This window comes from Pan troglodytes, chromosome 14 (assembly GCF_028858775.2).
Source record: "Pan troglodytes isolate AG18354 chromosome 14, NHGRI_mPanTro3-v2.0_pri, whole genome shotgun sequence".
NCBI lineage: Eukaryota > Metazoa > Chordata > Mammalia > Primates > Hominidae > Pan > Pan troglodytes.
This window is the reverse complement of record NC_072412.2, coordinates 117815320-117886656: the sequence shown is the minus strand read 5'-3', so window position 1 is coordinate 117886656 and position 71337 is coordinate 117815320. Positions and strand designations below refer to the sequence as shown.

General features: G+C 49.0%; 1 protein-coding gene and 2 long non-coding RNA genes across 4 annotated transcripts; 2 read left to right on the top strand and 1 right to left on the bottom strand.

Annotated features, from left to right (window-relative positions):
• The first annotated feature begins 31672 nt into the window (after positions 1-31672).
• LOC107967997 (uncharacterized) lies at positions 31673-40523 on the top strand. The gene is made up of 2 exons (XR_001708878.4): positions 31673-32157; positions 39740-40523. It is a non-coding gene; the product is annotated as an uncharacterized LOC107967997 (long non-coding RNA).
• Positions 40524-44212: 3689 nt separating this feature from the next.
• On the bottom strand, positions 44213-48243 carry LOC134808167 (uncharacterized). Its single transcript, XR_010150577.1, has 3 exons — positions 48039-48243; positions 44916-47220; positions 44213-44417 (listed from the first exon to the last, which is right to left on the bottom strand). It is a non-coding gene; the product is annotated as an uncharacterized LOC134808167 (long non-coding RNA).
• LOC134808166 (S-antigen protein-like) lies at positions 47676-64929 on the top strand. 2 transcript variants are annotated; one of them, XM_063792357.1, is made up of 6 exons: positions 47676-48728; positions 49136-49357; positions 55189-55241; positions 61439-61544; positions 64087-64178; positions 64320-64929. In XM_063792357.1, exon 1 carries the CDS (start codon positions 48072-48074, stop codon positions 48633-48635), a length of 564 nt encoding a protein of 187 aa, XP_063648427.1. In that variant the 5' UTR covers positions 47676-48071; the 3' UTR covers positions 48636-48728; positions 49136-49357; positions 55189-55241; positions 61439-61544; positions 64087-64178; positions 64320-64929. The 2 variants fall into 2 exon arrangements, with proteins under 2 accessions (XP_063648427.1, XP_063648426.1); XM_063792356.1 differs by having other exon boundaries at positions 64084-64178; positions 64320-64928.
• Positions 64930-71337: the final 6408 nt, after the last annotated feature.

Here is a 71337-nt window from a genome sequence, read left to right as displayed (position 1 = left end):
GTTGAGCCTATCAAGGATGCCACCTCCTTTACACGCCACTAAAAGGGAGAACATGTGGCAGACCCCAGGTCCAGCGCCTCCTTAGTGCTTAGATGTCCACTCTGCAGCCACAGTGAGCGTCCTGTGCTTTCTGAAGCATGGAGGGAAAGAGGCAGGAATGGTTCTGACCAGTGGCCTTGGCAATCACCGCTCGGCTCCTGCCTCTGTCTGCGGTAACTCTGTGATGCCACAGGTTGCAGTGACTTAGTAAAGCCGGTGGAAGACGGCATTTTGAGGGCTATGTCTAAGGACCTTGGGGGACTGGAGGCCAGGCCTGGCTGTCTGGTGGGCACTGCTCCCGTTGTGGGGGATTGAGTTGTGAATCCCAGCTTGGCCCCTATCTGGCAGCGGTGCTGCTGTCAGGATGTGCCCCACTCCTGGGCTTGTGGAGGAGTCACCTGCATCGTCTATGTGACTGTGGGGAATGGCACCAGGCTCAGCGGATGCCGCCGTGGACAGCAGGGAACGGCACCAGGCTCAGTGGATGTCTCTGTGGACATGGCCATAATGACCGATTTTTAATCGATTTCTTCTTCTCTTTTGAATTACCAACTTATTCCATTTGTTCTTTTCCTTCTTTTTTGAAAATAAAAAACTTCTCTTACTCAATTTCGCTCTTGAGTGGTCTTACGTTAATTTCCAGAGAAGCAATTAATAGTCTTTAAGAAGGCCAGCAGAAATGCATCTTGGTGGCTGGAAGAGAAATAAATCTTCAGCCCCATCTAGTTGTGCTTCTTCCGCAGAATGAGGAAAGGTGGCGGACCCCGGTCCTGCAAGCCCAGCCCACGCCCGGTGGCCAGCAGGAGACTTCGGTGGGAGAGCTGCGTGCACTGGGTGGTCACTGGCACCCATGGGGTCGAGTTCTTCTCTGACTGAGCACTCTCCTGCTCTGTGACTTCAGCCACAGAGTGTCACTTCCTCGGCCTTCCATGTCAACATCACGGAGCAGGAAATTGCTTTATTATTATGCTAAGCTGCCACCTTGCTTGGATATGAGGAATGGTTAATGAAAATGATTGCACTGTAGCATGCAAAAGATAAAGTGCTAAAAAATGCCGCGATAGTTAACAGCCTACATAATTTGTGCTGTTATTAGGGACAATTTGTGACTTTAAAAGTCTAGTGGGTCCAAATGTCACATGAGGAAAACATTAGTTAAAACATCCAGGAGTAATGAATGATTGAGAAAGAAGAAATCCAAATGAGATTTAAACATTTCTGTTTTAATTCCGTTATTTTAAAACATTCATGGTTCTCACCTTGCTCTGAGTGCACAACTTCTGTTCCCAGTGGGTGCCTGCCCTGCCCCCTCTCCACAGAAGTAGGAGTCCAGCAACAGGGTATCACGCTTTTCACTCCAGCCCTCCACCCAGAGCCCGGTTGCCTTTCTGCGCAAAATGGTACTTGAAAACGTTGTTGGGAGGAGTCCCAGAAGAGAAGAAGGTCTCATCTGGAAGTTTAAGACTCACAAACAAACAACAGGTAGAAGATGAAGGAATATTATCTGAGAACCGTTTATGACATCTTCACGATTTCAACAGAAATGTCAACCGGTGGATTGCAAGGAAGTGCCACGTTACTTCAATGTCTCTAAATTTAAAAGATGGAGGGGGAATCGATGGATGGCTTGACCCCTCCTTCATTAATTCACTGGTTGACTTCACAATGAGCACTTAATATAAGCCAGGCCCTCAGGATTCAAAGACAAAGAAGACACATTTCTAATCTTTTGGGGTGATGTTAACAACGCAATAATTTTTTTCATACTGCTCCAGGCAAAAAGAGGTACTGAACAGTCTGTTTATTAAGTAGTTAGGTCCAAACAATAAGCATACATGAAACTGAAAGACTAAGCCATACTTTGATTTTACTTTCAAATGACCACAGTCACTTAATAGGTGTGTGTCTCCTGGGCACTGACCGGCCTCTTGGGACCTGGGATCAAACCTGGCACTGCCACATTCCCTTCCTGTGCAACCCTGACTTTTGTACAGTACTTGCTTCTTATCACAGCAATTGCTGAAAGGCCAGCTTTGCAAAACTGTCAGCATTGGGAGGAAGGGAGTCCAATCTGATATCGACAACTGTGAGTACCTCAAGCTGATGCTCAGCCTGTGACAGAGCAGAGGTAGGCCCGTCTGTGCTTCTCCTGAGCCAGGGAACACCCTGGGCACCCCCCACACACTCCAGGACTCTCAACTCTAGGCTACACGGCTCGACATGTGGCTTTCAGATAGGTTGGGACCCGAATTGTTGGTCACTCCACAGCAAGTGCAGAAATTGAGAGAAAGCTTAGACAGCTTTTCAGAGATTTGTCATATTACATTTATTTTGATTAGAGCTTGTATTTTCTGTTTTTAATTTTTCTAGTAATTTATTTTTATTTCATCTTACAATGTAGGGTCGTCAATGGATTGAAGTTAGAAAACAAACTGGCACTTCCCCAGAGATCACTAGAGAAGCATTGTTCTAGAGGGTTCAGTAAAAACAAAAATAAAAAACAATCCAAAACCAAAAAATCTAATGTAACAGTAGATGCTTACCTCAAATCTGAAATTAAAAACTATGTAATATTATTTAATTACAACTAAACTCAGCAATTTTAAATACTTTAAATGCCCAGTTAACAAGAAACTGCTAATTAGTTTTTACAGTTATAGGATATTTATGTACTCATAATTGTCTTTTGCAAATATAATAAAAATATTTTTGTTCCATAAAACATCAGTTTTATTGGACAAGATAATTTAAGTTGGTGCTAATCTGCTTTGTAATATCTAATTAGAAAAGTTTCCTTCTCCCTCCCTCCTCCTTCCCTCCATCCCTCTGTTTTTCCTTCCTTTCCTCCCTCTCCCTTTTTCTTCTTTCCTTCTGTACTTCCTTCCTTCCCTCTTTCCCTTCCTCTTTCCTTGTTTCTTTCCTTCCTCCCTCCTTTCCTCTCTCTCCTAGTCATAGAAACATTGTGGACAGAAACTCAGTCGTGTCCTTGAGAACACTGAAATTCTGTATTACCACTTTTTGATGCTAAAGGTTTTTCCTTTGGACCCATCTTTAAAAGTCACTTCAATAAGAGATCACTATAATAATTAGTAAGTGATTTTTGTTTGGAACATGGGGAGTGGGCTCTTTTAAATGAGATTTGAAGTGTGTCAAAAGAGAAAGAAAACAGAAATTCTGTCTGGATGCTGTAGAACAATTCTTCCTCACTACTTTTGAACAATTCTTCCTCACTACTTTTGCTAATTGGAACATCACAGCTAGAGATACTATTATATGTTAGAAACGGTCACAGCATTTAGAGCTCTCTTTTGCCAAAAGGAATTACACAGAAAGTGTAATTAATTTATCCTCCAGGGTTTTCTGTGACTCATCTCTAATCTTGTCTGGTGTTATCTGGCGACGTGCGGTGGGGCAGAGCGATGCTGAGTAAATACCGCAAGCATCGCGCTGTCGAGTGGTTCTTTTCTGTGAGATCAGATGCGCCTGGATTGTCACAAAGCCATTTTCTGAAAGTTAAGAGTGTGCTGGGGCCGGGGGTGGTAATCAAGGAGCACGCAAGGAATCTTGTGGCTGAGGCCTGGGAGCCTGGGGCTGCTCTGGAGGGAGGTGCTGTTCCCTCGCGCCCCGAGTGCACCTGCAGAGGCAGGGACGGTGTGTGCCCGCTTCTCGGCTGCCTACTTCGTTTCTGGGCTGGTTCTCTGAGTTTGATGTTAAAAGTAGGTTGGATAATTTTTGTAATGCCTAAGAACGGGCTCTGTCTTGTCTTCAACAGAGCGTTGCGATTTTCAATTTGGAAGTCTCCGGTTAGGAAAGGCTCTCCAGGATGAAGGACAGCACCGGGTCTCTCAGCAGCGGCTTGCGTGTTGATGGCGTGTGCACGGCCGAGCACGCCCTCGCCGTTTCTGAGCCTTTCAGTTCCAAGCACAGCCCAAATCATGTCCCAAATATTTGATCCATTTTTTAAAAAGAGAACCCAAGTACACGTCAGATAAAATTAAAGGCAGCTCTTCAGTACATCGACTTCATTTACATTCCGGTTTTGGTAAGTACTCCTTGATATTTAGAAAGCTTTTTATTACATTCTGGTTTTGGTAAGTACTCCTTGATATTTAGAAAGCTTTTTATCCCCAGTTCATAAGCCTCTAAAAATCAGGGCATTGAATCTTGCTGTCAATAGGGAAAATTAAATGTGAAAGATCAGGTTCATTTAAAAACAGATTAAAACAATTAGATTCTAAAACTGGCACAATGCATTTTTACACTCAAACTTTTTTTTCTTTTTTAGATTTGAGGACCTGCATATGAGTGTTTTTCAAATAGCAAAAAAAAAAAAAAGTTTGTGCCACAGTGACTCTGTTTCGGAATTGTTTACACAGAGGAGGCAAGTTACCGTGCTCAAATTTCAATCCTAAGCACAATATTTTTAAAGTCAGAGGTGATTAAAACTATCATATACAATTTTTCGTACATTAAACATCAGAAAATTATTAATCCTCTAGTCCAAAACAGAATTATTGTCAATAAAGGTCATTATTAGTTATTTATGCAGAAATAATATAATGAACACACTGAGGTGTAACTTCAACATTAAAGAAAAAAATGTAAACATGTACAAGTAGTTTTATGAATCAGAACATGGGGAACAAAACTGCTAGGCCTCCTGCCCTTCTGAAGACAAGCAGGCTGGGGGGCTTCACCCATCATAGCCACCCCGTGGAGCGCCCACAGCTAGCCAGTTCCCACACAGACCCCTTCGTCTGCCGTCCATTGGGTGCTGAGCCTTCAGGATGAAAGGTCCTGTTCCTTAGGAAGCAGACCTCAGAACCCATTCTCCCTGGCTCTTCAGCAACATTGTTGCCATGGTTTTGGTCTGTGTCCTCACCTGAAGCTTATGTTCAATTACAATTCTCAGTGTTGGAGGTGGGGACTGGGGGTGTGTCCGCACGTGGTGGGTTCTTGGTCTCACTGACTTCAAGAATGAAGCCGTGAACACTCGTGGTGAGCGTTATAGTTCTTAAAGATGATGTGTCCAGAGCTTGTTCCTTCTGATGTTTGGACGTGTTCGTAGTTTCATTCTTCTGGTTGGTTCGTGGTCTTGCTGGCTTCAGCAGCGAAGCTGCAGAACTTCACGATGAGCGTCACAGCTCTTAAGGTGGCGCGTCTGGAGTTGTTCATCCCTCCTGGTGGGTTCGTGGTCTCGCTGGCCTCAGAAGTGACGCTGCAGACCTTCTGGGGGAGTATTACAACTTGTTAAAGTAGTGCAGACCCAAAGAATGATCAGCAGCAAGATTAATTTCAAAGAGCAAAACAACAAACCCACCACACTTCAGAAAAGGACGTAGCGCTTTGCCGTTGCTGGCTTGGTCAGCCTGCTTTTATTCCCTTATCTGGCCCCACCCACATCCTGCTGATTGGTCCATTTTACAGAGAGCTGATTGGTCCATTTTACAGAGAGCTGATTGGTCTGTTTTGACAGGGTGCTGATTGGTGTGTTTACAATCCCTGAGCTAGACACAGAGTGGTGATTGGTGCATTTACAATCCTCTAGCTAGACATAAAAGTTCTCCAAGTCCCCACTAGATTAGCTAAACATAGAGCACTGATTGGTGCGTTTACAAACCTTTAGCTAGACACAGAGTGCTGATGGGTGCGTTTACAATCCCTGAGGTAGACACAGAGTGCTGTTTGGTGCATTTACAATCCTCTAGCTAGACATAAAAGTTCTCCAAGTCCCCACCAGATTAGCTAGATACAGAGTGCTTATTGGTGCATCCATGAACCCTGAGCTAGACACAGAGTGCTGATTGGTGCATATACAAGCCTCTAGCTAGACATAAAAGTTCTGCAAGTCCCCACCCCCCTCAGGAGCCCAGCTGGCTTTGCCTGTGCCCCTGCACTTCTCAGCCCTTGGGTGGTCGATGGAACCCTGCGCCACCAGCACCACAGAGCAGGGGGTGGTGCCTATTGGGGAGGATCAGGCTGCACGGGAGCCCACGGGGGATGGGGGAGTGCTGGTGGGGGCACTGGGGGGGCGCTAGGGGAGTGTTGTTGGGCATGGTGGGCTGCAGGTCCTGAGCCCTGCCCCGCAGGGAGGCGGCTGATGCTCGGTGAGAATTTGAGCACCATGCAGGCAGGCTGGCAGTGCTGGGGGGTGACCCAGTGCACCCTCTGCAGCTGCTGGCCCAGGTGCTAAGCCTGTCACTGCCCTGGGCCAGCGGCACTGGCCCATGTTCAGCGTGCAGGGCTGCTGAGCCCGCGCCCACGCACCCACCAGGAACTCATGCTGCAGCGCAGCCCAGGTTCCCACCCACGCCTCTCCCTCCACACCTCCCGGCAAGCAGAGGGAGCCAGCTCCGGCCTCAGCCAGCCCAGAGAGGGGCTCCCACAGTGCAGCCACAGGCTGAAGGGTTCCTCAAGTGCGGCCATAGTGGACACCGAGGCCGAGGAGGTGCCGAGAGCGGAGGGAGGGCTGCTAGCACGTAGTCACCTCTCATTACAAAGTCATTTACAGTGTAGGCTCTGTGGAGAGGATATCTCCTGTCATAGCTGAAGTCTGAATTGACCTTAAGTTCCCTGCCTCCAAACCCTATTTTCCTGCCTCAGTGGGAGGGGATGGGGTCATGGGGGTGGTTTCCCTGGTTTAACACCATCCCCCTTGGTAGTGTCATCACGATAGCGAGCTCTCATGAGATCTGTTTGTTTAAACTGTGTGGTACCTCCCTTTTCTCACTCTTGCTCCTGCTCTGGCCACGAGAGACACCCCTCCTGCTTCACCTTCTGCCATAATTGGAAGCTTCCTGAGACCTCCCCAGAAGCTGACACTGCCATGCTTCCTATAAAGTCTGCAGAACCATGAGCCAATTAAACCTCTTTTCTTAGCAGTTACCCGGTCTCAGGTATTTCCTTATAGCAATGCGAGAATGAACTCATACATTTGTGAACAGTCTCTTGTTGACTTTGTCATTTCTCTTGTCGTGGGAGCTTATTCGGCTACTGTTTTAAATTGAACAGTTCAAGGCTCTGGTCCAGGAGGCTGTGGGGTCGTTCTTCCGGTCTAGGATTATTGAGGAGAAGGTATCATAGAATTTTAAATCCAGAGGGTGCCTTAGAGAGTATCCATCCCCTCCTTTGACAAATGAAGACACTAAAGCTCAATACATTAGGAAGTGACTCCCCAAACTACATTAATTGAATAATCTGTGTGCATCTGCTTTTCCTCAGCGGTTACATCATCCATGCTTAGAATGTGTCTTATTAAGCATTATGTATATGTAATGCAGCAAGGGTTTCTCCCTGAAAATCGGTTATGAAATGGATGCTGTGTCTTGTAATTAACAATGTCTTAGCCCATAGGAGCCATGAGCATGAGGCTGCATCAGTTTTATTCAAGAAAGTGTAACCGGTGCCTCAGCAAGCTCCGTCCCTGGGCCTGGCACATTAGCAAACCTAAGCCAGCAGTGTGTAAAGTGATCATCCATCTTGACCAAGCTGTGTTTAACTCAGGGATCCAAGCAAGCTATTGCTTTAGATAATATATAAGCATAATTTGTAATACTTACAAACTTTAAAAAAAAGTACAGTTATTGTAACAGAGAAGGAAAAGTCTTTGATAATTGTCGACATCATATAATGCTAACCCTTTCACTAAATTAAAAATAGGAAGAATTTTCCTCACCTGAATTGAGGGTCTGTACTGCAAGCCTTCAATAATTGTCATTCTTAGTAAACAATTATGAAATGTTACCTTTAAAATCAGAGATAAAATAAGGATGTCAGCTGTCACCAACTCCACTCAATGTGCTGCTTAAAGTCCTACCTGGTGTATTCAGTCAAGAGAAGAAAGAAAAGTTTTACGGGCTAATAAGGAAAAGAATTTTTAAACATACTGTCGGAATCTGCAGACAATGTGATTATCTACATAAAAAACCTAGCAGAATGCACAAATATTTATATTTCACAAGCGCTAAGCAAGGTTGCATAATCAAAATCAAGATCACAGTACAAAAGTCAACTGCATTTTTACTCACCAGCAAAATACAGGTAGAAAATACCACTTTCAAAGAAACCATTTGCAATAGCAGCAGCAACAACAAAATCATTAATTTGTGTGGTGATTGTTGATATTCACTAAATATTTCCAGTTCTTTTGCCAAGCACACAGGGGATCACATGGGCCTTTCCCACTGAATTTAGTGTGGCCCCATGATCAGAAGGGTGCGTATTAAGAAGCAGTGAGCAGTTCTCAGCCTCCTGCTGCAGTGGCAGCAGGTTTGATGTGGGGCTGCCTCATCAGCCCGGGTCCTGGCTGGAGCAGCGTCACCAGGCAGCCTGTGTATTCACAAGCAAAGATGCATAGTGGGCATTTGTTGCTTGAGGTCACTGAGACTTGGCATTGTTTGTTACTGCGGTGAAATCTACCCTCATCCTCACTAGTCTAGAAATAGAAGAAAGATGCTAGGGTAAAAAATAATCCTCAAATACCTGGCATTGTCTTAGTAGTGAGTTGAAGACGGGCAACTGTTACTGAAGGCTGAGAAGATGCCATCTACATCGTGCTGAAGAAAGCATTTGGTGAAGGTCCTTCTGGAGGAGCCAGAGAGTCAGGTCACGTGTGTGTTACGTGTGTTGCTACCAGGTATTGGTTGGTGCACTGGTCTCCTAGCACTGTTGTAGCAAAAGTACCATACACTGGCTGGCTCCGAGAACAGACATGTATTCTCTCATGGTTCAGGAGGCCAGGAGTCCAAAATCAAGGTGTGGCCAGCAGCCCGCCCTGCCACAGAAGGACCTGGGGGAGCCCTTCTGTGTTTCTTCCTAGCTCCTGGAGGCTCCCAGAGGGACCTGGCCTCTCTCGGCTTGTGGCAGCCCCACTCCGGTCTCTGCCTCCTTCTTTACAAGGCCTTCTCCCTGTGAGTCCGTGCCTGTATCTTCATGTGGCATCTTCTCCCAGAGAGTCTCTGTGTCTCTTCTAATAAGAACTCCAGTGACTGGGTTTAGGCCCACCCTAATCCCATGTGGCTCATTTGGACTTGATTACATCTGCAAAGGTACTATTTCCAAAAAAAATCCCATTCGCGGATACTGGGAATTAGGGCTTGGACATATCTTTTTGGGGACACAGTTCTAGCCACAGCAGTTGGCATTGTCTGTACAACAAAGTATTACAAGAAAGGGATAAGCTTGTCAGTGGCAGGCAGGACTCAGAGGGGCAGAGAGCCCTCAAATTCAGGGACTTGTAGGATTGGAACAGACAGTTGCTTCTCCCTTGATAATGTAAAAAGTAAACTTGGAAATGCTTTGAACTGCCACGACTGTTTGGATCTCAGCCTTTCAGGCAAGGCTGGTCAAGTGCTTGGTCCCTAGACTCATTGTTAACATCTCTTAATAGACTAGCACATGAGGGAACCCCAAAGTCTGCCTTGGTTAGAGACTCCTTTAGCAAGGACTAAGTGGCTCCCGGAAGAGGGCAAGGGTTTCAGCCTCCCAGCAGAGCCCATGATACCAACAGACAGGTCAGTCCTATCTGCTGAGGGCCACAGGAGTAAGGAAGCCAGGGAACGTGGCAAGTCTACTAGGAAGACCTACAAAGTCGCTGAGCATGCAGCTCTTGATGCGTGTGCTGTGTGGAACCAAACAGAGAAGCAGCTCACTAAGCTCTTGAAGACTTTACTGCCAAAGAACCACACACTGTGGCTGGGAGAGACTAAGATTTTAGGGAATGAAAGTGACCCTTGGCATCCACCATCTGTAAACAAGAAGGGGTCTGGGAGGGAATGCATCTGATGCCCACAGTGAATGTGGCCATGGAGGCGAATGGAAAGGGGATGTGTTTGTTAGGCCACTCTTGCATGGCTATGAAGGAGGACCTGAGACTGAGTAATTGATAAAGAAAAGAGATTTAATTGGCTCACTGTTGGGCAGGCTGTGCACGCATGATGCCTGCATCTATTTGGTTTCTGGGAAGGCCTCAGGGAGCTACCAATCATGGCAGAAAGCAAAGTAGGAGCAGGTGCTTCATATGGCAGGAGTGGGAGCAAGAGAGGGAAGGGGGAGGTGCCACACACTTTAAACAGCCAGATCTCAGGTGAACTCAGTCATCACCAAGGGAATGGTGCCAAGCTGTTCATCAGGGATCCACCCCATCGCCTCCGGCCAGGCCTCACCTCCAACACTGGTGATTACATTTCAACATGAGATTGAGAGGGGACAAATGTCCAAACCATGCCAAAGAAGAACCACCCAGGAGGAGGGGCCCAGTGCCTTGAAGGGCAACGAGCAGCAAGCCACCCCCAGGAGCAGGACCGGGACCTCATCAAGAGACAGCCCCGAGCGGGTCCACACCACATCTGCCTGGTTATTGTAGACCAGTGACTGTGGCCCGGCCTGTCCTCCTTGCTCCGAGTGGGGCCATTCATCATGGTTGCCTATATGGCCTACTGGATGTTAGGGGCACACACCCTACACTTGCTGGGTCACAGATCCCCAGGCTCTGAGGGGCTTGATCTGGGCCTGATGAAGAAGCTACCGGGCATTGCTCAAAGATCCTGGACTCAGCCGTGGACGCAGAGACAGGACACCACCCTGGGATATGGGGCTGGGCTGCACAGAGGAAGGGAGGGGACCCAGTGCTTGCTGGCCAGAAGTGTGGATCACTAGGGCTTAGTGCTGCCAGCCGAAACACCTCCCCTCTCCACACACGCTGGCAGAGCAGGGGTAGCCCTGGGACGGGCGTCAGCCCAGGAAATGTGAGTGGAAGTGCATGTGTCACCTCCAGGCAGAAGTCTGAAGGCTCCTTTCCTTCTGGATAAAATTGCGACTAGCAATTGAGATGGTGTCTTCTCTGTCACTGTGGGTCACAAACTGAGTGGAGCCCACAGTTAAAGCAAGAGATAAACTTTTATCATTTTAAGAACTGAGCTCTGACACAGCAGTTACTACGGTGTGACTTAGCCTGGATTAAATAGCACAGTTCTCGGGAATAAACCGACAAGCAATGCGCGGCTATGGCAGAAAACTGCAGAACTCTGTTCAGTGACATTAAGAAAACCTAAATAAACATCCACGGTTTGAAGACTCAGTATCACAATGGTGTCGGTGACGTCACTTGGCTCTGTAGATGTAATGCATTTCTAATGAATACCTCAACACAGACATTTGAGGAGACTGACCAGGAGCAGGAAGAACCTAGATGTTTCTAAACAAGAAACATAATGGTGAGGGCTTGGAACAGCCCAGCCACACATCAAGACTTAGGTATTAGTCATGGTGCAATCAGAACCTCCGTGAATATTGTGAGATGAGGAATTTATTCAGTCAGTAAGACCGTGCACTTGTGGGAGAAACGGAGGCATTTGGGTTCAGAGCAGAAGCTGTAGATTCAGAGGAAAGTCACCAGTCAGCACCGCAGCAGCACCGGAGCAGGTATGGAGGTCAGAGCTGGGAGGGGCTGGAAGCTGGAGCCACCAGCTGCAGAGCTGCACACCGAGCATTGCTGGAGGGCTCATGGGAGGTGAGGGTGCCTCGAGATTGCTCCCAGAGGTCCCAGCGCAGCGTCCGGTTGCCAGCCTGGGGCTGCTGTCAGCAGGGCCGACCGTGAGGAAGAGGCCGCTGGGCAGAGCCGACACCTGAGGGTCTGTCCGGCACCACACCTGGCCAGTGGGCCTGCGGGGTGTCGGCCACTGCTCTGCCTTCCTAGTTCACCGCAACCTTGTATGGGGTGGGGGTTCTGGGAAATGCAGCCCCAGCTTAGCAGCCCCACTGAACAAATGCAGTGCAACAACCCCCAACTCAGTACGAAGTTAGAATAGTTAAGACGGTGGGACACTTATGCACAGGGAGAAAAAGACAAAAGGGTGCGAACCCAGAAAGAGACCTGTGGACCTCAGGAGGATCACAAGAGAAAGAGGCCCTGTTCAACAGAAGGTCAATACCTCGAGAAATAGAATTTCTCTCCATGTAAAAAAACAGAAGAAAGTAAAAACCTCACACCATAAACAAGAGTTTATTCCAGAGGGATGGAAGGTTCAGGTGTCAAAGGCCAAACTCTACAATCTAAGGTTTCCTAAACAAAACACTGAAAGTACTAACCATAAAAGAAAAGATTAATAAAATCAACTACATTTAATTTAACAAATTCTTTTTTTGTCAAAAGTTACCAAAAGAGGGTAAAAGGACAAGCCAGAAATTGGGAAAAGATATTTGCAACACAACCAACCAGCAAAAGATTATCTATCTAAAAGGTGTAAAGAAGCCTTACAAATCAATAAGAAAGAGACCAAATGGTTATAAAATGAGCAAAATATACAGACGGCCAATTCACAAAGAAGCAAATCCAAATGGCATAAAAACAATGAAAGGACCCTTAAATTGACTGAGATCTTTGAAAAGCAAATTAAGGCAAGCATGAGATACCATTTCACACAGGCAAAACCCACAGAGGCTGACAATATCCCATGCTGGCAAGGGCATGGAGCGGGTGGGTGGTCTCACGCCCTGCTTCTGGGTGCGCAAATTGGCAGAGCCACTTTGGAGAAGATTTTAGAATTAAGTACGTGTACCCCTGACAACGTAGCAATTTCTAAATGTATGCCCTTGAGAAGTTCTCATACATACGCACCAAGAAACATTTACAAGGATGTTCACAAAACTGTACGTATGTGTGAGCCACTGGAAAGCTGTGAATTCCCCTGAAGGGTGGGAGGTGGAGGTGGCAACACGTTCTGCAGCGGAACTGCATTCGGCAAACGCAGGAGAGCTTTGTGCACCATCACGATCTCGGAAATGTTTCTGAGTAAAAGAAAGTGACTTGCAGAGGCATATGTAGAGTAGGATTTGTTATCCAGGGATAAGTGTGTGGTCTAAATCCTGTATATACCTGTATATATATGTACCTGTATGTTAGTTATTGTAAAGCCAGTGATTGCTCTTGAGATTAAAAATGATTTTAAAAGCTTGGAACAGTGGTTATTGCTGGCAGCAGTGACAGCAGCATAGGCACATCTGGGAAAGGACAACCGCAGAGTGCTCCGTATTGGAAATGCCCAGCACCCAGATTAGGGTGCAGATTCTCAACTGCTCATCTTATTATTACGTCATGACTTACACGCAGGGCACACACACTTTTCGGATAACAGTCTTTTTAGATGCGTGGTCTGGGCCTGCTAGAGGTGAACACAGCCTGTCCTGAGGTTTCCCTCTTCCTCCGGCGTCTGCCTCCTCTGGCTGAGCAGGAATGCCATCTCTGCGACTCTCACCCGCCGGCACGGCACCTCTCCTCCCGTGGGCTTTGAGGAACAGCACTGGCTCATCTTCCCACAAGAGGTGTCCCAGCATCTGAGGACAATGATATTCTCTTCTCATGGAACCCAGTCTCTTCTGCTGCCCTTCACCCAGGGCAACGCCATGTCTTCTCGGTGTCTTGATCGTCTTTCTCTGAACTTGCTTGGAGTTGTCTGCATTCCTCTCCAGGTGCCACCCACGATGGAAGGCGACATTGCTGGTGAAGTCTGACTCCTTGAGAGTGGCGTGGGTCCTTCACCTCCTCCCAGCAGGGCGTTTCGGACAATACAGCCTAGGATTCTATGGATCATGGGTAAGTCATCCTGTTGGCTTATCTTAAGTAGACTGACGATTGAAACCTAAAGGCGTTTTTACAAGCGTTGGTGCGAAGACTCCCCAGTCAGGATGTATGTGGTTGGGTTTTGCATCCTAGATCTCATATTCACACCTAATATATTTTATCTTTAAAACTTTAAAACTTCCATTCCTCCAGACAGCAGGAACTCTGGGGACACAATTCTGCTCTTCACAGTAGCTCCTGTCCCAGCTTTAAGCCACTATTTTATTTGGCTAATGTTTCACACGCAGTGAGGTATTCACATGGTGCAGTAATCCCCACGTTGTCCCGGCTGACACCCAGCATTTTAATGGCTGGCTGTCTTCATCCACCCTCTGTCCTTCTAAAATGAAGCTGCAGATACTATCTTCTGGCCTCAGACACAGCAGTCAAATGTTTACGTGCTCTCCAAGTGGTTTGTGTGTTTGTATCTAGTTCAGCATTTCCAAGTTTCTGGGGAACATCATGAGATACCACCAACAAAAGATTTTGTGGTCAAATTAATGGGGAACGTTCAGACTATGTCTCCTTAAACGCTCTGTATTAATGTGTAAAAGGTCTCCGAGAACCTCTGCATTTAAACAACAATAACAAAAACCCACACAAAGAAAATTGTCCTCTGTAATCTGTGTGACCCAGCATTCCCAATTTCATCTGATGACATGTGGAAAACAGAACTCATGCCCTCTGCCCTTTGGAGCATGTTCTTCTGCAGCTAGACCTGCCTTTCATGTTCTGTAATTCTGGAGTGAGTGTCTCATGTCTGGCTGTTTCCTCTCCCAGCAACTGAATCTAGGTTCTAAATGAGCAGATCCTGTCAATCTAGGTTGCACGCATTTCTCATTGTGTAACGTCAATTACCCTAGTCCTTGTTACTTGAAGATTGTGAAGGGAAGTAAATACTGTCACACATAAAATGATTACTCATGGACTGACCACTTACAAAAGTGTGGTCCACTCAAATGCCCTTCCCCCCGGACAGCAGTAGCTCTCGGCTGTCACTGTCACAACCACACGGCCTTTGGTCAGGGTTGCTTAGACACAAGCGAATACAAAGCACGTTGGTAGAAGGAAGGTGGAAATTGTGAAGCAGGCAGAGAATTTTGGGGTTGATGAGGCTTGTAGAGTTATTGGCCAGAGGTGATCTGGTCAGAGGTGAACTGATTAGCAAAAATTGGTCACGCAGGTAGACCCAGGAGTTGCGAAAGGAAATGACGTGAACTCAGGAGTAGGAGGAGCCCTCGGGAAAGCTCACGGAGCCCTTGAACTTCTGCAGGAGCAACGCTCCTTTCCAGCCGGAGGCCAAAGTCACATGTCAAGGACATTCCAGGTGGCTGCTGTCTAATCTTGTCAGAGAAAAATTCACACAGAAAGATATGTATATATGATTGATGCTTTTGGTCTAACAATGAAAACATAGTTATGTTTATTACATGTTTCGTTAAAATACAATAAAACAAACCACTTACCATACAACTATGTTTCCTTTCATTAAGCTAAAAATTTCAAGTAAGGCGTTTTGGCTGTGAAGTTCTGGCCTTGATTTTAGGAGGATTCTGCAACTGTTCCAGGGTGGGGATGCTCATGGTTCTTCCTCAGCAATGGGGCCGCCTCTGTGAGGAAGCTCACACGTGACGGGTCTGAGCAGGGAGGTGCAAGGGCAGCCTGAGGCGGCAGACGGCAGCACTTGCTCTCCCCACAAAACACCGGTAGTGACCGTCGCCCTGGTGTCCAGCTGAGCCTGGCCCTCTCTGGAGTCCTTCCTGGTCGCCTTTGCACGGTGCAGAGGTTGACACTCAAAGTTTCAGGACTTCACTGCTTTGAGGCAGCTGCAGGATGCTGCGGTCTTTGCCCCTGTCTCGGGGGTGCCAAGTCTGCATGGCTGCTGGGGACAGCATTCCTCTAAGGTCCGTATCAATGGCAATTTTTTTTTTTTTTTTTACCTCATTTTGAGGGAGAAGACACTTTCTGCTTAGAGTGAGCATAAAACCAGCTCCCTCCGAGGCAGAAGCCCAGGCCTGGTGGCACCTCCTGTGGGGCCTGGATCATCATCCTGAAAGAACAATCCCAAATGCTGTAATCCCAAAAAATCAAAATCCTTAAAATCTAAATCCCCACAGTCTAAAATCCTGACATTTAAAATCCTGAAACCACAGTCGCAGGACAGTTGCATCATGTCAGGTGGGACGATGACCTTGTTACGGTCTTCACTGGAAATTAAGCATGGTTTAAGGAGATGCATTTGGCGGAAATTCAGATGAGTGATGGGCCCTGCCATACAGCACTGACAGAATCCTTGGTTTAAAAATTCGTCACGTGCCTGCAGTGACATTCCTTCCGGCTGATGACATGCCAGGAGATGTTAATAAATTAAAGCCACACTTGCCTGAAGAAGCTGGCGAAGTTACTGACTGGTTCAAAAATAATTATGTGCACTGTAGGATAAGAAGACACCTACACAGGCCGGGTGCCGTGGCTCATGCCTGTAATCCCAGCACTTTGGGAGGCCGAGGCAGGCGGATCATGAGGTCAGGAGATCCAGACCACCCTGGCTAACACAGTGAAACCCCGTCTCTACTAAAAATACAAAAAAATTAGCCGGGTGTGGTAGCGGGCACCTGTAGTCCCAGCTACTCGGGAGACTGAGGCAGGAGAATGGCATGAACCCGGGAGGCGGAGCTTGCAGTGAGCCGAGATTGTGCCACTGCACTCCAACTTGGGCGACAGAGCGAGACTCCGTCTCAAAAGAAAAAAAGAAAACAAAAAAAAAGAAGACACCTACACAACGGTTTTGCCGTTCTGTCGCCAGCGCGGTTCCCACCAAGTCCACGGTCTGCGTATGAAAGCATCCAAATGGATTTCCTCATACCTAAAACAATGTGGACGCATGGCACAGAAGATGTGAAGGTTGAAGAGGGCTCATGCAGCTGTGTATTGAATCACAGAAGAATTCCAGAAGAGCAGAGCCACATGGGAATGAATGGGAACGTATCCTCTGAGGAGAACCATGTCCTGAGAGAAAAAAAAGCAGCAATTCATCACCACGCAGAATTCAAAACGTAGTTAATGATCGTGAAAGCCGGCCAGCTCTTATGGACTCCGACCTGTGCGCAGTCGCCAATAGTCCATCCCTGTGATACGATTTTCCGTAGGTTGAATTTTCTTGTTAGTTCCTCCCGCCATTTTAAATTGTCAGCATTATTTCTTACAATTTGCCATGCTGTGTATTTCACCTTCACATCACTTCAATACCGGAGGTGTAAATTGTGTGGAGACTTTTAGAAAGTTTTGTTTTATGCATCTTTTGCAAATTTGACTCCACGAAAGTGCGTGATCATAACCTTGAATTTGTGTGTAAGCATTGTGTGTCTGTGTGTGTATGTCTGTGTGTGTGTGTGTACACAGAAACACTGAAACTTCCTCCGTAAATGAAGAGATGTCCTTTTTGTGCATCTGTGTTTGTGAAGGATAAAGTTTCTCGAGATCTCAGCTCCTTGGGTGACCGCATGTGTGGAGATGACCCATCTCGTTTTTTAAGGGTCTTGTCAAAGGCTGAGGCTCTTGGCCACAGTATTTCAGGTGACTGGAGGATAAAGCTGGGTGCACGTAGTGACCAATGACAGTGACATCGTTTACACATTTCCCTTTTACACCTAATTTTTCACGAATCCGGTTCGTCTGCTCATAGCTGTTGTACTCAGGCAAGAGTCCTTAGATACCTGAGCATTTGTGCTCGCAAAAATATGCATGTTCTTAGGGGCCGTTTCATTGCATCAAGTGTTCTGTCATGTTTTATAAATCCCCTTTTAAAATGTAAGAAGTATTGTCTTAAATAATTTAAAATGATTTTTTCCAGAAGTACCTTGTTGAGATTTTGATCTTCCGGGATGTCAACATTCGGGATTATGGAGTTCGGGATTGTGTCATTGGGATCACGATCGACCCCCTTCCTGGGAAATGGTTTCAGCTCCCTCCGCAAACCCTCGGAAGTCACGGTTGAGTCATTCCCTCCTGATACAGTGTGGTGACCATGCCGTTGTTGGTTGTATTCTTATCACGAGGGCCCTGTGTGACCCCACGGAGCAGCCTGTGCTGTGTGAATCGAGGCCGGCTGTGCAGCTCTAGTTTCTATGTTAAATGCTTTCAGATGCCACTGGCGTTTCACTCACAGTCCCAGGATCCATAGGGATAGGGTGAGGCAAGATGCTGTGAGCGCATCTGGGTCAGACCAAAGGGGCAGGAGGAGGAGAGGAGTGAGGAGGGTTTGGATAGACAGCAGCACCTGAGCTTAGTTTAGGGCCTGTGAGCTTCCATGAGTGGAGAAGGACAATGCACTGACACTGACACAGACTCAGAAGTCGCTAAAGCATCTAGAACTCAACTTCTTCTCCCCAAGTAAGGCCCCAACCCAGGCACCTTCTCAAATCATATTTCATGTGTCCTCACTTCTGCCAGTTCCTATTTAAGGCAATTACGGCTTTAGCAAAGGACTCTGATGATACTACACAAAGGGCGTGTGTCCCTTGTTTGTAGTGGGAACGGCCAGACAGGATCATCCATGGTCTGCATTTCAGCCGCCCAGTGCTGGCTTATGGGTGCAGATGACTGACACGTCAGGGTAGATGTCACCAAGATAACCATGCGTTATTCTGCTGGCCATGGTGGGGTTGACTTGGGCCCTCATCAACACATCCTGGCCTTTTCATGTGACATTCAATTATTTCAGAGGGCAGTGTGTCTGGAAAATTGCTTACATTGTTCAAGCACCAGGCAGGCAGAGTCCTCTTGGCTAGTGATTGGGGGAGAGCTGTGCATTCAGGATCAAAGACTGTGGGGGAGGTACATATGTAACCAGCAGAGATGTATCACCATGATGGTGGGATGCTGCATGCCGTGGGGTCAGGGAGACTTCCTGGCTGTGACAGTGATGAAGTGACTCTTGTCATTCTCCTGGGCACTTCCCTCCAGGCCATCCCAACACGGCCATGCCTGGGTCTCCAGCCATGCCTCACACGCATCTGGCTGCAAATCTGGCCTTCTCTAAGGGCGCTTTCTTCCCTCTCAATGAAGACTGAGTAGGAGGGAGCAAGTAAGAGTCCTGCACATGCTGTATACACAGGACAATGGCTACCCACGCATGAGCATTGCTGGTCTATCAAGGACGTACCCAGCAATTACCGTTGATGAAATTCCACTTTAGTGATGATCTCAGGGACAAATGTTTCCTCCAAAAACATACAAAATGATTTTGGATCTGCCATTTGCAATCTAACCCCATGAGTCCCTGGGGCCACATCGGCTGGAGTTCGCCTGGGTGCTGCACAGCCTGAGCCACTGCCCAAGGGCCTTGCCTCGTGCGTCTTATTGGCTTCCAGTACAGGGCCAAGCCCATGGTAAGTTTTCGGGAACAGTTTGTTGATTGATTTTTAAATCTTTTTCCAGGGTGGTAGATCAATGAATGGAACACAGTGTTTCCAAATGCTCATGTGACTTATGACCAGAGGACACCAGTCAGCACCTTTGAGCAGTCGCCGTGTGCCAGGTGCTGTGCTGAGCACTTTGTGTCCAAGATCATGTTAAATCCTCACAACAACCGTGAGGGGCAGACTCTGTGATTTTCGTCATTTCTCAAAGAAGGAAATTGAGACCTTAAAAGACATAACTGTGTGACACCACACGCAAACATATTTAGGTCTGGTTTGGAAGATTGCGTGCTAATTCTCACATTCTTCTGCCATACGCAGCCACACATGAAATGTACAAATGCTCCAGAGCTCAGGCCTTGGTGACAGGAGCGCCCCTGCAGGTGGGGAGCACTTGGCATTCTAGCGACGGCTCATTTATTAATGATGAACTATCCTGGGAGGTGGGCAATGAGGTCACCACACTGTAAATGAGGACCCTGGAGGGAAGTGAAGTCTTCCAGGTCGTGTGGTCTGGTGACTGCGAGGGCTTGTCCTTGTGTGCTGAGTCGAGTGTCTTTTTATGACTCCTTCGTTATACATCAGAATTGGAAGCAGCAACTTTGTGTTAAGAGAACATGTCGCAGCCAAGGCTTATAAATGAATGGGCATGGGCAGGGTGTGGTGGTACATGCCTGTAATCCCAGCGCTTTGGGAGGCAGAGGCAGGCAGATCTCTTGAGTCCAGGAGTTCAATACCAGCCGGGCAACATGGCGAAACCCCAGTACTACTACACAAATGCAAAAAAAAAAAAAAAAAAGCCAAGTGTGGTGGCGAGTGCCTTTAGTCCCAACTGCTTGAAAGGCGGAGATGGGAGAATCACTTGACCTTGGTAAGTTGAGGCTATAGTGAGCTGTGATCTTGCCACTGCACTCCAGCCTGGGTGACAGAGTGAGACCCTGTATAGTATAAAATAAAAAATAAAAATAAATAAATAAATAAATGTGCGTTATGAGTATAAGACAAAACCATACACACACACACACAAACACATGTATACGCAACACACATACAGACACATACAGAACACACACTACACATACATGCATATACACATGCATATAAACACATATAAACATACATACATACACAGAAAAACACACCCATAAGACACATAGCAGTGGAATCTTAAGAAGATGCTAGCCTTGGCACACAGACTCGGTCTCCCAGAAGCACACACACATACACACACATATACGCATATGCACACATATATGTACATGCATAAAGATGCACACACACACACACATACATATACACAACCCTCCCGCAATGTTCCATGAAAGTGGCAAGTTGGGTGCTAATGAGCAGTGACCTGTCAACAGACACAAAGTGTTTGAATTAGAGAAGTGAAAAAAACAGAATTACATAGCACGCTAAATGTTTAAAAAAAACACTGAGTAACATTTTTTTACATTGGCAAAATTTGATCTTTGTTTTTAACAAGTCATAGAGAAGTTTTATTTATTTTCCTTCAGAACAATGGCCAGAGCGTTGGTGGTGTCGGGCACCCATTAAACAGAGACTCCAAGTTAACACAGAGAAGAACAAAATCGCCTTTATTTTTACCCACGGAAGGAAGAGTGAGGGTTTTAAGTCATATTAGAAGTGCTCTTTGGAGGCCCAGCATGGTGGCTCACGCCTGTATTCCCAGCACTTTGGTAGGCCAAGGTGGGTGGATAACCTGAGGTCAGGAGTTCGAGACCAGCCTGGCCAGCATAGTGAAACCCCATCTCTACTAAAAGTATAAAAATTAGCCCAGTGTAGTGGTGGGAGCCTGTAATTGCAGCTACTCGGGAGGCTGAGATATGAGAAATGCTTGAACCTGGAAGGCAGAGGTTGCAGTGAGCAGAGATCACACCACTGTACTCTAGCCTGGGTGACGGAGCGAGACTCCATCCCCCCCCAAAAAAAAAAAAAAAAAAAAAAAAAAAGTGATCTTTGGGTGTAAAACTGATTAGCATGAGGTGGGCAGAGCCAGACTGAGAGCTGAAGTTTCCATGACTCGAGAGTTCTCTTTAGGAAAAAGAAAGCAAAGTGAGACCCAAGTGGGTACGAAAATGGCATTTGTTTAGAGCGAGAAAAGACATCATAGCAATTTATAAATTTTGAAACATTGATAAATACCTCAGACACCATGAAATCAGGGGGATGGTATGAAGTGTCTGGCCCGCTCTAACACCCTTTCCCCACTGTTTGGCTGCAGACCCTGATATTTCCTACAGGGAGAAAAATACAAATTAGCCTACTCCTTCTGGTGGATCAGAATTTGTGTTTAATGACTGATCCTTTAGAAAACTTTCTTTTAGTTTTACAACCAGCTCTTGGAACATCTCCTAAATTTTTTAAAGATTGTTAGCAAATTTGGGGAGAACCTCTGTCGAGTTTCTTTCCTGTAAAGAGCTGTAAGGTTTCAGGAAATTTAAAATGTTCCCATTCTGTGAGGAACCCCAATTATTCCTTCAGTTGCCGACTCTCATCACCAATCTGCCATCAATGCATCTCGGAATTTATCGTGGCCCTCACAGAATATCCTACCAATCTAAGTGGTGTGAATCTTCAAAGCCATGTCACCATGGCTGGGCCCCAGATGTGCCAGCAGCCCTGTGGTCCTCACTTGGCACGGGGAAATGACATGGGGGTGGGGGACTGGGGGGGAAGAAACAGACCCTATCCATTGTGGCTGCCACACTTTTGTGCCTTGTGGAATCCCATGGGGCTGTGTGCACACGGCCTCGGCCCGATGGACACGTGGGCTCAAGCTTCCTTAGCTTCCTGCAAATCCGCCCCAGCTTTGTGGACACCACGCCCACCACGTCCTCTGGGCAGCGTGGCTACTGTGCCCCATTCCCCAGAGTTTCCTCTTGTCTCAGCCCTGATCCTGGCAGTGTTTCCCACGACTTCCTCTGATGTGGAGTCTTTTATTTGGTTCACAAATGCAGTTCCATACTGGTGATGTGCCCAGAATTGGTGGGTTCTTGGTCTCACTGACTTCAAGGATGAAGCCACGGACCCTGGCGGTGAGTGTTACAGCTCTTAAGGTGGCGCGTCTGGAGTCTGTTCCTTCTGATGTTCAGATGTGTTTGGAGTTTCTTCCTTCTGGTGGGTTCGTGATCTCGCTGGCTCAGGAGTGAAGCTGCAGACCTTCGCAGTGAGTGTTACAGTTCTTAAGGCAGCGCGTCTGGAGTTGTTCGTTCCTCCCGGTGGGCTCGTGGTCTCGCTGGCTTCAGGAGTGAAGCTGCAGGTCTTCGCGGTGACTGTTACAGCTCATAAGAGCAGTGTGGACCCAAAGAGTGAGCAGTAGCAAGATTTATTGCAAAGAGCGAAAGAACAAAGCTTCCACAGCGTGGAAGGGGACCTGAGCGGGTTGCCAATGCTGGCTGGGGCAGCCTGCTTTTATTCTCTTATCTGGCCCCACCCACATCCTGCTGATTGGTAGAGCCCAGTGGTCTGTTTTGTCAGGGCGCTGATTGGTGCGTTTACAATCCCTGAGCTAGATACAAAGGTTCTCCACGTCCCTGTCAGATTAGTTAGATACAGAGTTTGGACACACAGGTTCTCCAAGGCCCCACCAGAGCAACTAGATACAGAGTGTCGATTGGTGTATTCACAAACCTTGAGCTAAACACAGGGTGCTGATTGGTGTGTTTACAATCCCTGAGCTAGATATAAAGACTCTCCACGTCCCTGTCAGATTAGTTAGATACAGAGTTTGGACACACTGGTTCTCCAAGGCCCCACCAGAGCAGCTAGATACAGAGTGCCGATTGGTGTATTTACAATCCCTGAGCTAGACATAAAGGTTCTCCACGTCCTCACCAGAGCAGCTAGATACAGAGTGTTGATTGGTGCACTCACAAACCCTGAGCTAAACACAGGGTGCTGATTGGTGTGTTTACAATCCCTGAGCTAGATATAAAGACTCTCCACGTCCCCAACAGACTCAGGAGCCCAGCTGGCTTCACCTAGTGGATCCCGCAGCGGGGCTGCAGGTGGATCTGCCTGCCAGTCCTGCGCCGTGCGCTCGCATTCCTCAGCCCTTGGGTGGTCGATGGGACTGGGCGCCGTGGAGCAGGGGGTGGTGCTCGTCGGGGAGGCTCGGGCCGCACAGGAGCCCATGGAGTGGGTGTGAGGCTCAGGCATGGCGGGCTGCAGGTCCCGAGCCCTGCCCCGCGGGAAGGCAGCTAAGGCTCGGTGAGAAATCGAGCGCAGCGCCGGTGGGCTGGCACTGTTGGGGGACCCAGTACACCCTCCGCAGCCGCTGGCCCGGGTGCTAAGTCCCTCATTGCCCCGGGCCAGCAGGGCTGGCTGGCTGCTCCGAGTGCGGGGCCCGCCAAGCCCACGCCCACCCGGAACTCCAGCTGGCCCGCAAGCGCCGCACGCAGCCCCGGTTCCCGCTCGCACCTCTCCCTCCACACCTCCCTGCAAGCTGAGGGAGTTGGCTCCGGCCTTGGCCAGCCCAGAAAGGGGCTCCCACAGTGCAGTGGGGGGCTGAAGGGCTCCTCAAATGCCACAAAGTGGGAGCCCAGGCAGGGGAGGTGCCGAGAGCAAGCGAGGGCTCCGAGGACTGCCAGCACGCTGTCACCTCTCAGTAAGAAGAATGACACAGAAGTTGGAGAACGGAATGTAGGGAAAGGGTTATTTTCCTCTCCCGTGCTCATTTTAGAAGACGGAGAACAAAGGAGAGAGGAAAGAACACAGGTTGTGGGGTAAAGTGTGCTGTACCCTGTCCCTCTGTCTCTTGTCAGAGAATTTAGGGCTCATAAAATGCCTTGGATTTCAAAGAGCATTGGCTCTAAAGGTAAATTTACCTGTTGCTTTTCTGTAAAATGCCAGGTGGTTTTTCTTCTGCTAACTAGTGAACAAGCATAAGGTCATGATCCCTCATGACTGCAAATGCAGCTAAAGGGAACCGCTCCATCAATGAGAAAGACAGGAACATCCACGGAGCGTCATCAGACGGCGTTTTCTAGCGAGGCACGCGTCACAAGTTCAGAGAGAGTCTTCTACCTAGTCCCTGAACACTGCACAAGGAACATCCACGGAACATCATCAGATGGCGTGCTCTAGCAAGACACACGTCACAAGTTCAGAGAGCGTCTTCTACCTAGTCCCTGAACGAAGACAGGAACATCCACGGAGCGTCATCAGACAGCGTGCTCTAGCAAGACACACGTCACAAGTTCAGAGAGCATCTTCTACCTAGTCCCTGAACGCTGCACAAGGAACATCCACGGAACGTCATCAGATGGCGTGCTCTAGCGAGGCACATGTCACAAGTTCAGAGAGCATCTTCTACCTAGTCCCTGAACGAAGACAGGAACATCCACGGAGCGTCATCAGATGGCGTGCTCTAGCAAGACACACGTCACAAGTTCAGAGAGCATCTTCTACCTAGTCCCTGAACGCTGCACAAGGAAGGAAGATTCGTTTTGCAGGAGCTGTGCAAAAGCAAAAAGCAACAAAAGGAAGCCCAATTCTGACGCAGGTTGTTTGATGTGCATGAAGGGGGCAGACGGAAATACAGCAAGTTCTCTTCCACGTTAGCTCCCCTCACATTGGCCCTGGTGCTGTCTTCATGCCTGCTGCAAGCTGAGTGAGGCAGGCCTGCTGTCCTCCCTGGGGCGAGCTTCTCCACTGATTTTCCTTATACCTGGGACCCAAAAATAGATTCCAAAACCTACCAGACATTTTATTGGAGCATAAACAGTGCAAAATAACAGAATTCCACCCTATAGAAAACAGGAGCTGGGGGCCTCACAGGCCAGGCATCTACAATGATGGGATTGCTGACCCTACGTATCTGCCATGCTTGCAACTTCTCTGGTCAAGCAAGTCTCGGGAGCTGCGAAACAGATGAGGGCAGGGAGGCCAAACCGTCTGCTGGCTTTCCCGCTGACTTCCAGGGTGGTTTCAATCAACGTGCAGGTGCGGCGTTGAGAATGACAGCTCGTCGGCCTGTACGCCTCTGAATAATGAGATTACATCTCATGACAGTGGTGAATTTGACTTTGACATTATGGAATATGAAGCAACCACTGTAACAGGAATTGTTTTTTAAAAAGAAAGAGATGCAAAAAGTAATGGTCATTTATGTTAATTTCACCACAGAAATGGAGGCTTGGTATAAGAAAAATTGCATCAAAATTATAATTCTAAGCATAAAACAATGATTAGTATTGCAGTCACTGGAGAAGAAGGCATGCAAAAAAAATATCACGAACATTTCAGGAGACTATTTTCCTCATATGAAGCTTATTCTTATGATATTACTGCATTTCAAAAAATACAATTTTAGAAAAAAAATGAACTATAGCTCTTTGCAGTGATAGGCGACAGGTCAGAAAAGCATTTCAGAATAATTTTACACCTTTTAACCTTAAAAAATACTTTGCTGACAATTGAGAAAGGGCCTTAAAAGAAGCTCTGATAGGCATTCTCACAGCGGGGTTGCCTGTCCCATCACAGGGCTGGCGTCTGCATAATGCACCCCATAATAAGACGTGCGCTGCAGATCACAAGGCGGAGGAGAGGCTTTAAGAGTCAGCCTTGGCAAGAGCCGCTATTAGTCATGACACTGAAAGTTTGTTGCATAAAACTCTTGGGAAGACATAAAGGAGGTAAACTGTTTAAAATTTTGATTTGAGCTGGGAAAGAACGACTTTGTCACAGGATTTTTGTCTGCATTTAAATATAGATTTAGCATTTCTGGTTTTCATTTCTGCTCATGCTTGGACAGTCTGGTTAAATGGAAACTCCACACTGCTTTGCTAAATGAATGGCACTGTCCTCGGATTCTATTGCTCAAAGTGGTAATTGTTAGAAAACTGTGGTAACAATTACTGGTGAGAATTACGAATGCTAATAACGATAGCTGGTAGTTATATGTTTCCCAGTTGCAAATCCCGGTCAAATTTAGGGGAAACTCAGCAATATTTCATCGTAACAAAAACAAAAACAAAAAAAATCCATCAAGGAATGATACACCCTGAAGTCATCTTTTAATGCCATTATAAAAGGGATGGATTCTGAGTCAGGTGAAACTTGCCTCCTGGAACTGTAGCGGGAAGAGAGAGGAAAGAGGAAGACAATAGGATTTCTTGTGACTTTCAACAAAAATCTCACTAAACACAAGAGAGGCGAAAGGAGATGGGAAAGACTTGCTTCTAAGCAAGTTTTCTTTTCCTTGCCTAGAGACCAAATTCATGATGTTTTTAGTTGTCCTGGGGATTGCTTTCAGCTGTGCTTTGTTTAAGACGGACACTGTTCCTGTCTCAGGTGAGGTCACTTTAATTAGAACAGCGCTGACCTCGGGACTGGATTTGACTAGCTACTCAAACACAGTGCCTTTTATTGCTTTAGAGATATTCAGAGATGAAAGAAGTAATTGGCTGTCGGGTCTGGATCCTACTTGAATCACACTTTAGTAGGATGCAGAGAAATTGCAGCTAATTCTTTCTCTTTCTTTCTCTTTCTTTCTTTCTTTCTTTCTTTCTTTCTTTCTTTCTTTCTTTCTTTCTTTCTTCTCTTTCCCTCTCTCCCTCCCTCCCTCCCTTCCTTCCTTCCTCTCCTCCCTCTTTTTTCTTTCTATCATCCTTTATCCTTCTTATTTTTAACTTTTCCAGTTTGGATGACAGTTTCTCTTTCAAGTCATACAAAAGACTTTCCACATTTTCTTATTCTGGATTCACGTGGCCACTCTCTGAGCAGTCGTCCTTGGGAACATGAAGTGAACTTGGTGCTTCTTGGGAAAGGACTTTCTCCTGCTCTGCTGTCTGTGAAGATGATGGAGGTGCCAGGGCCTGGCTGGCAGCATCCACGTCCCATGAGGCGTTTGCTCCAGAACGAGCACTTTGCCTCTCTTTGGCAACTAGTTCAATTAACAGAGGGTTCTGTAAATTTTAAACAGAGAAACAGGGACCCAGCAGGGTGAAAAGGAATCCACTTTTGGTGGGAGAAGACAGTGCTGCTATGGGGTTGCCCTGAATGGGTTGAGGGTTTGTCCACGCCACTGGCAGAGGAGGGCCTCTGAACTTTGTGTTGTTTTGCTGCTAAGAGAAGGAAACTGGTGAATAAGATCTGCGATTTTACAAAATGATAGGTTATTGTTCTTTGTTATTTATGTTAGATTTAGTAAGTTGTTTTATATGCTGTTCTATAGATTCAGGCAGTTTTCAATGCCTAAAATGGCTCTATCCCACCCCTGAAATATATATTTTGCATATGATTTCATTTTTTATTCTCAAAGTTCAAATTCTACATGTTTTGGTCAAACGTGGAGACGTGAAGTTGACTTGTGGCGTTGACTATTGAGAAATAGTCAACTAAGTGACTGGAACTAGCAATTTTTAACCACATCGTGGAGGCTGTGTGAATGTCACCCTAATCAGATGAAGTGCTGACTGACAAGATTTATGACCATCACAAAAAAGTCCTGGCATCTCAGCTTTCCACAGACAGTGTGCGGACCACGGTGGTTACCGTGGTAATTAGTATTTTCCAGAAAAATTCTTCAATTTTCCTCATATTGTCAGGGAGCCCCAGATACCCATGCATATGTGCAAACACACACTAACATGCACGTGCATGCATAGCAACACACACATGCACACACACTTGCACATGTGCAGACACAAACACATGCATACCAACACACATGCACCCACACGTGCACACATGCAAACACACAAACACACATGTGCATGCATAGCAACACACATGCACACACATGCACACATTCAGACACAAACAAGTGCATGCATACCAACACACACATGCACCCACATGTGCACACATACAAACACACACTTGCACACATATCAGCACGTGTGTACACATGTGTGCACACCTGCAAACACACTTGTGCAAGACACCCTGATAGGAAACCCTCTATGACCTGCCGGGGTCTCCAGCTCAGCTTTCCCTCTTGGAGCAGGTCGGGAGCAGCACACTCACTCACACTTGCTGGAGTGGAGAAACTGCAGCTGCATGCACCAGGTCGTGCTTTGCTAATATCTTTATTTTCCAGAGAAATGAAAATGATGCATTACACTTAGTATCTATTCTCTGAGAATTCGCAGATACTGAACATGCCAGTTTGCTCTGACAGCAGTCTAATCTCATGAATAGTCTCTGTGTTGTTAGTGAAGACACGAAAGGAAAATCACTGGGGATCAGTCTTTTCTTAGGGCTAAGCTCCGTGCACGGGCCAATGACCAGAGAAAGAAGGGGCACCTCCAGTTTGTCAGTTCTCCTGTTTGCCCTCCACTTCTAATGTCAAACTCACCCCGTCACTTTCTGACACCTCTCACCATGTCAGAAGTAGAGAGAGAATTGGCCGGACTTGTTTCTTAGTAGAAAGTGCAAGATTTGGGGTGCTCATACATGTTTATGAATCATTTTTATTTGCTAACAGCATATAATTTTGACAGAATCACTTGGATGAACAATTAGCTTCAGGAGGCGAAGCTCTGACAAGGCCCCATTGGTCAATGGTTGGTCGTGCGCCCTCATTGTGGGTATTTTCAATGCTCTCCCTGCTCTGTGGCCTCGCCCCTCCTCTTCCCCCTCTAATGCCTGGGGACTTGAGGGAGCTCAAAAGTGACATAAGCATGAGTAACTTTCTCTATGTACTTTTCTGTATTTTTCCCAATATTTTAAAGGATATCCATTACTTTTCTCTCCCAGTAATTTTAATGTAAAAAAATAATAACACAATAAAAAAAAAACCCAGATTTTTCTCCTACACTCGTTTGTCTCTCCTGCCACTGTGGACCAGACGCTCTCAGTGCGGCCAGCGAGGCCGTGGGTTCAGCAGGAACTTCCCTGCTTGCATTTTCTCTTTCCAGAAATGTCTCATGCTCCTTTCACGCCATGTGTTTTCTCAGCCTGTTGCCTCGGCTTGTACCATCCTCTCCCACCTGGAATCCTGTCCACCTGACCAACTTTGCAGAGCCTTCGGGACCCAGCTGAGAACGGTTCCTCCAGGTCCTGGGGTCCTCCACTCCCTCATCCCCTGGCCCACAATCCCCTGGGCACCCACACTGGGACGCTGATTCCATCTCGAAGGCACTGTGGTGTCAGCTGTGAAGGCTTGCATTCCCTGACACCCGGGAAGGGGCCTCGTTCTCCCCCAGCAGGGCCCTAGAAATAAGCGGATTCATCACCTTAGCCTCAGCGTGAGCTTCGAAGCACATGCTCTGAACAGAACCTCCTGGACACAATGTATGGGGGAGGCCCATCGCCCGGCCAAGGCGTCCTTGAGACCCCAGGAGGGAGTCAGATTCCTGCTCCGAAGGGCCTGCAGGCCCTGGAGCACCCGGACCTCGGCTCCTGACAGCAAGCAGTGGATGTACCCATGCAGGGGATCCGCTGCCATTCCAAGGATCCCGCTGGCGTGCCACTCGGTTTTTCTCTGCAGATAACCTGGAAACTGGGAGATTTGTACAGATTTGAATGTTGACTTCATCAGCCCCGCCTCTCAAAAACTGCATGTACTTGAAATAAGAGTGAAAAACAATGGCATTGGAAGCCAGACTCCAGAAATCCACCAGAACGGACCTGTTAATGGGTTCTGGTGGCGGTGGAGATGAGAACATGCCTTTTTTCCTTCGAACATTGCAATAGGAGAAATGACACATGCGTAAGGAGCTCTTTTTCTCCCGCTCCTGAAAGGAACAAGGCCCACCTGACACTGGTCACTGGTGTTTCCCTATTCACAAAACGGGGATGGAAAAATCAGCCCCACCAGAGAAGAGCTAGGGTGCCTTGAGACTCCAGAGTCAGACACCCAGCAAGGTACAGAGAAGGCAGGAGAGGAGCACAGCTCAGTGCTTCCTGCTCAGCCCTCCCCATCTCCCTCCCCACTCCAGCCCTCACCATCTCCCTCCCTGCCCCCCTTCAGCCCTCTCCATTTCCCTCCTCTCCAACCCTGACCATCTCCCTCCCTCCTCCCTTCCAGCCCTCCCCATCTCCCTTCTCCCCTCCAGCCCTCCCCATCTCCCTCCCTCCTCCAGTCCTCCCCACTTCCCTCCTCTCCAGCCCTGACCATCTCCCTCCCTCCCCCCTTCAGCCCTCTCCATCTCCCTGCTCTCCAGCCCTGACCATCTCCCTTCGCCTCTCAAGCCCTCACCATAACCCACCTCTCCTCCAGCCCTCCCCATCTCCCTCCTCCCCTCCAGGCCTCCCCATCTTCCTCCTCTCTTCATCTCTTCCCATGTCCCTCCTCCCCTCCAGCCCTCACCATCTCTCTCCCCGCCCCCAGTTCTCACCATCTCCCTCCTCCCCTCCAGGTCTCCCCATCTCCCTCCTCCCTTCCAGCCCTCACCATCTCCCTCCTCCCCTCCAACCCTCACCATCTCCCTCCTCCTCTCCAGCTCTCACCATCTCTCTCCCTCCTCCAGCCCTCACCATCCCCCTCCTCCCCTCCAGCCCTCACCATCCCCCTCCTCCCCTCCAGCCCTCACCATCTCCCTCCTCCCCTCCAGCCCTCACCATCCCCCTCCAGCCTTCGCCTTTCCCCTCCTTCCTCTCCTTCAGGATCTGCTGGAACACTGGGCAGGCCAAAAGACAGCTGTATGTAATGGAGAGGTAAGTGTGTATCTCAGGTATCTGAAACCCCCATTGGTAATTGAGTGGAACAGTTCCTTTGAGCTCTGTGCACAGTGCCCTTGGTCCTGTTTCTGGGCTCTCTGATGGCCTCCTACAGGCCTCAGCTCTGCAGAACTTGATTTTATCTTTTACTTTATTTGTGCAGCTGACTCAGGAACAATGCAATTAAGTTAAACGCTGTGGACATTGGAGAATCTTCTGCACAGAGGGGTTTCAACGGAGTGCTGGTGAAGGTGAGGACTGGGGTTATATGTCTACGTGTTTGGATCAGGTGTGTATTTGGGGAAGGAGCTCAGACCACAGGTGCCTGAGTCAGCCCACCAGGGCTAAGTCCCAGCTCTGCCACTGAGTCCGTGAGCCCATGGGCCCATCTCCCTGTGGAGCTAAGGAAGGCACACCTGTGCCCATCTTTTTATGGGAGCTCAGAAATACCCCGTGGAAGTGCGGAGGTTGCATCCAGAATGTGACAGTGTGGGCGCACGCGGGGCATGAGCCTGGACCCCACCTCGCCCTCGTCTGCACGGGGAAAGGAGGCACGGAGAAAGCAATGGCAGGGCCTGCGAGGAGAGCCTGATGGAACCCAGCCCCGCCATCGCAGTGGCCCTGAAGCCCCTGGCTGTGGCCAGGCAAGGAAGGCAGGAGCAGCGGTCTTTCGTCCTGCTTTGTGGTCTTTGGGGCCGACTGCAGTCTGTGGCACATGTGGGGCGAGGCAATGGATGATGTGCCATGAGGGAGGCTCCATCTAGGACATTCCCTTCAGACACAGTGGGTGGTGGCAGCCGCAGGGCCCGGCAGGACTGAGGTCATTGTTGGCAGGTGCCCCACACCTGCAGGGGGCAGTGACTGACATGAGGCAGGAGCGCCTTATGTCAACCTTGATGGCGTCATTCATTTGAGATCAAATTCCAGTTAATGCTATTGTATTTACACACATCGCACACTGCTGCTGAGGGATGCGTGGGCACCTTTCCCTTGTGCCGTCCAGGAAGGGCTAATGATTGGAAGGAAAACGTCAGCCCTTCTCAAGCAGCAAAATAACAGCACCTTCTGTTTCCCCTGAATCCACATGAGTGTGGTGCTGTGGAAGAGGTCGCTGGCTGGTGTTGAGGGTGCCTCCGTGCCAGGGAGCACTCAAAGCTACAGACATTCACCTGTGAATGGTCATGGACCTGACCGGCTGTTTTCTCTGCATTTCTCCCCTGGCTAAAGATGCGTGGCTGGGTAAAGTGATTCTCAGACTTGACCTCTTGCTGCCCTGCTCCCACCCTGGAATGGAGCAGGTGCCAGATGGACACGGCTGCAGGTGCTGTGGGAGGTGAGTCGTGCAGCCACAGGGGAAAACGTTTCAGGATCCAGTGTCCGTCCTTCAAAGTTGCTTCTAACAAGGAAACCGCTGCCTAATCACCGGTACCTGTCAAATTGGAATCTCAGGTATGAAAATTTCCCAAGGACCCACCTAATCCAGGTTCCTTTCCCTAAAGCAAATAGGGGGGCAAATATAGTCAAAGCCTCACACCATTCCCTTAAGTTTTTTAAACCAAGACTCCTCTAATCAGCTCAATATAAAAAGAATGATTTTCAGAAAACTTCCTATTAATTCAAAAGTTAGAGCAGGTAGATCCCCAGTGACTGGCACGAATTAGCTGTCCGTTAACCATTATAGAAATGCAACTGAAAATCATGATTAAAAAGGGGGATTGTGTCACTTAACTCAATGTCCACCAGTTATATCTATGTTGCAAAAAAAATAGGATTTCATCCTTTTTTATGGCTGAATAGTATTCCACTGGGTATACAGACCACATGTTTTTTGTTCATTCATCTGTTGCATGGTAGGGTGACTATAGTTAATAATATTGTGTTGTACGTTTCAAAATAACTAGAAGAGAGGATTTTGGATATTCACGCCACAAAGACATAATAAATGTTTGAGATGATGCATAAGCTAATTATCCTGATTGATCATTACACAACGTTTGCATGGATTGAAGCATCACACTGTACCCCATAAATAAGTACAATGATTATGTGTCAATTAAAAATAAAATAGAGCTTAAAGAAGAAGAGGGCTGGAGCGCAGTGGTGTGCACAGGTGGTCTGCCCGGGCCACAGTGCTGATGGCATTCCCCGGGCCCTCCCAGACTCTGAGAGTGAATGCCGGCTCATTGGATCTGCAGCCAACACACCGTGGCCCTTACTGATTTTTGTTGCAACACCCATTCAGTCACTGAAGCATTCACTCATTCATTGATTCAAATAGCCATCATATATATTAAACTTCCCTTTTTTGTGCAAGTTCAATTTGACTTCTGGCCTCTAGACTAGACCATTGCTCAGCAGCCTGGAGACCCTGTTCCATTCTTTGGAAACGTTTAATGAACATTTATTTAACAAATATTTGATGAAACCATACCAAGATCTCATTTTTCATCTATCAGATACAAATTTAAACACATGAAACATATTCTGTTTGCTCACACATTGCTTATGGCAAAATGGCACAACCACCGTGGAGTGAATGAGGCAGGTTCTTGGAAAATCCCATGCCCTGTTTCTAAGAATCTGTTTCGAAGATAGACTGGCAAAAATAAAAGTGCCATAGGCATGGCTTATTTGTCACACTATCTGTAACAGCAAAACACTAAAAGCAGAACAAAAAGCCAAAACAAAGAACCCACACCTGTAAACCACCCTCATATCCATCAGGAGGGGACGTGTGAAGACGCTGTATTTATTCACACATTGGACACAGTGGAGGATGCCCAATCTGCTGCCATTTACACGAGAGGGGAGGCAGCTATGCAGACCGATGCAGATATATTTGTTTTATACTAAAAACCCAGTGAAAGAATTAAACCATAACGTAGAATTTCAAGGTGATTACTTACAGGGGGTGGTGGAAATAGGGTAGAGAGGTCGAAAGCAGAAGCTGGACTTCTCTCAGAACACCCTGCTGTGTAGACAGGGCTGGGAATGGGCGAGGTTTCCGGAGGCCCCACTCATTCTCAGGCCAGCAGGGACACAGCCTGCGAGCCCAGCCGCGCCTCCTCAAATCAAAAACTACATCCGTTATTTGACCTTGGAACTATGTAAAGATTGTGCATAATTATCAAACATGATTAAGTTTTAAAAGTCCTAAAAATCAAAAGCAAAGTGAAACAGATGAACATGTGTACGTATTGAGTTAGTCACCACCACACACAGAGAGAAGGCCTTTTCCAGTGACTTTAACAGTCAGTAATTTAACTGAGGCATCCCTACTGGGATATATTCTAAGGACAAAAAGAATTGCAACAGAATCTTAAACAGTGTCTTTAAGTGATCATATTGTTGGTGGTAGTGTAGGTACTACATCTCCGAGGTTCTGTGTGTGTGTGTGTGTGTGAATGAGTGTTTTACTTTTAGAGATGCGTACCATAACGTTGATGGATGAAACAATACTGTGTGAGGTTTTATTTAAAATAACACAGGAGGCTTTGGAGCAGAATTAGGTAGGAGTCGAAGGAGGCGGCTATAAGATGGTAATTATGACGCTGGGTGATGAGTATGCGTGAATTTTTTTGTACTTTTCTCTCTACTTTTGGTCATGCCTGCTTTTTCTGTAATAAACATTAAAGACACTTGTTGAGGGTCATCCTGTCCGAGTGCTGGTCTGGGATGCAAGGCTTTTATTTCAACCAGCGTTTCTGACTCTAGACTCACACGGCGTAAATGTCTCCGCCTCACACCCATGCCCAGCCGTGCTGTCTGCGTGGTGCCTCTGTGTACACTGGGGGTCCCTGCACTCAACCCCACAGGCTCACACCCGCCACTGCCCACCTCAGGCGCCCAAGAACCTGCCCAGATCACCCACTGTAAGCAACAGGAACCGAGCTAGTAGCATCACTTTCTTCCTTATCAAGTAACTAATCAGCAGCCGTGGCACTGCTAGGAACTTAGCACAATGTCAAGCCCAGCCGGAGAACTAATCGAGGTGTGGCCCTGACTGTCTGCGTGAGTAAGCAGTGGCCAGGCTCCCAGACCTTCTCCTAGGCCATCCGTGCGCTTCCTTGTAAAATCCAGTTTTACCAAAAATCCCTGCAAAGTCAGTTTAGCAAGGACTCCACCCTCGATGTCTGAGATGTCTCCTGGGCCTCCTCTGCCTCCACCATTCCCAGTGATATCAGCACTCCGCCTGCCCCCTGACTGCACCCCAACTGCTCCCCACCTGCACCCCGCCTGCCCCATGCCTGCACCCCACCTGCCCCCTGCCTGCACCCCACCTGCACCCCACCTGCCCCATGCCTGCACCCCACCTGCCCCCTGCCTGCACCCCGCCTGCCCTCTGCCTGCACCCCACCTGCACCCCACCTGCCCCATGCCTGCACCCCACCTGCCCCCTGCCTGCACCCCGCCTGCCCCCTGCCTGCACCCCACCTGCACCCTGCCTGCCCACTGCCTGCCCACTGCCTGCACTCCTCCTGTCCCCTGCCTGCCCCCTGACTGTATCCCAACTGCCCCTGCCTGCACCCCGCCTGCACCTCACCTGTCCCCTGCCTGCACCTCACCTGCACCCCACCCACACCCCGCCTGCCCCCTGCCTGCACCCTGCCTGCCCCCTGCCTGCACCCCACCTGCACCCTGCCTGCCTTCCACAGGAACCCCACTAGGTCTCCTTCATCTCCGACGCTCCCTCTTAGTCATCTTCCAGATGCTGCAGGGGACCCGGCTCTGGGGTCTTCCCACCAATACTGCTTCTCCCCGTGCTGTTCTTTGGAGCCAGCTTAGTGCGTCCCTGTGTTCTCAGACCAGGGCCTCCCGGGTACATCATTCAGCAACTGGCTCAGTTAAAACAAGAAAGGAGAAGCTGCCATGGGCTCCCTCACTCAGGGCCATCCATTCTCATGCACAGACGAGACAGGGGATGCCCCCGGGAGCCCGTGGAAGGTGGCAACGCCAGGCCTTGGAGAGGCAGGAGGCCGGACTCGACCCCAGAGGCGGGGACCCGGACTCTGGACTGGACTGAGGTCTGGCTGAAATAGGGAAGAGGCAAGAGCACCTCTCCACAGGACGTGCCCACCCATCCCATGTCAGTTTACCATCGCCACGGCAACACCAGGACCACTCCCAAGTTACCATTCTTCTTCTAGACATTTCTGCGTAATCTGCCCCTAATTTGCAGTCATTAAAAGCCCCACTTTAGGGTCTGCCTGCCCTGCGCCCCCGCGACCCATATGCACTCTGGACCCTGAAATTTACCCAAAGGTAAATGCTTATGATATCAAAACTGGATGGATCTCCTACACCATGTTATATATTAGGGGGAACCATAGTGAGTAACCACCACATTTTAGAGCAGAGGAAGCGGAACCTAAATTTAAATAAGTTAAGGAGACGTAGGAGGTGCTGTAACAAACTGAGTGACTTCCACAGCAGCGTTTGATTCTCTCCAAGCTCCGGAGGCCCCCAAGTGCACCAAGTGCAAGACCAGGGTGTGGGCACGACCCGCTCCTGTGGGGCCTCCGAGGGTCTGTCCCAGCCTCTCCCAGCTCCCGGCTTCTCCGAGGGTCTGTCCCAGCCTCTCCCAGCTCCCGGCTCCTGTGGGGCCTCCGAGGGTCTGTCCCAGTCTCTCCCAGCTCCCGGCTCCTCCGAGGGTCTGCCCCAGCCTCCCCCAGCTCCCAGCTCCTGTGGGGCCTCCAAGGGTCCACCCCAGCCTCTCCCAGCTCCTGGAGCTGCCTGCTGTCCTTGGTGGTCCCTGGCTCGTAGCTGCACCCCTGCAACCTCTGCCTCCCACATCACATGGTTTTCTCCTCTGTGTCCAATTTCCTCTTTGTATGAATTCACCAGTTATATTGAATTAGGGCCCATCCTACTCCACTATGACCGCATCTCCATGAATCACCTCTGCAGCAATCCTATGCCCAAATACACTTCCCGCCTTATCCCCAGGTTCTGCATTTATGGATGCAACCAGCTGCAGATCGAACATACTAACAACAATAAAAATAATACAGATAAAAAATTAACACAACGCAACAACTATTTACACATCACGTACACTGTATTAGGTACTGTAAGTAATCCAGAGCTGATTTAAAGCACACAGGAGGAGGCGCACAGGTTATATGGAAAACCATGCCATTCTATACAAGGGACTTGGGCATCCATGGGTTTACACCTGAGGGGTTCCTTGAACCAGTCTCCCTCGAGTGCCAGGGAAGAACTGTGAAGCCTCATTCTGAGCTGCCTGGGCTCGGACTTCAACTGTGAATTTTAGAGGGACGCAGTCCAGCCTGGGAAAGGAAGTTACAGATGGAGACGCCACCGGGAGGTGTTCGGCGAAGCTGGGATGGGAATTAAGCTGCAGAGTGTAACATTTCTTTGGGTGAGGGCGCCAGACAAGAACCTCTGAATTGGCACGCAGGGCTGTCGGTGTCGGTGAGACTTACACGTTTATAGTGAGAATTCTTCCCAGAAAGGGTGACCAATAACACTGAAAAAAATAACATAACCATGGCTTTCCTTGGAGTATTTAAAAATATTCTTTGTCCATTTACGATGACCCGGAATTTCACACCATCTGCTGGACGTGAAATGAAACCCAGAAAGTGAAAGGGGAAGAGACGACGGTCTGCAGGCTTCAGGGCCCAGCCGCGGGCCCAGGTCCATGTGGCTGCCGCCTTCCTCTTCCGTGCTGTGCGTAGCCTCCTCTTCTCTGACCGCTACCCCGCACCCCCTCTCATTTCCTCCCTACTTTCCATGGGGTCTCACTTTATTTGGATGACTTTCTGGGGAAGTTGGGTGGGTACCCAAAAACAGAGGCATTTTCAGCATGGAAAAAGCCCTTAAAACTAACACTTCAGTTCATTTGAATAAAAAAATCCCCAAAGATATCAAAGGCTCTGAAATGATATCATCTACCTAAATATGACGCTTAGAAAATCTGTGGGGATGATGCCTAGAAGCCCTCTAGAAACGCCGCTGTGGACAAGGGCACCCCAACTGTACTGGTGAAAAGTCAGCACAAAAGTAGATTAACGAGCAAGAGAGTGAGGAATTAATGCCTTTCTTGCTATGTTTCACAGCACACTTAATTGCCCTTCAAATTCTTCCTTCACAGCCATCAGTCTGTAAGCTGGATCTGGGAGGCTTTATTTCTGGAGACTTCTGCTTTCTTTGGAAGGCAGGCTCAAACCTGATCCTCTATACAACCGTCCCGAGTTAAATCTGGCCAGTCTGAAAAGCCAGCCATGCTGGCGAGTGCATGAAAATCCTGCTTCAAAGGCAGAGAGCCGGGCTCCACGTGACATTCCACACCTTCCTCAGGGCGGCTTCTCCTTCTCCCTGGCCTCGTACCCTAGAACTTAAAGTATAATAAAAAAAAAAAAAATAAAAAAGGAAGAAAACATGCATCATCAAGGAAAGAAACATCTAGTTTGTCTAATTCTATTGTTTATCTTTATTTTTCTATTTTTCTCTGTCCCTGAATTTTAAAACTTGTTTTCCCGTGTATAGATAGCAGCTCTGAACACTGAAATTCTGAGATCCTGTTGAGAAAGATAACCAGTAAAAAAACCAACAGGAAGCTTCCGTAGCAAAATGTTAAGGGTGCATTTTTCGGTTTCATTCAGTATTTCTAGTCTCTTTAACAGTAAGCCTAAGAAATTACCTCCTGCAATAGAAGTAGCATTGATAAAAAAATAATGTTTGCAACTTCTCCTGAGTTTGAAGAAGTACAAGAAAATTTAATGTGGATGAATACAATTCCTGAATCTTTTTTTAAAAAGGAAAACTGTTCATGATGATATATTTGCAAAACCTTCCAAAAATGAGTTTTGTTAGAGAATAATACACTCCTGTACTCTGTGTTTTAAGTTTCATAAAACAAGGCATAAAATTTTAAAGATTATTTTAGAGGTTTTCCGGAAAATATGCGAGATAATTGCCTTTCTCCTACGCAAAACTAAGCTCACCGCCTTGTGCTTTTTGTGACAAATTATAAGTAATAGAACAAAGCCTTCAAAACTGCCATTGTAGCAGAAGAGCGTTTGGAACAAGAACGGAGACTATGGGTGGGAATAGTGGTTTTAGTTTTAAAACTATTTACACACAGAAATTTTATTAAAATCTGCTTTTTTCTCATACAAAATAAAAGTGTGAACCGGCAATCTGTCAGGTGCGTCCTGCTCCGCCAGCAGGCATCTGGAAGAAATCACCTCGCCTTTCGTCACTCAATTCCTCTCTAAATTGTACCTGTAAGCAGACTAGAATTATGCTGTTTATTGGCAACACAAAGAGTGCTCGGTGGAAACAGAACTTGCCCGCAGCAGCCACTTTCCGTAAGGAAGCTCGGCGGATCTTCCAGCCACTCCTGGTGCAGAGTGCATGTCGATCACCCATTATCTGTCCCACAGACACGGGGGACATGATTATTCTCCTGAGGAACCCAGGGCCATGGCTGCATTCTTATTTTTAAAGTAAAGTGACTTACAGTTAATTTTTTAAAACACCTTTTTATTTTAAGGGGAGAAAAGGACATTTTGCTCTCACAACAGAGAGTGACCTTTTGTTGTCTGAAAGCTCTGTATTAAATCATCTGAAGCTCCTATTTATTTATTAATTTGGGGATTGTCATTGGTACTGTTCTGCCTTGACAAGGATTTTTTAAAATTAGTATTCCAAATAAATGAACGCAAACACACGAATTAGTTATTTGAACTTAAAACATGTGTTCTTATGAAGTAGAAACTTCACAAAATAAATTCACACTGTGTTGCAGTTTCTCTTTTCCAAACTTCAGTGTTACCAAATGTTGTTTTCCTCAGGTTATTTTCGGAAACGCTTTTCATTATTCTAGGAAACCTGATGAGCTTGTGTGTTCCGGCACTTCCTCGGGGGGATGGTGAGGGCGGCCTCAAGGTGCTTAGAGGATGAGAGAGACCCCCTTCCCTCTGGGGGTGCACTTTCTCAGGTTGGACAGATAGTTCATTCATGGCTCTTAATACTTCCTTGAACTTTCTTTATTGCAAATCAGATGCGACTGCTGAACGAATCTCGACTCCCGCTGGAAGGCTTGGTGCCTCATTCCTTTGAAACAACAGGTCACTTCTCAACTATGATTTGGCTTTAACCTGAAATGATCTTTGTGCATTGTGAAGACTTGCTTCCCGCCGGACTTCCAGCTCTGATTTCCCCTCCGCAGAGCAGGGTTCAGCGCATAGCCACTTTCTTCCCACACACACAAGAAAATGAAACACACTTCTGCGCTCAGGAAAAGCACCCTTCCTGCCCTTGTGTGGACGATTCGGGAGCAGAACCTATTGTCTCGGTTTGCAAAGCACAAAGGAGGTCACCGATGGATCGCATCAGGGTGGAGGTGTGCCCCAGATGAGGTCAGAATATTTGCAGCAGAAGAATGGCAGCTCTCCCTGGCCAGGAGCGGGCCTGCCGCTTCTGTGCTCCTGACTCCTCCCCACATTCTTCTGGTCCGGTTCCCACAGACAGACAGGGCGCGGGAGGTCAGAGTGGACGGAACAAAGGGGACCCCCTGCGGCGAGGCCTTGCTGGGCTGTCAGCACCAGTAATTCATGAGCGCACCTTTCATCTCCATGAGGATCCGTGAGGGGTTAAACAGAGACCCATTTTACAGCTGACAAGATTGAAGGGGCTAAGGAGCGGGAGGGAGGCAAAACACCCTCAAATTTATAGTATTCCAACCACCTGCTAAAAATAGATCCGTGCAGGTTCTCCTTTCATTTCTCCCCACATAATGGGATCTGTGTTTCAGAGGCAGCATAATAAACAGGCAATGCACGGTCCGGGGGTATTTACACATTGTGTGGTTAGAGAAGGAGAGAGGAAGAACCGGTGGAAACAGAAAAAAATGATGCAAAACGGCAGCTCCAGCTCCTGGAGGGCACGGGGCTTTGGACAGCTCACCCACAGCTTGGAGGCCAGCTGCGCATCTGAGCCTCGCCACAGCCAAGCAGAAAGGAAGACCTTACAAAGCACGAATGTGGAAATGGAGTGCGCACTGCAACATCTGACAGCGTGCACGTGTGTGCGTGTGTGAGTTGTGTGTGTGCGTGTGCCGTGTCGACAGGAGGAAGAGCAGTACACAGGGAAGGAGCCACATGTGGCTTTTGAGAGATTTCATTTGTAACAGGGCTTCCCCAGCGACTCCTAATGTCTGTTCTGAAACCATCAAATGAGTTTAACACACGTTTAAACTGATGAAGGACATTATGTCTCCAAAATAATTCCATCGAATTTTATTTTAATCAATAGGGCCATCACCTTCTGTGAGGGGGATTTTCTCAGTATTTCTGGGTGGTATTTTAAAGGAAGTTGAAGAAGGTGGTCTCCCAGTGCAGCAACATTTGTAAAAGAAAGGAAGCCGCAGGGCATAGTGTGTGCATGTGTGTTTGTGTGTGCACACATGTGTGCCCATTTGTGCATGCATGTGTATGTGTGCACTAGTGCATGCCCATGTGTGTGCTGTGCATATGCAGGTGTGCACTTATGTGTGTGTGTGTTGTGCATGCACATGTATGTTGCCTTGTGGGGGCACATGCGATTGTGTGCATGCATGCGTGTTTGTGCTTGTGCATATATGTGTGTGCACATGTGTATGTGTGTGCGCTTGTGTGTTGTGCATGCACATGTATGTATGGGTGCACATGTGTGTTTGTGTGTATATATGTACATGTGCTTGTGTGCATGTATGCATGTGCATATGTGTGCGTGTGCTTATGTACATGTGTCTGTGTTTGTGTGTGTTTTAGCTGTTAGTTTAACCCAGGGCAGGGTGGAGGTCCCCTCACTCACACGTAGATTTGGACTTGCCCTTGGCATGCCCCACGGGGCTGTGCGGAATCCCAATCCTTGGTGTGGTGTGTTCAGCAGCTCCGCGGGTGCTGCCTGGGGGCATGGTCCCCTAAGGAAAGTGTGCTCAGGGCCTGACAGCTCTGTTGCTCACGGGGGCGTTTGTCCATCACTGACTCCGAATTTGCTGAGTTTTCAGAGCAGCTGCACAGCCCTGGCAGGCGCTTCCCCAGGACGTCGCCGCTCCCCTGAGCCTCAGGACTTCACTGCACAAAGCCCCTGTTTTCTGCCTGCTACGTCTTCACGTTGGGGACACTGCTGATAAAACGACAGAGGACAAGCATTGTGCTTCCTGTCTTCTTGGCAGAAAGGACTGGACAAGGAGGCCAGCAGGAGGGACCCACTTGCTCTTCCTGCTGGCAGTGATTTCTCTCAAGTGCGCGGATCTTCACCCATTCCGTTCCCAGAGGCCTCTCTGCGATCCCTTCCATGGGAGCCCACTCCTGCTCAGCCTGCATAGCTACTTCCATTTCTTCTGGAAGGCCCCACAGCCTTCGCGAAGCGACACTAGGCACACAGTGGGCTTTTTGGTGTGGATACACAGGCATGTGTTAAGGATGCTTGGTCAGCAGGGAAGCTAAGGAAAAAGTTGAGCAGAGATATTTGGGACGGAAGCTCTAGGATGAATGGCGACCCCCACACCCGGCTCTGCCACGGGGTCCTTGGGGCCAGGTGGGCCCGGCTCCAGCAGGGCAGGCCCCTCGGGTCCTTTGTGCTGCAGCAAAGCTCCTGCCTGCAGTGGAGGCTGTGGGAGGTGGCACCTTCTCCACACCGCCCCACCCCTTTGTCATCCATGGAATCCTCGCTGGTTGCTTAGAGAGGAGGATTTTTAGGGGTGAGTGCCCAGGGCTCAGATGTGGGAGCTGCGGAGTGAAGATCAAAGGCACCCCTGTGGTCCGCGCATCCCGTGTGAGTGGCGGCCGGTGGACAGCCAGCCTGTGAGTGGAAGCCCTGCCTCTGTGTCCCTTCGCAGTTCAGAGTCTCGAGGACCGCCCGAGACCCAGGCTAATGCTGCTGAGGCCAGGGAGCTTTGAGGACAGTGTGTTTCCAGCAGCTCAGCTTTCCCTGTGCCAGGTGGGATGGGGGAATGGAGATGGACGTGCTGGGTGGGTGAGGGACAGCAATCCGGACAAGCCCCCACTTCACCCTTCAGTGTCCCCTCCAGAAGCCAAGCCAACTGTCACTAAGACGCCACTGCGTCACACGCCCAGCTTGCGGAGGTGCCACCTGGCTGCGGATTTGAGCAATGTGACGGTCCTCTGGACACTGGAGCATGGCACACCACGGTGGTCTCCGCTTGCCCCTTCCCCTTCATGCCGACGCAAAGAAACGCATCTCTGCATAGACACCCCTCCTTAGAAGCATCCAGAGCTCCTGAGCACTGGCTCACGCTCCCCTGGCCTGGCATCTGCAGCTGAGCTCATCCACCAAGACCCTCAGGGACTCATGGTCCCTTTGGGGCAGCCCCTCCCCAGAAGCCTGCCCTGGGTCTCTTTCACGGCGGCTGTCTGGGACACTTCATTGGTGGCAGAGATTCTCAGGAAGAACATTTGTGACCCAACCACCAAATGAGAGGGGTGCTGGCCACTGCAGACCTGGGAGGAAGGGCTCTGGCTTGCAGAGGTGTCTGTGCCAGTTCACCCCTCAGAGGTGAAGAACTTGGTGCCACCCTGCCTTGGCTGAGAGGGCAGAGAAGGGCCTGAATGATGCCACAGGTCTCCAGCAGGGAGATCATCTCCCTTGCCCCGTGTCCCTCCCGTGGGCCCAAACAAATGACAGGCCCAGCTTCCAATGTGCACACAGGCTGTGGGGTGGCCAACTGCCCCGGGATGGCCTCTGTTTCCCCCTCAGTGTGGTGACGGTGGAGAAGGCCTTTCACTTGCGGGCAGAGCCCGGGAGTCAGCAGAGGAGACTGACTTTAAAGGCCCCTTGTGTGTTCCCAGCTGTGTGACTGTGGGCAGTCCCTGAGATGGGGGATTTGTTTGTTCATCTGCACAGTGGGACCCGATTGCCAGTGGAAGCCTGGGCAGGCTGTGGAAAGAGCTCAGTACCTGGTGTCCTGGCATCAATGGACATTGGGTGGCATGAGGTGAACGGACAGGCACTGGATCCTTTCCTGTTAACCTCGTTTCAGAGGGAGGATGAAACGGGACCCGGCATGAAGGCCTTGAAGTCGGAAATGGACATGAAGGGAAACAGCCTGAAGGTAGCCGGAGGCGCTTAATAACGCTGCCCGGGACTGGTCCGGCAGCCATCCTGGGTAGGTGGGCCGTTTAAGATGTGGCCAGGGGACAGAATATTAACACCTCATGTTGGTAAGCACTGGGCGCCTTTGTTTTCTGTGTTTTTAAACCCATGACCATTTTGAAACATAGGCTTAGTGGGCAAGTAGCTTGTCCCTGTTTTACAGATGGGGAAACTGAGGCCCAAGGGACCGTGCTCACTGCTACCAGTTAATGGCAGAATAGAATGAGAGCTGGTTTTCTGCTGTGCAACCTTCAGAGCCAGACTCCTCCATCAAACCTAGGGGAAGACACATTCCCCTGGGATAAAAATCAGTACAATAAGTTTTTATTGTATGATATTTAAGGTGAAATAAAGTTGAAATAATGTTGAAGCAAAATTGAGCATGAGTCAATTCTTTTAATTGAAAGACATTTAAAATACATCACAGTTGTATGGTTCTTTAAGAAACACTGGGATGAATCTTTTGTAAAGTGGCAAACCCTTTTGTCACGCGAACAGTCACTCTTAATGTGTCTCGATGTGTAGATTTCATTTTTTCAAATATCGCGTTTCTTGAAGCAGGTCACGCCTTTACGAAGGGTCTGGAAGGGAGAGGATTTGACAGTGGGGCACCTGCATTTACAGGCTTTGCATCAATTACAAATCTTGCAAATAAAATAAATCTCCTTAAAAAAATAAGAATAACATTTGTAGCAATTTTTCTCTCCAATTTTCTTTCTTGGCATTTCAGTACGTTTATCGCTTGATCTCTATGAATCATAAATCACCCCATAATCACACAAAATGCCCCCAGGATATGTCTCCCTCAGCAGTAACCCTCTCCCTTAATGACAGCAGCCAATTGTTGATTGTGTATTTGATCCGAGAGACACACCTCACCCAAAGGTTTTCAAAGAGCCAAGACGAAGGGCCAGCCTGGAGGTGGCTTCCCGCCCTGGCTCTGGTGGGCACCCTGGAGCTGGCGGCTGTGGTGAGGGCGGAGGCGTGTGTGGGCCCAGTCAGCCCAGCCTGGCCCCGAAACTGTAGGGCCTCAAGTGCGCTGCAGGCTCCTGCTAACTTAAAACAAATATGGTACTTACTTCCCAGATGACCTTTCACAATGGGATTCGAGAAAGCCAGCGGAGTTTTATTTGAGAATGGTTTTAATCAATTTGGAAATTGATTTTGTTGGTTTGATGTCAAGCTGTCATTTTTCAGAGACCCGAGTCTTATCTATCCGCCTGAGGCTTTGTGGCAAACCCATTCCACAATAAAAGCAGCATTGGCCACCTGAGGAAGTGGGAGGAAGAATTGTGAGGCTTTATCTTCTCCTCTTTTTATGTCGATAAGTAACGTAGGGTCCTAAAGTCCCTCGTGGAGTCTTCGAAACCCAGCTCCTTGTGGTTAAACAAGATCCAGGAGCAGTCCTTAGTGTCCCTCTCCAGTGGTCGCTGCCTCTGCTGCATGAAAGTGACATGATGAGGTCCTAGGATTTCACAGGTAAAGGGAATTCGGGTCAAACACCCCATTTTACAGGTAGAGAAATTGAGGCCTAGATGGGGAATGACATGAATTTCTAAGCTGCTAAATGATGGAGAAAAGGTTAAACGGCCTCAGACTCCTAGAACTACAGTTATGCCCTCTCCTTCCGAGGCATTCCTGCTGGTGACCTTAGACCTTGGGGAGGCTTGACAACAACCAAGCAGCAATGCCGCCCAGTCAGCAGCTGCAGACAGCAATGCCACCCTAGTCACCAGCTCCAGACAGCAATGCCACCCTAGTCACCAGCTCCAGACAGCAATGCCACCCTAGTCACCAGCTCCAGACAGCAATGCCACCCTAGTCACCAGCTCCAGACAGCAATGCCACCCAGTCACCAGCTCCAGACAGCAATGCCACCCAGTCACCAGCTCCAGACAGCAATGCCACCCAGTCACCAGCTCCAGACAGCAATGTCACCCCAGTCAGCAGCTCCAGACAGCAATGCCACCCCAGTCACCAGCTCCAGACAGCAATGCCACCCCAGTCACCAGCTCCAGACAGCAATGCCACCCAGTCACCAGCTCCAGACAGCAATGCCACCCAGTCACCAGCTCCAGGCAGCAATGCCACCCTAGTCATCAGTTCTGAGCAGCAATGCCACCCAGTCATCAGCTCCAGGCAGCAATGCCACCCAGTCATCAGTTCCAGACAGCAATGCCACCCAGTCACCAGCTCCAGACAGCAATGTCACCCAGTCACCAGCTCCAGGCAGCAATGCCATCCAGTCACCAGCTCCAGACAGCAATGTCACCCAGTCATCAGTTCCAGACAGCAATGCCACCCAGTCACCAGCTCCAGACAGCAATGTCACCCAGTCAGCAGCTCCAGGCAGCAATGCCACCCAGTCATCAGCTCCAGACAGCAATGCCACCCAGTCACCAGCTCGAGACAGCAATGCCACCCAGTCACCAGCTCCAGGCAGCAATGTCACCCAGTCACCAGCTCTGAGCAGCAATGCCACCCAGTCATCAGCTCTGAAGCAGCCCCCCTAGCTACAAACTGTGTCATTAAACTCTAACTCGTCAGTTCTCTGATGTGACCTGGGTGCCTGGAACTGTAGTATTCATGGTACTATTTACCATATGATACTGGCAGAGGGGTTGACGGACAAGACAGATGGAGCAATGGCTGGGACGGATCGTGGATCTATCACAGTCTCCAACAGGGACACAGTCTCCCGGAGCAGCCACGGGGCGGCTGGGTCTGGACTGCCCTCCCTGCTTCTTGCCAGTGTGCCCAGGCCCCGCACACCTGGCTGACAGGAGCCATCCTGCTGGCGGAACATGGTGGCCGGGGGGCTGCCCCAGCCTCTGGCAGTATGGGAAGCAGTGGGGGGCCGGCCTGTGCTATAGTCTGAATGTAGGTGCCTCTCAAATGCGTACAGTGAAACCTAAGCCCCGTGTGATGTTAACAGGTGGGGCCTTCTGAGAGGAGGCTGAGTGATGCGGGCTCCTCCCTTGTGAACAGGATCCGCGCCTTATAATGGAGGCTGAAGGGCATGCCCAGCCCCTTTTCTTCTCCCACCCCCTCCCCACGTGAGGATGCAGCCCAGAGGTGCCATCTTGGAAGCAGAGGCTGGGTCCTCACCGGCTGGGAACCAGCTGGTGTCTTCATCGTGGACTTTCCGGCCTCCAGAACGATAAGAAATAAATTTCTATTGTTTATAAATTACCAATTCAAAGGCATTTTGTGATAGAAACATGAATAGACTGGGACATCTGGGCTTCCTTTGTCACACCTGGTCAAAGCTGCCTGGTCAAGCTACGAATGCTGTCTCCAGCTCTCCCTTGAATCTGGAGACTGGCCTGTTTTATGTTTTCATCAGCCTCTGCCCGAATCCCTCATGAGACCTCCATCCAGAACCTGTACGGAGAAAGAATGAGGATGCTTTAAGGATCCTGTGTGACTTCTGGTGAAACAAGTGTACTAGTTCACAGTAGGGCTAACAGGTCACTTGATGCTTGGACCTGTGTGGCTTCCTGCTGAAGCAAGTGTACTAGGTCACATCAGAGCTAACAGGCCACTTGCATGCTTGGATGTCTTCCTCAGAACATCCTTGAATGCTCTTTCAAAAGCATCTCCCCCTACCCCTTTGTCTTTCTCTCTGTCTCTGACTTTGCACATGAGTGTCCAAGCTCTCTCGGTGAGTAACAATGCCTGGAGATATTTGAGATCAACCATTCGTGCCTTGACCATGCCTGTAGTCAAGGCGGTGGGGCTGTGTGGGGCTGTGTGTGGCTGCATGACATGAGGGAGCTGGGGCTGGGGCTGGGGCTGGGTCTGAGGGCATCGGGCTGCTGGGATCTTGCCTCTAGATCCTGAGCATGCCAATGTCCATTCTTATTCAGCTCGTGTTAGTCAGGTGAGGACTGGGTAGCATCAAGAAAGTGTAGCCTGGAGTTTGAAACAGAACATGATGAAACTCTTCTCCCTGTTAGGATTTTATTTTATTTTATTTTATTGTACTCAAAGATCTCAAGCCAGGCAGTCACACAGTACATTGTTCGGTTTATTGACGTTTCCTTCATCAGCACCCTGACAGGAAAAAGACGACTTGATTTCCATTTGTTTTCCTTGCCAAAATAATGAAGACTGTGATGAGTGTTTGTTTAATATGCACCCCCTACTTTTTTTGGAAGAGAAGAGCAAAGAAAGATCAAGGGAGGAGGAGCACCCATTACCTTCATGGAACAGGAGGGGTGCGTGCATAATAGATGCGGCAGCCATGGGAACAGGAACTAGGGCACCCGGGAACCAGGGGACCAGAGAACCAGGGCACCAGGGAACCAGGGGACCAGAGAACCAGGGAACCAGAGAACCAGGGAACCAGAGAACCGGGGAACCAGGGAACCAAGGAACCAGGGAACCAGGAAACCAGAGAACCAGGGAACCAGGAAACCAGGGAACCAGGAAACAGTGAAACAGGAAACCAGGGAACCAGAGAACTAGGGGAACCAGGAAACCAGGGCAACGGGGAACCAGGGCACCAGAGAACCAGGGCACCAGGGTATCAGGGAACCAGAGAACCAGGGGAACCAGGAAACCAGGGCACCAGGGAACCAGGGAACCAGAGAACCAGGGAACCAGGGAACCAGGGAACCAGGAAACCAGAAAACCAGGGGAACCAGGAAACCAGGGACCCAGGGAACAAGGGACCCAGAGAACCAGGGAACCAGGGGGACCAGGGAACCGGGAAACAGGGTGCTGAGGAGGCAGGAGCAGGGAGGAGGGAGGGAGAGAGGGAGAGAGGGCGTAAGGGAGGGAGGAGGAAGGAATGAAGAGAGAGAGGAAGGCAGGGAAGAGAGGGAAAGAGGGAGACAAGGAAGAAAGAAAGAAAGGAGGGAAGAAAAGTAAAGAAAGAAGGAAGGAAGGTAGGGAAAGAGGGAGGGAGGAAGGAAAGAGGGAAAGTAGGAAGGGATGGAGGGAGGGAGGAAGGAAGGAAAAAAGGAAGGAAGGAAGGGAGGTGAGGGAGGAGGAAGGAATAAAGAGAAAGGAAGCCAGGGAATGAGGGGAGACGGAGGGAGGGAGAAAGGAAGAAAGAAGGACAGGAAAGAGTGAGGGAGAGAGGAAGGAAGGAAGGGAAGAAGGGAAGGAAGGAAGAGGGGAAGGAGGGGGAGGAGGGAGGAATGAAGAGAGAGAGGAAGGCAGTGAAGGAGGGGAGAGAGGGAGGAAGGGAGAAAGGAAAGAAGGAAGGAAGGAAAAAAGGAAGGGAAAGAGGAAGGGATAGAGGAAGGAAGGAAAGAAGGAAGGAAGGGCAATTGGTACTAACTTCTTGTAGTGCCCAGGCACTCTTCCCCTAGTGGGCAGGGCAGAGAGACTGTGAAAGGTGGAGATGAAGGAGAGTCATCATTTCACTCTTGAGAAAGGACGGAGCAGTCTGTGTGGAAGAGATGAGATCTGGGATAAATTGGAAAAGGTGTCAAAAAATTAGGAGGGAAGAAATATTTCCAGCAAGTCTGCTACCACACTCCTCAAATTCAACTAAGAGTGGTGATTTAATGTAAGATTTATATTTTTATTAACTGGTGCTTTGTTTTCATGTTGATATTAGAAGTGCCTGTCTTCTGAATTACTTTTTATTTTTAGGGAGGAGAAATTTATTTTGCATTTTCCGGGTTCTTGGGAGCTGCTTCAGCACTCTAGAGTCTTTATGGATAAGATCCTGGGTCGCTGGCACCTGAGTGAATTAGTAGTGGGTTCCCTGATCTTCCCTCAGGTCAGAAAAGCTCTGCATCCAGCCCTATTAGCAGGGGCAGAAACAGACGCCAGGAGACACTGCCCACCTCCTGGGAATCGGAATCAGCCTTCACAGCACCAGGAGCCTGGGGTGGGCCGCTGTTTCTGTAAGGTTTTAAAAAGTCAGAGAGCACAGAGTTCTTCCGGAGCCTATTCTGACTCCTCCTGAGTTTTGTTCACGTGAGATAATATCCTCCTGGGAAGAAATCTTGATGGAAAGCCAAGGCCCCCCTGCTGGCTGCAAGAAACCGAATTCGGCCTTTTCGGCGTGCACCCGGACACGGCGCTGGGATGAAGGCGCCCAGTTCATGCCCAGCCAGGGCCTGCAGGGGCAATGGGGTGAGCGCAGAAACGCTGGCATGGGTGTGGGTTTGGGGAGGCGGCAGGAGGCTTACTCTGGGGTTCTCTGTATCTGTGCTGGCCACACAGATGCGCTGTGTCCGCTGAGATGTCGTCTCTCGGACAGCGGTCTGGCGCCGCCGAGCACCAACGAGCCAACGAGGAAGGACACGAGTCTCAGGTGCTTCCTTCCGAGTGTGGGTCGCTTTCTTATTTCAGCCAAAACAGAACTTCACGTTGGAAAATAACACTAATTCGGGCTGTATCCAACCGGCACGCGCAGCTAGGAAAGGCTTCCTTCCGCGGGGGCTTCACTGGTTTTCCTGATGTGCAAGCCACCTGCAAATGTGTAGAGCCCGGACTCTGTGCGACGTGGGTGTGGGACTCCACGTGTGCCGCGTGACGTCTCCGTGTGGCTCCTTGTGGCTCGTGGGCTGGCGGGGCACTGCTTATCGCCCCTTCTGTTTCACTCTGGGCATCGTTCCTGCCCTTGCTCACCAGACCCCCCGGGGGACTTTGCCACTGTTCCCCGCCACCGGCCACCTGCAAAGCCTGGGTCGAAGGTGCTATGTCAGCAAGGCTGGGGCTGCGCGTTCAGCTACAAAGCCCTGAACTGGAAACTGGCTGCTCAGGGCGCAGAGGAGGACGGGAAGTGTCCTGCCAGGGGCCCAGGGCTCTGGGCTGTGGCTTCCATCCCATCGCTGTGTTCTTTCCTGCTTAACTTTTGTAGGTCTGAGCCTCAGTTAGTTTATCTACAAAATGAGGAAGGTTAGGTCACATTATCTGCTAGGACTTATGGAGCAATGATGGGTGTGTTTACAATTTTAAAGTTCAAGGTGCCTGGACTTTATTTTCAGTAATTCGATGGATTTGCTTTTCAAAAATAACTAGCTTTGGTACACCACACTGAACATGCCAGATAGATGAAAAGAAAAAAAATTCTTTTACTGAATGGCTGAGTTTGAGGAAAAATAACAGAATTTATCAGAGTCAGAAACACGTTGAGAAAATAAAGGTATGCGTTTAAACTGGCACTCTTCCCCGAGGTATCTGCTGGCACCCGTGGTCCTGGTCATCTGACTTTCAGCGGACCTCACTCTCGAAGGAGACGGAGCCTGAGGCCTGTGCGGGGCAGCCAGGGCACAGTACCCGAATCAGTGGAACAGAAACTTCTGCCCACTGATGGTGGCCCCAGCCTTGGCTCTGAGAGCAGTGCAAGTAAAGTCTTCCCTCAGAATTCCCAGCCATAAGCCTGTGCTCACGGGCTTTGAGGTCCAAATGTACACTAAATATATGATTGTTAAGAAAGACAAAAATTTAACTTGAAGCATCCCAGAATTGATAGTACTCCTGAGTTCTTGGAATAAACAAAATAAAATCCTCCTTGAAGAAACTCACTTTAAATCCTCAAAGAATTATGAAAGATAAAATACCAAGACACATGGGCTCATAATCAAAACCAAGAAACACACAGGAAATAAGACGTGAGGCAAAAAGTCAACTGCAAAGAACTGAAGATACAGAAAGCATTAGATACAGAACAGAAAAGAAGAATGTTTAACACATTGAAGGAAATACACGAGGATATTAAAAGTCTGAGAAAGCAGCATAAGGTTGTCAAAATTGACCAGGAAGATTTCAAAACCACTCAAAAGCCCTAGAATTTTTAAATATATATATGAAATTAGACTCAACAGAAAGGGTAAGCAGCACATTTGATACAACTGCAGAGAGAATCAAGGAGCTGGAAGATAAAGTTGAAGAAATTATTCAGAATGCAGTTATGGAAGAAAAAAGAGAAAAATAGGAAATAAATATTAAGAGGCTTTAAGGATCAAGTGAGGATGATTGCCACATTTATGATGATAATTACAGAATAGTTACGGGAACAAGTGGAGACAGATGGGGAATTCTCCAGAATAGACAAAGTATATCCATCCTAAGAGCTGGGAAGCTCCCCAAATTATGGATTTCTTATAGATATAGAGAATCAAATTTTAAAATTTATCTGGAAAGTCAAAGAAAATAGAATGGCCAAATCATGTTTGAAAAAGATGAGTAAAGTTGGAGGAATCACACTACTCAATTTTAAGACATTGTAAAGATGTGGTGATGAAGGAAGTATGCTATCACAGAAAGGATGCCGTCACAGAAAGGATGCTGTCACAGAAAGGATACCGTCACCGAAAGGATGCTGTCACAGAAAGGATACCATCACAGAAAGGATACCGTCACAGAAAGGATGCCGTCACAGAAAGGATGCCGTCACAGAAAGGATGCCGTCACAGAAAGGATGCCGTCACAGAAAGGATGCCGTCACAGAAAGGATGCTGTCACAGAAAGGATGCTATCACAGAAAGGATATCTATATGTGCTGTCACAGAAAGGATGCCCACCGGAGAGTCTAGAAATAAACTCACACAAACATGACCATTTGGGTTTTCACACTGTTACAAAGGCAATTCAAAGAAGAAAAGATGTCTTTTCGACAAACTGTGTTGGAACAATTGGATAACCATATGCAAAAAGTTAAATAAAAGGAGCTTTGACTTGACACTCACAGCTTATACAAAACGGAAACAGATCTTAAGACTAAATGTAAAACACAAAACTATAAAATGTTTAGAAAAAAGTGTAGAAGAAATTCTTTGTGACCTGGGATTAGTCAAAGAACTGGTAGATATGACTCCAAAAGCATACTTCATCAATCAAATGAAATAATTATTGGACTTAATCAAAAGTAAAATTTTCTCCTTTGCAAGAGACACTGCTGAGTAGACTTAAAAGGTAACCTATAGACGGAGAGAAAATATTTGCAAGTCACATATCCAATGAAAGACTGTTATCCAGAGTCTATAAAGAACTCTGAAAACTCAACAGTAGGAAATAAGCAACCAGTATAAAAGTAGGCAACAGACGTGTCACCAAAGAGAATATGTGGAAAGCACCTTAGCACGTGAAAAGATATTCAGCATCATTAGTCCTTTCGGAGATGCAACTTAAAGCCACTGCGAGATACAACTGCATGCCTATGAGCAGGCCTGCAATAAAACAGGTTCCAAACACTCAGTGCTGGCAAGGATGGGGAGCATCGGGAGCACTGGTGCGTTACGGATGGAAATAAAAAATGCTACAGATGCCCTGAAGACTGGTCCCTCCTGACAAAGTTAGCCACATGACCCGCAAATCAAAAAGAAATAAACACGATAGAAATGGAAAAAAGACATGAACAAGTGTTTCACAGAAGACATGAATAGAAACATGAATAGCAAAAGGAGAAGAAAAGAAAGAAAGAAAGAAGATAATCTCTTTAGCAATCAGAAAAATATGAATTAACTAACCTTTCTCCTGTTTACAAAGAAAAAAGTGCAGCTTACTGCCAGCGCTCATTTGCTTTTACATAAACACGCTCTTTGAGGCTGAAGCAAATCTGACTGATTTTCAATATGAAAATCAAATAGAAAAACTGTTTTTGGAATTATTTCTAAACAAAACTAACATCAGAATAATCTGAATCATGAGAATCATCTATTTCGGAAGACTTGGATTCATCAAACAAATCTTTGGCCAACAACCGTTTAAGAACAGTGTTAACATCACATGTAGGAATGCTACATTTTCTAGGATTTGACATTGTCAGCAATCAAGAATTATTATATTTTGCAAAGGGAAATACCACTACTAAAAACATAATGGTGGTAAAGGTGTCTTGGGGTAAATGCTGCAACCACAAGTACCACCAGCGAGTATTATTGGGGCAAATGGGAAAAGAGAGATAATAATTCATAGGTACCTGATTAACAAAATTAAACAACCTGACAATAAACAATGTGAGGATACAGAGTAAGTGGAATTCTCACAACCTCATGTCATGAGAATTCAGTAGTAAAAGTCCCTTTTGAAAGCCACTTGGTATTATCCACTCTACTGGGTTGAATAATGTCCCTCCAAAAAATATGTGTGTCTTAACCCCTAGTAACTATGAATGTGACCTTATTCACAAAAGATTCACAAAAGGATCTTTGCGGATGAGTCAAGTTAAAGATCTTGAGATGAAATCTTCCTGGATTTGGAGTCCTGAATCCAATGACCAGTGCCCTTAGGAGGACAGGACACAGTGACACAAGGAAGAAGCCATGTAAAGATGGAGGCAGAGGTTGCAGTGATGCAGCCACCAGCCAAGGGATGCTTGGAGCCACCAAAAGCTGGAAAAGGCAAGGAAGGATTCTCCTCTGGAGCCTTCAGAGGGAGCACAGCTGCTGAAAGCTTAATTTCTGACTCTGTATCCAGAACTGAGAAACAACACATTTCTGTTCTTGGGAGCTACCTACTTTGTGACGATTTGTTATGGCTGCCCCCAGGAAACTACACCTCTACTCACGTTGAAGATTTTTGCATTCCTAATAATACAGTGATTCTACTTTTAGGTAAAGTCCCATTTTGAAGAACACTGACTATTTTTTCTTTTCTTTTTTTTTTTTAACTGTGTTCCACTGTGTATTGGCTTTGCTATAAAGAACCATCTGAGACTGGGTAATTTATAAAGAAAAGAGGTTTAATTGGCTCATGGTTCTGTGAGCTGTACAGGCTTCGGCTTCTGGGGAGGCCTCAGGAAACTTATCATCATGGTGGAAGGCAAAGGGGAAGCAGGCATGTCTTCACATGTCTAGCAGCAGAGAGAGAGCAAGCGGGTAGGGAGGTGCTACACCCTTTAAACAAGGAGATCTCGGGAGAACTCACTCACTATCACAAGAACAGCAAGGGGGAAGTCCACCCCATGATCCAGTCACCTCCCACCAGTTCCCTCCTCCAACACTGGGAATTAAATTCAACATGAGATTTGGGTGAGGACACAGATCCAAACCATATCACACCGTAAGAAAACATTTCACATTACAATTCAGTACTGAGGTATATACAATGTATTACAAATGCATTGAAGAAAAATTAGAAAACAAATGTCACTCATAATTTTACCATCCAAAGATGACCAGTATTGATGTATTTTCCTATGGTCTTTTGCAGACACGCCCACCTACCCACAGGATGGGTTCCTACATCCCATTCATGACCTGCCTTTGTCCCCTAATAAATTATCGTAAACATTTTCTTACCAATAACATGTCTATGATTGTATTTCATTGTATGGACATTTTAAAAATTTCTTTCTTCATTTTTGCTCTTAAAAATAACTTTGATAAATATCGCACCAATATCTTTTTGAGCTTGTCTTTTTATCCTTACCTTTGTTGACAGATGGTCACAGGATGGCTGCCTCAGCTCCAAACAGCAACATCTGAAGGAGAAAGGTAGGAGACAGGTGCAGAAGGAAGCTTTCTCTCTGGGAAGATACTCCTTTTCATCTGGGAAAAAGATTTTCCATAGCATCCCCTGGCCAAGTTTCTCCTACACTTTATGGCAAGAGTTGGGCACACAGGCACACATGGCCTAACCTACTGGCATGGAAAGGGAGCCCCATGGCTGTTTCTGAGCAACCACGGTTTATCCCCTGGCTTGAGGCAGGAACTGGCCTCCTCTGAGGTTGGGGACTTTTCAGCCAGTATCTGAGCAAAACTGAGGCTGCACTAGCAGAGAAGACCTGAGAGAAATGGCTGCTGGGCAGGCAACAACACTGTCTGGGTAGTGGTGCATGACCTGGCGGCTTGCAAGCTCCTTCCTCCCCACTTAGTGGTCTTCACTCAAAGGAAAACATCTTTCCAAGTTTAAATTGTATTAAAGGTCTCCTTCCTCTGTCCTAGTCTATAGCAACGCTCTTACCCAATCCATTCCAAGTTTAAATTGTATGAAAGGTCTCCTTCCTCTCTCCCAGTCTATAGCAACGCTCACACCCAATCCTGAGTCCCAGGTGTTTTACCGTTCTCTGGCATGATCAGCCAGCTGCCTGGTAGCCAGCTGGTTACACTGGACCACTTCCATTGTGGACAGGGCAGTGCTTTATTATTACTGGAATTGACACTTACTCCAGATACGGATTTGCCTTCCCTGCATGCAATGCTTCTGCCAAAACGACTATCCGAGGACTTACAGAATGCCTTTCCCACTGTCATGGTATTCTACACAGCATTGCTTTTGACCAAGGAACTCACCTTGTAGGAAAGAAGGGCTGCAATGGGCCCACGCTCACGGATTCCCCAGTCTTACCATGTTCCCACCGTCCTGGAGTGGCTGGCTTCATGGAACAGAGGAATGGACTTTTGAAGACTCAGTTACCATGCCAGCCAGGTGGCAGCCCCTTGCAGGGCTGGGGCAAGGTTCTTCCCAAGGTGCTTTAAATCTGCATCAGATTTTATGTGGTGCTGTCTCTCCTGGCCGGGATTCACGGGCCCAGGAATCAACGGGGTGGAAATGAGAGTGGCACCACTCAGTGTTACCCCTAGTGACCCACTGGCAACATTTTTGTTTCCCAACACCCCTGCTGGCCAACAGGTGTCAGTTCCCAAGGGAGAAATGCTTCCACCAGGAGACACAGCAGTGACTCCATTGAACTGAAAGTGAGGCCTGCCACTTGGCAGCCTTGGACTCCCTGTGCCACAGAACCAGCACGCGAAGATGGGGGTGACTGTACCGGCTGGGGCGACTCTCATGGACAGGCCTCCCTCATTTCTGCTGCAGGACATCCAGGATAAGCCTGGACATCACCCAGACATTCATCTTCTGGGGAAAGGGAGCATGTTTTCAGTTGCGTGCAGCATACTTGTGTTTTGGGCAGCAGTGTGACTTTGCTGCTGTCTTGATCTGGAGACGAGTATAAGACTCAGGCAATGTGGAGGGTGGCAGGTCCAAGAGTAGACTGAGACAGTCAGGCTTGGGAGTCCCCTGGCCAGGCCACCATGCTCGGTTACACGGTGCTGCCGTGAACGTATTCTGTAAATGAGACGAACACCCCCCATTACCCTGTCATAGAGGAGATCATCCTGCATAACCTCGTCGGGGTGGGGAGGCTGACTGGTCAGCAGAAAGGCCTGGAGAGGGGAGCCGAGGTCCCCCTGCAGAGGAGGAAACTCCCGGGAAGGGTCTGATCCTGCCTCAGTTTCCAGCTGCCCAGAAAATCAGACTTACCCACTAGGCCCCAAAACTGTGCAGGACGGGTTCTTCACACTCCCCTCCCCTCTCTCTGTCTCCCTTGAGATATATCTGGATATAGACTTGGTTTTATTTCCCTGGGGAAATCTGATCGATACAGGTACTACATTCGGCATCCAGTCCATGACTCAGGAAGTCAATTCTCCGTCCCTTCTCTCTCCTTCCATCCGAGGCCAAACGCATTCACTTCACGCTCTTGGAATGTTTTCATGTAAAAAGAGTGCCATATCAGGATTAATAATTTTATGTATATAAACTGGTAATATATAGAGAAAATAACACTTCAGGATCAGATACAGTTGCCTGAACTCTGTGGCTGAGTTAAGCCCCACACTGTATGGCATCTGCCACGCCTCACACCACAGGCCACGTCGGACCTCAGTGCTTTGGTATAGGGGGATGTCCTCTGCCTCCACAGTGAGCCATGGCCCCACCCTAGGTTTCAGAGCAGGGAAATCGCCCTGACAACTAAGCAGCTTCTGACACCCAATTCTGTGGAAGATCCAATCACAGGGATCCTGCCAATTGAGGAATGATGGGAAGTCTCTGCTCCAGGTTACTCGCACCTGGTACAAAACAGATGCTCAGTAGATGGTGGCCATCACACTAGCAGCAGGTGCTGTAGGGCACCAACACCTCAGAGACAGGGGATGGAAAACATATTATGTATTAAGAGCTCACAGATTTTGCAAGACTCTCCTTATCAAATTTCTATTGAAACTGTCAGCATGACTGTTTTAGACCATTTGTGCTGCTATAACCAAATACTATAGACTGGGTAATTTATACACAGTAGAAACTTATTGTCATAGCTCTGGAGGCTGGGAAGTCCAAGATCAAGACACCAGCAGGTTCCAAGTCTGTGAGGACATGGTTTTGTGTTTCCAAGATGGCGCCTTCAATGCTGTGTCCTCACATGACCAAAGGGCTGGGTTGGTGGTCCCTCAAAGTTGTCTGTTAAATTTATTTATTTCTAGCATCGTGGAGTCACCAAGAGAGTGAGGCTGGAGCTCCACCCTCTCTGTGGGTTTGTCGTCACGGGGTACAGCTTTCTCACAGACTGGATCAAAGACTCACCACACTTTAAAAAAAAAAAAAGAGGGAAAGGCAAAAATCAGGCAAAAATTTCAGATACGTTGACACCTGGGGGCTGGAGCAGCTCCTCCTACATCCTCCACAGCTGGTGGCCTCAGCTTCTCCTGACAAATGCTTCATTCACTCTAGTGGCTGTGGCCCCCCAGGGCTGCCACATGCCTGAAGCTGAGCCATGGAGAGCCCGTCTCTGCAGCAGAACCCGCAGCAGTGGGCGCAGGGGAGCCAGTGACACTCAGACCTGGGGCCACGCAGGAATGGGCCAAGCTAGCTCCCTCCAGCCCTTTTATAAAGTTACTAGTCCCATTCATGAGGGCAGAACCCGCAGGGCCTACCACCTCCTAAAGGCCCCACCTCTTAGTACGGCCGCACTGGGGATGAAGTTTCAATGTGAATTTTGGAGGAGACACAAACATTGAAACCATAACAGCAGCTTAGAAAGAAACACTACAACCGGACTGCCATGCTCAAGAACCCAAGGCGCTTCTCATAAGTATTGTCATAATAACGTCCAATACTTGTGTATCTCATAATGGTTTACAAAACCTTTTCACATAGTCTCACTTAATTTTCACAAATACCTAAAATAGAAAATTACACTCCAATTGATTATATTGTTATCCATTTCTGTGGGTCAGGAACAGGGATGGGGTACAGCACAGATGGCTCCACCCTGCTCCCTGAAGTCTGGGCTTCAGCAGGACGACAGGAAGCTTGGGGGCTGGACCCCCCCGAAGGCTCATCCACCCACAGGCCTGGCGGGGGGTGATAGCTGCCAGCTAGGACTGCAGCTGGGGCTGTCACTAGAATGTTACACGTGGCATCCCCCTGTGTCAAGACTTCCTTACAACATGGTGGCTGAGTTCCAAAGGTGAACGTTGGGAGAGACATGGTGAGACAGAGAGACAGAGACCAAGGGTGCGAGGCGGCACTGTGGTCATGGGGAGGGAGAGAAAGAGAGAGTGCACGTGCCAGGCAGGGGTCCACACATTTCATGACCTAGATTGGCAGTCCATTGGTGGGGGCAGTAAGGAGCCCCTCAGTGGGAGGGGCATTGTGGGAGACCGTGCAGTTGGACTAAATATACCAGTGTAGCCATCATTGGAAAATGCAACCTGTCACATGCATAAATTAGGAAAATAAAGCTTTTGACGTTAAGTGACTTGCCAGGGTCACGCGGCTGAGACGTGTCAGGATGAGACAGGATTTCCGGCACCAAGACGACCGGTTGTCAGGCTATTCCATGTCCACCAGGCATCGCGCCCTCTGAGAGTGGCTGTCGGCCTCCTTTGGGTGTTTCCCTCCTCTGCCCTTCGACACTACGGCCTGCACCCCATCACCCCATCTCCTTCCTCATCATCAGGGGCTGCCTCTATTGTTGAGTTAAAGGTGCATGAAAGCCAGGTGGGAGCTGTCACCAGCTGCACAGGCTTCTAATGTGCAGGTCTGAAGCAGGACCTAGGAGCCCACCTGGGTGGAGATCCTGGCTGTCACCTTCCGGTTGGATGACACGGGGCATATTTTTTGAGCCCTCGTGGCTCTGGTTCATCACTGAAAACTGGGGAAGATTTCATGAGTTTATTGTGAGAATGAAATGAGTTAATATACGCAGAGTCCTTAGGACAGCACCTGGTGCGTGGTAAGTGGCATTATTATGATTTTATTACCATTAATTATTACACTCTCTCCTTATACATGTTTCGATCAACTCCCAGGGGCTTCCCTCATGTTCCACAAGCTCTGGTTGTAACTGCTGAATGAGTTCACAGCCACGGACTTTCAGGGATCTCCACAGCCCAAGCAGGCCTCGTTTACCTCAGTGTTTCCTCTCTCCGGCGAAAGCCCCGGTGGGCACAGGAGGGAGAAAAGAAGCCCACCCACTCCTGCAACAGCAAGGCCAGCGCTGGGGTCTCCGGCCTGAGCCTGGGGGCCTGGGCTTCAGTTGTTTCTGTGACCTGAGTGTGCAGGTCACCTGGGCTCTGTGCTCCGTCTCTGCCTGGCGAGGCTGGCGTGGTCCCGGGCCTGAGTGTCACTGGCTCCCCTGTACCCACTGCTGCTGGTTCTGCTGCAGAGATGGGCTCTCCATGCCTCAGTTTCAGGCACGTGGCAGCCCCCGGGGGCACAGCTGCCAGAGTGAATGAAGCATTTTTCAGGAGAAGCCGAGGCCACCAGCTGTGGAGGGCGTCCCGTGGAGCTGCGCCAGCCCCCAGGAGTCAACGTATCTGAAATTTTTGCCCTTCCCCTTCTCCTTCTCCTTCTTCTTCTTCTTTCTTCTTCCTTTTTTTAAGTGTGGTGAGTCTTTGATCCACTCTGTGAGAAAGCTGCACTGCGTGACGACAAACCCACAGAGAGAGTGGAGCTCCAGCCTCGCTTTCTTGGCGACTCTGCGATGCTAGAAATAAACAAATTTAACAGACGCCTTCGAGGGGCCACCAACCCAGCCGCACACTGAGTCGGCACGAGTGTGTGCCAGGCAACGCGCTCAGCTCTGCAGGGCTGCGTCACCAGCTGCACTGCGTCTCCCCCACTTTCATACACTGCAGCCCTCACCCCCAGGACCTCCCAATGGGACCGCATTTGGCAGTGGGGTCTTAAAGAGATCGTTGGGTAAAATGAAGCCATAGGGGTTGGCCCTCATCCAGTAGGACCAGTGTCCTTATAGGAAGAGGAGGTTAGGACACAGACACACACAGGGACGGCCGGGCGAGGACACAGGCAGAGGGCAGCGTCCAGAAGCCCAGGAGAAGAGCCTCCGGAGGAACCAGCCCTACTCACACCTTGGTCTTAGACTTCCGGCCTCCAGAACCACAAGGAAGTAAGCTTCTGTGGTTTAAGCCACCCAGTCTGCGGAATTTTGTTATGGCAGGCTGTAACAAGTCTTTCTGAAAAATACAAGCATTTCAGGCAGAGGCCCTTCACAGCCTGTTACGCAACCACTCAAAGTGCACGCCTTGTCTTTTGCAATTTCCTCAGAATTGGCTATGTCACTGGCACTCACGCCTAGGCCATCCCGAGGGGCCAGCCCCGGGCACAGTCTCCCTTTCCCTGGGTGTGGGAACTGCCGGTGTGGGAACTGGCTGCTGGCGTGGGAACTGGCTGCTGGCGTGGGAACGGCTGCTTGTCCCAGTGGTGCCCACCTGTGGCCACACTTCAAGGCCACCTGGGCCTGGAGATGTCACTAAGGGTTGACCCAGAGACGCCGACCTCAGGGACCTGGGAGGCTGCACGCTGGCCGTGTTGGAAGTGACCCTCATGTCACCCAGGTCAAGTGCCACGGGCCCCACACATCCTCTTCTTCCCTGTCTCCCAGCTGCAGGCCCCGACTGGACGGCTTTGGCTAAGGAACCAACGCAGGTGGAGAAGGAGGCTGACGATGGAGCCCAGGCACTCCAGCCTTGAAGGAGGAGAACCCGACCGTGAGCCTGCATGGCAGCCGTGCGGGGGGACTTCGGGGGGTTTCCTCTTTGCTTCCATCCAAAGAAAGTGCCCCACGTTTGAAAGCCTCTGTGCTGAATGCTCCCAACGCCCTCCGATTCCATCTAGGTCATCCCTACCACCAAGGCAGGTGTGGGAATTCACCCGCACAGCTCACCGTCCTGGGAGGGTGACGCTGGAGGAGGGATGTCCCTACCACCAAGGCAGGTGTGTGAATTCACCCGCACAGCTCACCGTCCTGGGAGGGTGACGCTGGAGGAGGGACGTCCCTACCATCAAGGCAGGTGTGTGAATTCACCCGCACAGCTCACCGTCCTGGGAGGGTGACGCTGGAGGAGGGACGTCCCTACCACCAAGGCAGGTGTGTGAATTCACCCGCACAGCTCACTGTCCTGGGAGGGTGACGCTGGAGGAGGGACGTCCCTACCACCAAGGCAGGTGTGTGAATTCACCCGCACAGCTCACCGTCCTGGGAGGGTGACGCTGGAGGAGGGACGTCCCTACCATCAAGGCAGGTGTGGGAATTCACCCGCACAGCTCACCGTCCTGGGAGGGTGACGCTGGAGGAGGGACGTCCCTACCATCAAGGCAGGTGTGTGAATTCACCCGCACAGCTCACCGTCCTGGGAGGGTGACTCTGGAGGAGGGACGTCCCTACCATCAAGGCAGGTGTGTGAATTCACCCGCACAGCTCACCGTCCTGGGAGGGTGACTCTGGAGGAGGGACGTCCCTACCATCAAGGCAGGTGTGTGAATTCACCCACACAGCTCACCATCCTGGGAGGGTGACGCTGGAGGAGGGACGTCCCTACCATCAAGGCAGGTGTGTGAATTCACCCCCACAGCTCACCGTCCTGGGAGGGTGACTCTGGAGGAGGGACGTCCCTACCATCAAGGCAGGTGTGTGAATTCACCCGCACAGCTCACCGTCCTGGGAGGGTGACGCTGGAGGAGGGACGTCCCTACCATGAAAGCAGGTGTGTGAATTCACTCGCACAGCTCACCGTCCTGGGAGGGTGACGCTGGAGGAGGGACGTCCCTACCACCAAGGCAGGTGTGTGAATTCACCCGCACAGCTCACCGTCCTGGGAAGGTGACGCTGGAGGAGGGACGTCCCTACCATGAAAGCAGGTGTGTGAATTCACTCACACAGTTCACCGTCCTGGGAGGGTGACGCTGGAGTAGGGATGTCCCTCCAGGGTCTCTTCAGCATCTGCCCTTCTCCACCACATAAGTTCGTCAGTGAGAGGGAGTCACGCAGCTGGGAGCATAGAGTGCAGGGCGCAGGCCCCTTGCCCGGGGCCAGGCTCCCTCTACTTCATTGCCACTAAGAGGCTGCCCTTTCTGGTCTGGACATCTCCTGGGACTGTGGGCCCTCACAGCCCTGGGCAGTCTGGACAGGATGGACTGTGCTTCTCATGGGGCAGTGCTTCCTCCACTGCAGACGCTGCCACCTGCCCCCTCCCTCCCTGCTGGAAGCCTCTGGTCTCCAGGCCTCTCCTGGCTGTCTCTGGCCCTTGCCTCATTCACACCCAGCTGTGAGCATACCTGCTGGCTCAGCCCAGAGCCCCTGTCTTCTCAGCTTTGCACCCCACCTCCTGAATTTGGTTTTCAGCTGGATTTCCTTAGGCTCAGGACTTAGCCAGGACTTGTGGACTCTCCTGCATATTTCTAGTACATGCACCTGCACAGGTTCGGGCCCTCTGCCCACGAAGAGTGAATGAGACTGGGAGGGGTCATTACATGTTGCAAGCAAAGCCATAAACACACACACCAGCCAGGTGCAAAAAGAGTTAAACTAGTTAGCTTATTCCCTTGGGGAGAGTTTAAGCAGAAGTAGGAAAATAACTTAAGTACCAAACTGTCAGACAATGAATGGGTCTGGAATAATGTGAAAATTACTGCAACTGTCTGAGAGGCTGTGTAGTTGGTGTTGTTATTAGTGGGGAGCTTTTTCCTCCTCAGAGCAAGATACTAAATGGATGTCATTTCTGGGCACTTACATAATTGGCTAAGGCTGGTCTCAGCGGAAAACAGCCGCTGAACCTGTCCACACACACACGTGGACCCACGGGACCACTTGGAAATCGGACGCTCCTGGCCTGACACTGCATTGTCTCCAGGTGGGACTGTGGAGCCACTTCCCTGGCCTGCCCCCTCTGTGGACAGGTGCTTGCTCATTTCCTGTGGACAGGAGTCTCATTCAGACACTGGGCTCTGCTCCTTACCTCCTCCTCCAAGTGAGCTCAGCTGCTCCACACAGATGGGCAGCACTGTCCTCACCAGAGGGAACAGTTCGATTCGGGAGGGAGTTCGAGACACACCACACCCCTTGCCCGGGCTTGATGCGAGTGAGGTGGAGAGCCGCCCACTGACCTGGAGTTCACCCCTCTTCTCCCTGAATTTCCTTTTCTTTATTCCCTTCCCAGTTTAACCTCTCCCTCTTGGATTCAGCATCACCTAGGAGAGACTCTGGTGCTCTTTTAAATACCTTTCCTTTCTGCCTTTGCCACTACACAGCAGAACGAGAAACACAGCAGAGAGGGAATGGTCAACCCCAGAGCACCGGCCACTTTGGGAAAATGGACATCTCCTCTCCTCTGGCTGAAGGAAAGGTGAGCAGACTGGCTGCAGTGAGGCTTCCCAGAGGTGCCAGGCAGGCAGGTGTGCCTCTCCAGGGGAGAGACAGAGTGTGGCTCAGCTCTCCCTGAATCAATGATCTCACCCAAGTTCTCCTTCATTTTTCCTGGACACAGTAAGAAGACATGGTGTTGCCCCAGGCTGTGTAGCCCACAACAATTTTCCATCCAAATGCATGAGCCCGGGTTCCCGATGAAGACTTGGCTTCTCCTGAGCCCGGGGGTCCTGGCTGCTCTGGTGCCAACCCCTGGGTGTCTTCGACCTGCAGAGGGCTTGCCACGTGCATCCTCCTCCCTCTGCCTGAGCCATGAAGACCAGGCTGGACTATGTTCCACAAAGACTTTTTCCCCTCAGGGGTCTCCTCCCAACAACACTTAACCAAGCTTTGTATTCAACAAGGAACACATTCCGCCTCCACCAAACCTCATTGAAAACACAGAGGTGCATGGATAACCATGGCCAAATCATAACTGGTATGCGTGCTCATGGTTTTCTTTGAAAATCTAACTGTCTTTTAAAAATCTTTCCCACATGAAGAGCCACAATAAATGACAAAAACAAATTATAAGTTTATAAGGAAAGTATGCTAGTAAGTGTAAGCAAATTAAAAGGATGTCCCATAGGGTGGTAACAACTGATTCAGTGTTGTCAAATGTTTTGGATCCCCGTCGGTGATAGGAAACATATTTTGTGGCCTGCCTCAGTAGACTCATGCATATGCACAAAGATGAGTGAGGTGAAGCTCACCTTTACTGTGACACACTTCATTACATCCTGTTCTGTTGAAAAGGAACGGATTGCTGTCAGGATTCTGTCCCGACGCCGACTCATGGCTCGCTCTTCAAACACTGAACCAAGTGGTGGAAAGGGCACGTGGTATGTTCACAACTCACACATGGAGCACAAACACACGCACACCCACATCCACCCACACGCCTGCCGAGCCTCCAGCCACTGGGCTGGATGTTATAGACTCATGAACAAGTGGCCACTGTTATTCTCCCACTTCATCCTCACTGTCCTCTCAGTTCTGCTCACGGTTCTAGAGGACATGTTCTTTGCTGGTGCTGGCTTTCAGCAGTGCCTCCATGTGGCACCAGGTGCTCCTGCTCTGAGCCAATCAGTGTGTGTCTCTGGACACGTGGATTCCATCCTGATGGGATCCTTCTGCAAGAGCAGTCCATGCACTAATTCAGACTGAGAAGGGAATAAAGGTGATGAAGTAGAGAGGCAAGGACTTTTCTACAAATTATCAAACCAGGAGTGCCAGCATCTTTTGAATATATATATAAATTAATAAGAAAATGCCATTCCAGCCTATCAATTCCAGTTACCTGTTCACACTGAGGTTCCACCCCATCCTAGGAGGCCATAAGGATACAAAGCGGCCAGTGATGAGTGCGGGAGGAGGCGGATGGGGGATCCCCAGGGCCAGGGCTAGAGGAGGAGGTTGAGGTACCCAGTGGGGACCTCAGAGACCTCGGGTCACCCCCTTCCTTCTGCAGTATCAGCTCCTGTCCTCACACCACCACGTGCAGTTGCACCACAGCCAATGCAGCTGCCCAGGATGCAGAGGCACCAGTGACACTGCTCCATGGTGATGGCACAGGCAGCCGTTGTGTGCACGTGAAGTAGACCAGAGCTCTAAATGCTGTGCGGCGAGGCTGGAACCAGGCGGAAAAGAGCAGCAATGCTGTGTTACTGGAAAGACCGTGGAAATCCCCTGTAAGAACCCTGAGCCCCTGTGCCCACTCTGCAGGGCAGAGCGCTGGTGTTTTTCCTGAAAAGCTTGTGAGTCCATCTTGCTTTTTAACCATGCTCACTTATAACGGTCACAAAAATGAAACATTTAAAAAATAAACAAATGCACCGTGAGCAGCCTGTCCCAGGGCGATGGACTCACCCAGTCCCATGAGCAGACCTTTCAGGAGCTTTCCAATGGGGGTGATCAATTACGCAACAAACAGCTACTGAGCACCTACTGTCTACCAGGAACTGGCTCAGATAGGGCCAGGTGCCAGGTGTGAGCAAAAGCACACATGAAACCTGGCCTTGTGATGCCCACAACGCAGCTGGGAAGACAGATGCCAGTTCACGTACACAAATACACGTACAATCTAAGATGCGGGAGCCCACTGCCCCACAGCCTCACAGGGAGGGAGGTCCCTTGGCTGATACCTGGGGAGGAGAGTCCCACCCACCACCCTGATGGTGGTCCTCCTAGGAGGACCTTCTCTGCCCTCCTAGGGAGGAGCCAGTTACTGCTGCCCACGAGGAGGGCAATGATCCCATTACCAGTTGGCCTTAGGGCACTGTGGGCCCAGCCCTGCTTGGGGCAGGTGTGAAAGTGAAGGTCTACCTGACTCTGAACGCTTGGCCACAGCCTCTCCTCAGTGGAGGCCCATAGCCTCCATCCACAAGACAACGTGAGAATGCGAAATCAGGAGAATGGAGAAGTACCTTCTCTCCAGAGGGAATACAGTGAGCGAAATCAGGAGAATGGAGAAGTGCCTTCTCTCCAGAGGGAATACAGTACGCGAAATCAGGAGAATGGAGAAGTGCCTTCTCTCCAGAGGGAATACAGTGAGCGAAATCAGGAGAATGGAGAAGTGCCTTCTCTCCAGAGGGAATACAGTGAGCGAAATCAGGAGAATGGAGAAGTGCCTTCTCTCCAGAGGGAATACAGTGAGCGAAATCAGGAGAATAAAGTGCCTTCTCTCCAGAGGGAATACAGTGAATGCGTGCACGTGGGGGCTCTCCCACTCAGGCTGTGTGACCTCAGGCAAGCACCTTAGCTTCTCTGTGCCTCAGTTTCCTCCTTTATAAAACGGGGACTTAAAAACATCTTGTAGGATAGGATTGTCAAGAGAATTAAATGAGTTTATGTGTGTAAAGTGCTTTAAATAGTGTCTTCCAAAGACAGTCACCCAAATAAACCATGTGAGCCAAGGACACCAGTCACCTGGGGCTGACCCTGCTGAGATGAGATGGACAAGGTGGATGAGCTGGCCAATAACTTGAGACACTTCTCCTGATATTCAGCCATAGGATGGTACAGGGGACCCGAGAGCTGTCAGCACCGTGCCCGCTTCCCACCCGTCCCTGCCCGCACTCTGCCTGGGAGAGCCTCCTGGGCTGCTTGTCTGCCCCGGCGTCACCAGACCCACACTCTGCAGCCCCACTCTTGAGCCCTTTCATCTATACTCCACGCCTGGTGAACCTCATGGTGACTCTGCTCCTCTTTTTCCCTCTTTCTTCTCTAAAAAAAAAATCTCCATCTTGTGGCCAAGGAAGAAATAGTGTGAGTTGCTTGTAGGCAGGAAAAGTGATGACGCAGGAAGATCTCCAGTGTTAACATGTGAACGACCATCTCCACACACCCCCCACCTCCTTCCCTGTTGATCGTCTTCCACATTCTCCAGAACCTGTGCTTTTAATTCTTGTGACTCAATTTGAAATCTATGTATGGAAATTACAATGATCAGTTGTGAGGAAGGCTCATGCCGGACAGTAGAAAGTTCCAGCCACAGCAACTTCATTGTGCAAATCGTTCTGGGCTCTCTCAAGGCAGCTTTCCCTTGGCTGTTGGCCCAGGAAGTTATTTATAATCCAATAAAAAGTAAAAGGACTTGTGGGAAGGATTTACTTACAGAGTGCATTGGCTCTTGCATTCAATTCGTTGCTAATGTTAATTCCTGTTCATTCTAAAATTTCTGAATATAGAGCCTTTGCCTCTACAGAGAATTTAGCAAGTAAACACCCAAGATGAGAGCCTTACTTTTTATTCAGCACTGGGTGCCCAGCACAGCGTCCAGGACACTCGTAAGGAGCCAGAAAACATTTAACAAATGATAATGATAAAAAATAAAAAGAAACTGGACAGGCACGGCTGTCTCCGCCGCAGGTGACATCTGTCTGTGCCTCCATATGCATGGAATGCACCAAACGCTGAGGCTCCTACAGAAGAAAAACCCAACCAACGATCAGAGTTTCTCGACAGGTGCAATGACCCTAGAGTGTATGGGGCAGCCCTTATGTAAAATATGCTCTCCTCGGTTTCCCCTTTCCCGGCATCCATTTGTTCACTCTTGCTGTATTTTCTATCCTAAAGGACTTTAAATGCCCTGTAAAACACATAAAACAAGACTCAGAAAATGGATCCAAGTGGCAACTCAGGTGAGCTGCAAATGGAAGCCTCCAGGTGGCAGGGCGAGTGTTCCTCACAGACACACACAGAGCCATCCATCTGGACAACGCTTCCCGCCTTCTCAGCACCATGGGGCACAGGAGCCGTGAAAGCTGCAGTACATGCCGAGGCTTGTGCAGACCACTCACAGTCCTCCAAGGGCTCCATCCCCCGAGGTGCTGCCACTGTCTCGGGCAGGAGGCCACTCAGTCCTCCAAGGGCCCTGTCCCCCCGAGGTGCTGCCGCTGTCCTGGGCAGGAGGCCACTCATGGTCCTCCAAGGGCCCTGTCCCCCCACGGTGCTTGCCGCTGTCCTGGGCAGGAGGCCACTCAGTCCTCCAAGGGCTCCATTCCCTGAGGTGCTGCCACTGTCCCGGGCAGGAGGCCACTCACAGTCCTCCGAGGGCCCTGTCCCCCCGAGGTGCTGCCACTGTCCCGGGCAGGAGGCCACTCAGTCCTCCAAGGGCCCTGTCCCCCCGAGGTGCTGCCGCTGTCCTGGGCAGGAGGCCACTCACGGTCCTCCAAGGGCCCTGTCCCCCCACGGTGCTGCCACTGTCCCAGGCCGTCCAACCCCAAAGATGCAGGGAATCCAGAGCTCAGAACACCTGTGACCCACTCCTGGTGACACATGGGCTGGCAGGAGAGATGAGCGCTTTTCGTGGAACCGGTGTTTACCAATATCCTGTGGTCACTGAGGGATAGAGAGGAATAGGTTCTCAGTGGTCACTGAGGGATAGAGAGGAATAGGTTCTCAGCTACGTCTCTAGAATGCAAGCCTGACTTCCCTATGGCCTGTTTCCCATCATAACCCTCAACGCAGACTGTGTCCATTTCCTAAGGTTGTTGTTATGAGTGTCACAAACTGGGTGGCTTCAAACATCAGAAATTTATTCTCACAATCTGGAGGCCAGAATCCAAACGCCCCGTGCTGGCAGGGCTGCTGCTTTCTCTCTGGAGATTCAGGGGGATCCTTCCTCCTTCTCCAGATTCTGGCCGCATCACTCCAGTCGGCCTCTGTCTTCACGTGACCTCCTTCCTCTGTACCTCTGTCTTCACGTGACCTCCTTCCTCTGTGTCTGTGTCTTCACGTGACCTCCTTCTTCTGTGTCTCTGTCTTCACGTGACCTCCTTCCTCTGTGTCTCTGTCTGCTTATGAGGACCCCTGGCATGTTGGATTAGGGCCCAGCCGACTTCAGGGTGACCTCATCTTAGTCAAATTACATCGTCAATGGCTCCATTTCCAAAGAGGTCACATTCATAGGTACTGGGGGTTAGGACTTCAACATGTATTTTTGAGGGAAGACAATTTAACCCATATCATGGGCCAGTGGAAAATGCAAAGGTAAAACTGAGAAAACCAAGTCTGTGATGACTCAAAATAATGTGGTCCATACACTGAGGCCTCTAATGTGTGGCTTCATCTGAGGACAGCGGCTCCTCTATGACATCGTCACACACACCCAGTCCTTGGTGGGGCCTGGGCAGCTGAGGGCTTGAGGAACATTCTCCATCCATGACTATGGAAGGTCAGCGAAGCAGGGGCAGGAGGTACATCGTTCTGTGAGAATCAGGACTGGTCAGAGGTTCTGCTCTGATCTGTTCCAACTTGTTGACACCTGGGCACTTGAGCTCCAACTTCTCTGCCACGGAGCTGGAGCACAAGCAGAAACCACAGAAATGTCCCAGGGATTCCAGTACTTCAGCATCAGAGCTACGCCTCCCACAGAGCATTTAGCTCTGAGAGAGGTTAACAACCACAAAAACTGCAACACACTTCCTTTGTTGGATCATATGTCTGAAATTTAAAAATCAGTCTCCATATGGCTTGGCTAATCTGCCTCAGTTCCTCACTTTTTATTCCCCCACCCTCATATATATAACTTGGATTACACAGTCACATTTTGTTCAGTTGTATTTTGCATCTACTAGTGTAGCTGCCTTGCCTTGCACACTCTCTGTTCCTTGAGAACAGTCCGTTCTTAGATTCTCGGATCCTCCTCAGTGACTTGTTCATAGAGGCACAGGGATGCCTTACTAGTGCTATCAAATGAGGATGATTCATAGTAATTCATGGAATACTAGCTCTGAAAATCCTGGCCCATACTAGTCCAGAGACAGGCCATATAGCTAACTGGGTGCATTTAGATGTCCACATTGTGAAGATTTCTGGAAAATTTTCATCTCAGTTCTTCTGTCCTAGAGATCTAGTTAATATTTTTGGCCATACTTTTCCCAAGACACAAACAGGTTTTGAAATTGTTGGTCAATATTAAGATGTACATGTGGATTTGTATCTACTTTGTCGAGACCATTTATGCCATTCAATGTAGCAAATAACAGAGCGGGATTTAGTGAGAGTAGAGAGCCATCCACATTTTCCTAGCCTCCTTGCCATGGTATTCTCATTCCTTCCCATCGCTTCTTCACTCTCAATATCATCATTTCCTTCTGTCTTCAGTTTTTAAATGTGTTTAAGGGGACACATGTTGACACCCCTGCTAGTCTAAATATCCCTGTGAGGGCAATTCCTGTGTTTTCAGAGTCCATATTGCCAACAGTCACCTTCTGTAGATTCTATGCAGACTCAGGGTTATGGACTTCCTTGGGGCGGGGCGGGGGTGGGACAGAGGAAAATGGTTCTTCAGCAGATTTTGTGCCCTTGCTCTGGCAGCCATATTTGTAAGAACCATGCTGGGAAGAATCCTCCCAATTTCAGAAGTCATGGAGCAGATGATTAGAAGTGTTCCTATTTTGTCCTAAATCTGCAGCACAAGGCTCAGTGTGCCTTGTCTTCAGTAAGAAAACTTTCAACACTCTTATAAAATGCAACAATATTAGAAGTACCTCCCCCAAAAGACTAAAATATATTTCCATTTTAAAGAAAATGTATTCCTTGAAACATCCGATTGCTGTGATAGGAGGGTGAAATCCAGCTGTTACCATCAATTC

What these genes read in the sequence shown, in the direction of transcription:
- LOC134808166 (XM_063792357.1), top strand. Translation starts at nt 48,072, where the DNA reads ATGCGGCAGCCATGGGAACAGGAACTAGGGCACCCGGGAACCAGGGGA.